We start from the raw sequence: 72,089 nt of genomic DNA, 5'->3' as shown, positions 1-72,089 counted from the left end.
TTTGATTTTTTTTGGTGAAAGTCCCATATTTTTTGGATCAATATTAAAATTAATATGAATTAATGAAAATAAAACAATTAAAATGAAAATAAAAAAATCAAAAAAGCGTGGACCATCTGATCTCCCTCATTAATTGAGGTGGCAGATCAAATGGTCCAAAGCGCGCGTTCCATGTGGTCATCAATCAACTGTGCAGTACGCGTGGTAATCACAACCAACGTTCAAGATTAAAACAAATTGGATGGATCATGTGGTTCAGAGACTTGCCAACACATCGTCGGAGCCAGAGCTCCGGTCCTCTTCTCCGGTGGACCTCACCTGACTGGTCCACCTTCAACCATCACCAAAATGAAAAAGCAAGACATGGATTCAAAGAAAAAATGCTTAGGAGCTCGAATTTGGCCTCAATTTTGTCTAACTCCAAGTATATAGGAAGATACAGGGAGTTGAATTTTGAGGATCATGATCTGAGTTACTTCGATTTGACCTCTAAGCAACTCAATCTTGTTGCCTACATTGGTAGGACTTCAGACAACCAAAAATCATCAAGAATAGTGGAGAAATAAAAGAGAATCGAAGAGTGGAAAAATCTGGAAAATCACCTTCAATGGAGCTTCAGATTGGCACGATCTTGCTCTCAATTATGTTTGGCCTTGCTTCAGATGCTTGATGGAATAGAAATGGATCAAGGAAAGGGATAGACTCTTGGAGTTTCAATCTCAAAACAGTTGGAGATTTGAAACTCAATTTTCAAAGAAAATCTTCAAGCTTATCCTTTAATGGTGAAGGTTTAGGGTTGCTGAATCAAAGCTTGCGCATGAGGTCCCTATTTCTGAGCAAGAGAGCTTCTATTTATAGGCTAATGTGACTGATATTTGCACACTTCCATTTTTGATAAAAGTAGAAAATCTCTCTTGCGTGCTTGCATGGGCGTGTGATAGGCCCGTCAAGTGATGCACTTAGGTCCAAAATTGAGTGTAAGCCATGCTGAAATCATGTTGTCAAGCCATGCATTCGTGTATGAAAAGTGGAACTTGATATTATCCAACTAGTCCTTCAATTTTAACCCTTGTGCAAGTCATTCATCCTTTGTCCAAATGAGATGATTTTGGACTTTTTGGAAAGGTTTGATAAAGAGGAACAACTTTCATGTTGAACACTTTTTCATTTGAAGCTTGGATCATGATGAATTTTGAGGTGGAAGTTTGGAAAATCAAACATATCAAAAAAATTATAAGTATCAAGCCATATGTTCACTTCTTCCACCTTGAATAACGTTTTCTATGGGCTTCAAATGAGAAAATTTCCTTCATCAAATTTGTAGCTCTTCCAAATTCCTTCAATTTTGTAACATATTTGACCTCATTTGGATTTGGGATGAAGGAGTTATGCATTTTAGAAGTTGAGGAAAATCACTTATTCAATGGTATTGGCCCAAAATGGCCTATAATGTTTCCTCTTGGCACATGCATTTGCAAGTTGAATTTTAACTTACTAAAAACATAAAAGTTTAAGTATACATATTGAATTTGATCATGAAATTTTAATGGCCTTTATCTCATACAAAATGAGCAAGTTATTCTCTTGGGAAGTCGACCTCCAGATTAGGGTTTAGACAAAATGACCTATAATCTTTCACCATAAAAAATGACTTTCCAAGCAAAAATAGCTCTTGAACTAAACATGAGAGTTGTTTGGAATATCATTTAGATTAACTTTTCTCTTAGAATCATTTTCATATGACAAAAATTGTAGGAGATAGGGTCTAGGGAACCCCAGTTTTGACTAGTTTAATTCCTCTTGTCAACCACCATGAACCAACTTGCTAGCTTGACATTCTCTTGACCTTTGAGACTCATGGAGGATCATATATGCATAATATGATGAAATGTGAAGTATCCCTTGAAATTTTTGACCAATTGGTGAAGCAACTTGTTGAAGAAGTCACACAAGATACCCAGATGGATTAGGGCTTCCAAGGCAAACAAGCTTCAAACTCTTAATGATTTCTTGATCAAAATAACATGTGAAGATCATGGGGATCCATATATGATACTTAGAGCCAATGTAGTCCAATTTTTGATTGAGCTCCTTGCATTGAGGGTCTTAAACCCTAAATATGAGTTTGATAGAACATAGGTGAGCATACCCACTACCTACAAAAGAGTTAAACTATACAATGACATATTTTTGGTATTTTGGTTAGTAAAATGATAAAAACAATGTATGATACAATCAAATTGTGCTTGGTGTTCTCTCCCAATGCAAACCCAATGAATGATGGGTAAGGAGGATGCCAAGGTGTGATCCCAATGTTAATGCATATGATGAGAATAGCATGAGGGATCTTAGGGTCAAAATTGGGGTCTTACAGCTGCCCCTATTTAAGGACGTTCTAGCTGAGGAGATGAAGGTTAAAATCTTTGCATCGACTCAGTAGAATGGACTTAAATAACAACATATAAACAAATTTTGGTCCCTAAGAGACCTCATGATGCATAGGATATGAATGTTAAAATAATATTTGTGGGGAAAATGTTGCCACAAAGGAAAAGAATCCGGAGAGACTGAAAGTCCGCAAGAGTATAATGTATTCCGTAAGGAAAAATCACTGGGGAGACAGAGACTCTGGGGGATAAAAAGGTCGTGCGTAGGCCAGGCTACGACTTTAAAACCGCTGAGGGACTCGAGGGATTCCACAAAAATAAATCAGTGGAAAGACTCAGCCAGGGAAGAAAAGGAACATCTACAGGGGAAACAAGTAGATCAAATCAAAGTTAAAATAATCGAACCAAACAGGAAATGGCGATCTCGTTAAGGAAATACGCACTCAGACTCAACTGGGGAAGAAATAATCTTCAACACAGGAGTAACAGAAGTATATTATCCACTACCGATTACTGGGTAAGAAGATAACATAATCTGTCAGAGAGAACATCCGTTACCGGTTAGGGTAAACATATCAAGGATGACTCGCTGAGGAAAGAACCAAATCAAATTGGATTTACAACTACCGGTTACTGGGAAGAAGACCACAAAGAAAGAGAATATCTGTCACTAGTTAAAGTGAACATATCAAGGATAGACTCAAAGGGAAGAATATTCGTCATCGGTTAAAATGAACATATCAAGGATAGACTCACCTTGGGACATTAGGAAGAATATCCGTTACCGGTTAGGGTAAACATATCAAGGATAAACTGCCTGAAAAAGTAGGAATTATATCTATCGGCTATTGGATAGAATATCAGAAAGAGAATATCCGCCATCGGTTAAGATGAACATATCAAGGATAGACTCCGAGGGGAGAAATAGGAATTACATCTATCAGTTACTGGATAGAATACATAATATCTGTCATCGATTAAGATGAACATATCAAGGATAGACTCCACGAAAGGGGAAGCAGGATTTACAACTACCGGTTACTGGGCAGATGACCGCAAAAAAGAGGAAATCTGTCACCGGTTAGGATGAACATATCAAGGATTAACCTTCTGGGGAACAAAACAGGGATTACAACTACCTTTACTGGGTAGAATACCAAAACGAGAATATCCGTCATCGTTTAAGATGAACATATCAAGGATAAACTCATAAGGGAAAGAGTATCCGTTATCGGTTAAGATGAACATATCAAGGATAAACTTCCTGGGAGAAGTGAAAACGAATCCGCTGGGGAGAAAAAGGTTCCTTTTGCAGGGTATTGGGGCAGAAGTGAAATACTTGCAAATTCAGAAGAATATTACCAGTTACTGGGTAATAGACTCTCAGGGGACCAAAGCATCTATTTAGGTAAGATCTAGAAAGAAACGGTCAATCAAAGACTCAACCCAATGAGGATATAACTCAGGGGGAGTGATTCCATCTAAATGATCAACTGGGGAGGAAACTGAAATAATGATCATCCACGAGGAAGTAACTCAGTGGGGAATGAGAAAGGTTAAATTCTTTCTGCTTAAGGGGCTGACACTCTATAATTGAAAGAGGACAGACACACCAAATATGTATGGGGGAAAGGATACCACCGTAGCAGAGGATCAGAGAAACAATGAAACACAAAGTGCATTATTAATGCAATGATGAAATCTATGAATGTATATGTATATGTATATGTACATATAATGATTATGCTGACAAAACGATCACAAAGGATACAGATGTCACTGGTCTGCATCACTAATACAATACTCATCCAATCCTCATAGGAGGGAAGCATCTGCTGGAGAGAAAGGGTTGCGAAGGACGAATGGGAATCATCATCTCAAAGGCTCAACCTTGGCTGGGGAAAAGGAAAAGGTTTGCCGAAAATCTGCACCATCAACTCTGCGCGTAATTTTAGGTCAATACCCTATCAAATGAGAGACAACCTTGTAGAGGATCAAAAATACTACTCAAGAATTAGGAATAACCGGAGTCAGGGACAACTCCGTTGGCGACTTGAGGGGAAACAAAATTTGCTGAATTTATGCAACCTGCTGCAATAATGTGAAGAAGAACCCATTGCCCGAGCATGGGAAAACAGCTGTTAATATGGTTCAGGGATGCCCTGGCAAGTATAAAGTCCTTTATGTGAATGACATAAGGCAATCCTTAGTGGAGATGCATAAGCTGTTGTGTGAACACAACCATTATGAGCATGATCATGATAGGTGCCAGGTGTGCACTATCAATGAGAGAGGATGCCATCAAGTGAGAAAGGACATCCAAGAGATGATAGATCAAGGGATGATTGAGATACTTCAGAATCGTAATGAGGATGAAGTTGATGTTATCACTCATTTGTTTAAAATTCCTGATCCTGTTGTTATCAAGTACGATGGCACCAAGAAGAAAGTATCGCCAACTCTTGTGATCAAGCCAGCGGGTCCGGTCCCGTATGTATCAGACAAAGCGGTCCCATACCGATATAATGCAGTCATGTTGGAAGATGGAAAGTAGGTGTCGTTGCCCTCAACCTCTGTCGTGAGCATTTCTGACGTAAGTGGAGTGACCCATAGTGGTCGTGTTTTCTCGGCTCAGCCGAAATCCCACGAAGACGTTATGAAGAGAGCTGATGTTAATCCTGCCAGTCCCGTGGGGACTTCTTCTTCAAATAACTCTATTCCTGTTGTGAAGGGTGTTGACCCTGTTGTTGTGAAAACCAATAATGCTCCTATCCTGGTTGGCCAGTCTGGCATTTTAAAAGAGGATGGTGATGAGATGTTAAGGCTCATCAAGAGGAGTGAATATAATGTTGTGGATCAGTTGCTACAAACTCCATCAAAGATATTTGTCTTATCTTTGTTGATGAATTCAGAGCCACATCATGAAGCATTGCAAATGGTATTGGACGTGGCATACGTGGATCACGATGTCACAATTGAGCAGTTTGATAACATTGTTGCAAATATAACTGCTTGCAACAATTTGAGCTTCTGTGATGCTGATCTTCCCGAGGAGGGAAAAGACCATAATTTGGCTTTACATATATCCATGAACTGTAAAGACGATGCCTTGTCCAATGTGTTGGTGGACACAGGGTCATCACTCAATGTATTGCCAAAATCCACTCTTGCCAAACTTTCATATCAGGGGCCTCCCATGAGACAGAGTGGAGTGTTAGTGAAAGCTTTTGATGGATCGCGTAAAACTGTGATTGGAGAATTAGAACTCCCAATCAAGATTGGACCTAGTGATTTCCAGATCACTTTCCAAGTCATGGATATTCATCTGTCTTATAGCTGTTTGCTTGGTAGACCATGGATTCACGAGGCAGGCGCCGTGACATCCACCCTGCACCAAAAGTTGAAGTTCGTAAAGAACAAAAAGTTGGTGGTGATAGGGGGAGAGAAGGCTCTCTTGGTCATCCATTTATCTTCTTTCTCCTATATTGATGCTGAGGATGACGTTGGAACGCCGTTCCAAGCCTTGTCTATTGTTGAGCCTTCTAGGAAAGGACTTTCTTCATTTGTCTTCTATAATGATGTGAAGTTGGCCATTGAGCATGGTGCAATTACTGGTTTGGGGAAAATGATCAAGTTGGAAGATAACAAGTCCCGGGCTGGCATAGGGTACTCTTCTGGTGTTTCCAATGATCTTGGGTTGTTTCAGAGTGGAGGTTTCATCCACACCGTTGAAGACCAGGAAGCTTCTGCCATCGTTGAAGAAGATGAAGAGGAAGACCTTGGCAACTTTGTCATACCCGGAGGAATCTGCAATAATTGGGTCGCTGTTGATGTTCCAACAGTTATCCATAAGTCAACGTAATGTGTTGATTTTGATTAAAAACCCTTCTTCCATGCCAAAAGGAGAAGTGAAGACATTGTTGGCATAATTGATTAATACAATGATATTCATTCAATAATCGCATGTTAAATGTTTGTTTTCTCAAATTATTTTTTCTTTTTTCTTTTTGCATGAAATTGGTGATCACCATAAAACCCTAAAAAGAGAATAAATCAATCTTTTCATCTGCATAATGATTTGCCTTGTTTGAATTCTGAAATCTCTTTTATACTCAAAATTATTATGCAGGTTAATCAAACCCATTGAACATAATGATCCAACACCATCTCCCAACTTTGAGTTCCCTATATTTGAGGCAGAAGAAGATGATGTTGAAGAGATTCCTGATGAGATTACCCGTCTGCTTGAACACGATGAGAAGATCATTCAACCACATCTTGAGAATCTGGAAACAGTCAACTTGGGGTCTGAAGACTGCATTCATGAAGTGAAGATTGGGGCACTCCTGGAAGAATCTGTTAAGAAGGGGTTGATTGAGTTGCTACAAGAATATGTTGACGTCTTTGCCGGGTCGTATGAAGACATGCCTGGTCTAGATACTGATATTGTGCAATATTTCTTGCCGTTGAAACTAAGTGTGTGCCTGTGAAGCAAAAGCTCAGAAGGACTCATCCTGATATGGCAGTGAAGATTAAAGAAGAAGTTCAGAAGCAAATTGATGCGGGGTTTTTGGTGACTTCTACATATCCTCAGTGGGTGGCCAATATTGTGCCTGTACCTAAGAAAGATGGAAAAGTCTGAATGTGTGTGGATTACCGTGACTTGAATAAATCTAGTCCGAAAGATGATTTTCCTATACCACACATTGATATGTTGGTAGATAATACGACTAAATTCAATGTCTTTTCCTTTATGGACGGATTTTCCGGTTATAACCAGATTAAAATGGCACCCGAGGATATGGAGAAGACAACATTCATCACACCTAGGGGAACATTCTGTTATCGAGTGATGCCCTTCGGTTTAAAGAACGCCGGAGCCACGTATCAACGCGCTATGACTACCTTGTTTCATGATATGATGCACAAGGAGATTGAGGTGTATGTTGATGATATGATTACAAAGTCGAAAACAGAAGATGAACATGTAGAACACTTGTTGAAGCTTTTCTAGCGTTTGAGGAAGTACAAACTCTGCCTGAATCCGAACAAGTGTACATTTGAAGTCCGTTCCGGCAAGTTATTGGGCTTTATTGTCAATGAGAGAGGTATTGAAGTTGATCCTGCCAAGGTCAAAGCAATACAAGAGATGCCTGCGCCCAAAACTGAGAAGCAAGTCCGAGGTTTTCTTGGCCGCTTGAATTACATTTCGAGATTTATATCCCACATGACTGCCACATGTGCGCCTATATTCAAGCTCCTCCGGAAAGATCAACGTCATGATTGGACCAAGGATTGCCAAAAGGCCTTTGATAGTATCAAAGAGTATTTGTCTGAGCCTCCGATTCTGTCTCTGCCTGTTCAAGGGAGACCATTGATTATGTACTTGACTGTGATTGATGATTCCATGGGTTGTGTCCTTGGTCAGCAAGATGAATCAGGAAAGAAATAATATGCGATATACTACTTGAGTAAGAAGTTCACTAACTTCGAGTCTCGGTACTCAATGCTTGAGAAGACATGCTGTGCTTTGGCTTGGGCTGCTAAGCTTTTGCGTCAGTATATGTTGAATCATACAACTTGGCTGATATCCAAAATGGATCCGATCAAGTATATCTCTGAGAAGCCTGCTTTAACTGGGAGGATTGCCCTTTGGCAGATGTTGTTGTCTGAGTATGATATTGAGTATCGAGTTCAAAAAGCTATTAAAGTTAGTATCTTGGCTGACCATTTGGCGCATCAACCAATTGAAGATTATCAGTCTATGCAATACGAATTCCCTGATGAAGAGATTCTGTATTTGAAGATGAAAGATTGCGATGAGCCTACGCTCAATGAAGGAGCAGAGCCTGGTTCCCGTTGGGGTATGGTGTTCGATGGTGCTTTTAATCAGTATGGAAATGGTATTGGGGCAGTAATTATTACTCCTCAAGGCACACATTTTCCTTTTACAGCAAGACTAAATTTCAAATGCATGAATAATATGACGGAGTATGAGGCTTGTATTATGGGTTTGGAAGAATGTATTGATCTTAGGATCAAACATCTCGATGTTTATCGTGATTCGGCCCTTGTCGTTAATCAGATTAAGGGTGAATGGGAGACGAATCAGCCTGGCCTCATTCCATATAGAGATTATGCGAGGAGGATTTCAACTTTCTTTACTAAGGTTGACTTCCATCATATTCCTAGAGACGAGAATCGGATGGCGGATGCTCTCGCTACGCTTGCTTCAATGATTATAGTAAGGTATTGGAATGAAGTCCCGAATATTACTGTGATGCGCTTGGATAGACCAACTCATGTGTTTGCAGTTGAAGAAGTGAAAGATGATAAGCCGTGGTATTATGATATCAAATGTTTTCTCCAAAGTCAGACTTACCCGCATGGGGGATCTGTTAAAGATAAGAAGACTTTGAGGAGATTATCTGGCAGATTCTACCTTAATGGTGATGTGCTTTACAAGAGGAATTTTGACATGGTTTTTCTCAGATGCATGGATAGACACGAGGCAAACCTGTTGATGACTGAAGTCCATGAAGGTTCATTTGGTACTCATTCCAATGGACATGCTATGGCAAAAAAGATGTTGAGAGTAGGCTACTATTGGCTGACAATGGAGTTTGACTGCTGCAAGTATGTGAAGAAATGCCACAAGTGTCAGATTTATGCGGATAAGATTCATATTCCCCCGACACTTCTGAATGTTATTTCCTCACCATGGCCTTTCTCCATGTGGGGAATTGACATGATTGGCATGATTGAACCTAAGGCGTCGAATGGTCACCGTTTTATTCTCGTAGCCATTGGTTACTTCACCAAGTGGGTTGAAGCGGCATCGTATGCGAATGTGACCAGGCAGGTGGTTGTGAAGTTTATCAAGAACCAACTCATATTCCGATATGGTGTGCTAGACAAGATCATTACTGATAATGGATCTAACTTGAACAACAAGATGATGAAAGAGCTTTGTAGTGAGTTCAAGATTGCACACCATAGTTCTTCTCCCTATAGACCCAAGATGAATGGGGCTGTTGAAGCCGCTAACAAGAACATCAAGAAGATTATTCAGAAGATGGTTGTTATGTACAAAGATTGGCATGAGATGCTGGCATTTGCTTTGCATGGCTATCGTACATCTGCCCGCACTTCAACAGGGGCAACCCCTTTCTCTCTTGTATATGGCATGGAGGTTGTGCTCCCCGTGGAGGTTGAGATCCCATCAATGAGACTCTTGATGGAAGCCAAGTTGACTGAGGCTGAATGGGTTCAGAGTCGTTATGGCCAGCTGAATTTGATTGAAGAGAAGAGATTAACTGCCATGTGCCATGGTCAATTGTATCAGTAGAGGATGAAGAAAGTCTTTGATAAGAAGGTAAAGCCTCGTGTGTTCCGAGAAGGTGACCTCATGCTCAGGAAAGTCTTGTCTTTCGCACCCGATTCCAGAGGCAAGTGGACTCCAAACTATGAAGGTCCATACGTTGTTAAGAGAGCCTTTTCAGGCGGTGCTTTGTTGCTTACAACTATGGATGGGGAGGATTTCACTCATCTTGTGAATTCAGATGCAGTAAAGAAATACTTCGCCTCAAAATAAAAACAGAATAGCTCGCTAAGTTGACAACCCGAAAGGGCGGCTTAGGCAAAAATGAGCGTCTTGGTGGATTGAAAACCCGAAAGGGCGATCTAGACAAAAGTTAGAGACATAAAAAAATAATAAATAAATATATCCCGCTAGATTGAGTACCTCACCTTGGGGCAATCTAGGCAAAAATTAGGGATTTGGCAAGTAACTACATCCTGATAAGACTTTGTCCTACAACTGTCATCTGTCAAAGATTCTCGCTCAGTCATCATCAACTGAAGCTTCAAATACAGTGGATTCAGAGTTGGTGGAGAAATGGTCATTATATTCAATGTAGCCCTTTTTCCATGTACATCACCAATTTCAAATTTGTAAAGATCCATAGAGTCTCGCCATTTGCGGACTACCATTCTATTAAATAAATTTCTGCCTTTATCCAATTCTTTGCACTCTTATTTGTTTATGTTTGCATGTTTTTAATTGATGAATATCATTGTTTTAAACAAATAAAGTTTGTATAAACTATTTTAAACAAAATGAACATTCATGATTACTGAAAGGATAAGTGGAACGTCCTCATCGCTTTCCCAAGGATAGTATGATTACCAAAAGGAAAGACATTTATTCATATTCTGGCATTCTTATGTCCTCTTCATCATTATTCTGGTTGTCTCCCCAGCGAGCGTAGAAAGAATGATACGTCATCAGCTTCCTAGAGTGTCTGGTCTGAGAAGTTCTCTTTGATGGCGATGAATTGATCTATCTTATTGGATTGCTTTCTCCTAGCAGAGTTTGTGGATGTTCATCTAACGCATTTCCGAATGGTTTATTTGAGCATACATGCTAGTTTCCGCCCGCGGAGTCTTAGCAATCCCTGATTTAGTTGTTTGGATGATCTGTGGATGATCCCTTTGGTTCCAATTCTTGCCCTGATCTTTTAAGAGATGCGTATCCCTCTATCAGACATTAGCATTTGTGTTTTATCAAATATATGGTTGTCAGCCCTTGTGTGGATTGACCTAAAATCCCTTATAGATTGATAAAAGTTGATATGCTATTCTACTCACAAGGAAGTTTGTCTTTCCCTAGTGTCGCAACCTGAAAAATACAGTGCGCGAAAAAACAATCGGCGAAAGAAAAAGACAGAAGAGTCGCCACCGTGCGTTATTCATCCCAAAGGAGGGAAAGGAAACGCTCGAAGTAAACCTGAAAAAGGAAAGGACAAGACGGGGTCTCGCAACCAAATCTTGGGTTCGGGAGTCGGTTATGCGAATTGAAGGTATTAGCACCCCTACGCATCCATAGTATTCTACGGGATCCACTTTTGTGGTTTTTGTCTAAAGGGTGTGGGTTTACCTAATGTGTTTATTTACTAAAAAGGTTAAGTGAAATGACTCGTGCGGATGTCGCATCCACTGCATACGTATCTCATCTGAATATGAGAATCAGAGTCTTCGTAGCTCGACTGACCTATGGGTTGGGGAATGTGTGCTCGCTAAGAAATCGCGTCTTATGCCTACGTATCTCATCTGGAATGAGAATCAGAGCAAGCCGTAGTTCGACTAACTACGGGGTTATGGATTGGGTTTTGGACGAACGACGTCACTGCGCAATCTACCGGATGCTCGACCTTTGGAGACTTACTCGCCTGTAGTAGAAGGAGTAAACGTGTTGCTTTGGGTTTTAGGGTTTGGGATGCTCGAGGGCAAACAGGCAGTCCTTGACGAAGGAACCGCGCTACATGTGGGGATATGAATACAAAACACAAAACATGTATCTCAAAGTAAAATGCCACCAAGGGGCTCAAACATTGCCTCCTATCGAGGTCTTCCAGCTAAGAAAGCGATAAAGTACGAGAAAAGGAAAAAATTACCACACGGATAAAGATCCGAAGTAACAGTAGTTAGAGGAATGGGAAACCCGGGGATCCTTCCAAGCTAAACACCATCAAAGAAAGTGAGTCAGTACAGGTAATCGGAATGAAACCTCCAGGGGGTATCCCACAAATAAAGTGGAAAACCACGCAAGTTATCCCTGCAAAAGTCATGTGAGCCATCACAAAAACTCAACAAAAGGGTTAGTGAAACACGATAAGCATTTTTTTCATGGATAACAGTATGGTTTCAGGAACCTCAAACCCTGTGGCATACACTTCAGAAATTAAACGATTAAGCATTCAAGGCATTATTCACATATTCATACACAAATATAAACCCGTGGGCAAAACCTGATGTTACCTCATACATTCATAGCATTCAAATTCAAGGCATAAAGTAATAGGAACAAAGGCATACCTGATGAGAGAGATTGATTAAGATTGAATGGTACGGCCGGATCTGCAAAGTAATACTAGGGTTTGTGTGAGGCGGAGTGAACTTCTCAGTTGAGTTCCCTTCAGGGTTTGGAGGCTGCTCTGAGTTCTCTGTCAGGTTTCTCTCCAGGGTTTTGTTTCAAGGAAACCCCAGAGTATTTTGCTTCTCTTCCTTTTTCTCTCTAGTGAATCTCCCAGTGTAACTCCAAGTGTCTTTTCCTCTACTGAAACTTCAGTATTTATAGACTGATTTTCGTGGGTAGTGGACTCAAATGAGGGAGACCCAAGTCCAAAAAAAAAAAAAATTTGTTATATTTTATTTATTTATTTAATTAATTTTATTTATTTATTTATTTTTAACTCTTTTTTTTTTCGTTTTTTTTTTTTTTTTTTTAAGTTTCTTGGATCTAATTCTGATTGACATGATGAAATGCAATGTATCTAATGTTAAATGACCTAAAAATGAATGCATGCATGAGGTGTAAAACGTATGCTTCCAGGAAAAATGAAGGGTAAATTTTGGGGTATTACAGTTGCCCCTATTCAATCAACTGGAGACCCGGAAAGAAGATGGCAGCTGCTTTCGTACTTTCGAGGTATCAAGGGATTGAATACAATAAAAGCCCAAAAATTTGCACTGAAGTGAAGTGGAGTGACAATGCCTATCAGAATCGGCAAAGAGGTGGCCTTGAAAGAAGAATCCGTCTGGTACGGTGAGAGTCAGTCTGAATATCGAAAAAGAATGTTAAACTGGATACCAAAATAAATGGTAACACAGAAATAACCATGGCCTGAATGCCGCTCATCAGTCTGAATACTGGAAAGGACTTCGATCTGAACATCGGAAAATTGGCCTGAATGCCACAAGTCGCATCGACCTGAACGTCGGAAACTTCTTCGATCTGAACATCGGAAAGACTTGGCCTGAATGCCACTTCGATCTGAATATCGGGAAAACTGGCCTGAAGGCCACTTCGATCTGAATATCGGGACACTGGCCTGAATGCCACTTCGATCTGAATATCGGAACACTGGCCTGAATGCCACAAGTCGCATCGACCTGACCGTCGGAAACTTCTTCGATCTGAACATCGGAACACTGGCCTGAATGCCACTTCGGTCTGGATACCGGAAAACTGGCCTGAATGCCACTTCGATCTGGATACCGGAAAACTGGCCTGAATGCCACTTCGGTCTGGATACCGGAAAACTGGCCTGAACGCCACTTCGGTCTGAATACCGGAAATTGGCCTGAATGCCACTTCGGTCTGAATACCGGAAAATTGGCCTGAATGCCACTTCGGTCTGAATACCGGAAAAACTTCATGCCTGTCAGCATCGACAGAAATAGGGAAAGATAATAGAGGCGACGCATGGGCCAATGACACTTGCTGGGGATAACCAAGGTGGGTCATGAACAATCTTCAGTCTGAGTACTGGAAACAACTTCTAGCTTATCACTTGTGATACCGAGAATGTTTTATGCTTACATGCGTATGTTTGAATCTTTCAATGGCGTAATGCTCCATGAAAATGGAAATGCTACGCGATTTGGAAGGATGCAATGCAATATGATTCTACATGCAGGGATGCGAAATGCTGGGTAGAATGCCAAGCTGAGGCAAGGGGATCTACTGGGGAAATGATCACCATCTTCTGGACCCTGGCAAGGCTGTTGGAGATGCACAGCGCAAAGAATCATGTGGGGAAATGACCCGCCACACGGTGTTCTAGCAATGACGAAATACCGAGATTCTGACTGGGGAGAGAACGACACTGAAAACCTCTTGTTGGGGAAAGCGATAGTGGTTCTGGCAACCACGATCTGCGAGAGATGACTCAACAGGGAAAGCAAACACTGATACGGTACCGAGGTTCTGCTTCAAGGAAAGAAACCATGGATCTGGCATTGGGATTATCGCTCTGGCCTCGAACTCTAAGGAGCAGCCACTTCTGCTGGGAAGATACAGTCTGGCACTGTCAACTCCGCTGGGGATATATAGTCTGGCACTGTCAACTCTACTGGGGAGTGTATGTCTTGAAACAAACACTTGGGGAAGTACAGTGGTGAGAACCTGCTGGGGATTGAAGAATCCAACGCTCTGATCAGCTCTGCAGGGATAAGACACCGAATTCGTCTGTTGGTGACTTCACTGGGGAAGATATTCACGATCATCTGCAGGGGATTTTAAGGAAATGCCCCGAGGGTACCTGTTCTGAATAGACGATCCAAAGCACTTAAAATTTATAGCAATTTTAAAGGTTTATTAAGCATGTACCTGTAAAGCCCTTATGTGTCATGATGCAATGTTTATCAAAAATTCGGACGTCATTTTTGCAAACAAAACAGTAAAATGAAAATGAAAATAGAGATATACTGAATAACATGATTTTATTGATTGAATGGCCTCTGAATAGGCATTTACATCAGGAAGCAATCCCTGGAAAGAGGCAATCGCACAAAAGATAAAAACAGAAATTAATCTAATGGAAATGTGAAATGGATTTCTATTGGATTCCAATTCTGCTATGACTTGCCCGTCTTCAAGATCCTCCAGATGATCAGCCTTCTGAAAAGGTGATTGGATTGTTTCCTACCTTTCGAAAATTTCCAGTCATCGACATGAGATGAGATTCAGAACTAACTCAGAACGCAGTCATTCGCTTAATCCCTAACTTTTTCCTGGATCGCCCTTTTCGGGTTTTCAATCCACCGGGATACCCATTTTTGCCTAAGTTGCCTTTTCAGGTTTTCAACTTACCGGGTGTACGATCTTTTCATTTTTAATCCCTAATTTTTGCCCGAACCTTTTCATTTTCTTGGTTCGTCGGGATGCCCATTTTTTGCCTGGACTATTCTTTTTACTGTCCAGCGGGTCTATTTTATGCGAAGTATTTTTTAACTGCGTCTGAGTTCACAGGGGAAGTGAAGTTTTCACCATCCATAGTTGCAAGCATTAAGGCCCCACCATCAAAAACCTTGGTGACAATATATGGTCCATCATAGTTAGGAGTCCACTTGCCCCTGTGATCCGTCTGAGGAGGAAGGATCCTTTTCAACACTAAATCTCCGACTTGGAAACAACGAGGACGCACTTTCTGATCAAAGGCTCTCTTCATCCGACTCTGATACAACTGCCCATGCCAAATGGCTTCCATTCGCTTCTCTTCGATAAGACTCAACTCATTGAACCTTGTCCGAATCCATTCGGCTTCGTCTAACTTGACATCCAACAAGACTCTTAGAGAAGGAATCTCCACTTCAACAGGTAGGACTGCTTCCATACCATATACCAGGGAGTAAGGGGTTTCCCCGGTCGATGTACGTACTGAAGTGCGGTACCCATGCAAGGCGAAAGGTAGCATCTCATGCCAATCTCTGTACGTGACGACCATCTTCTGCACAATCTTCTTTATGTTCTTATTTGCCACCTCAACAGCGTCGTTCATCTTAGGGCGGTAAGGGGAAGAATTGTGATGCTGAATGTTGAAGTTCTGACACAACTCCTTCATCATTTTGTTGTTGAGATTAGAACCATTATCAGTAATGATTCTTTCGGGAATCCCATAGCGACAAATGATTTCTTTCTTGATGAAACGGGCAACCACATGTCTGGTGACATTCGCGAACGACGCTGCTTCGACCCACTTGGTGAAATAGTCGATGGCAACAAGGATGAAGCGATGCCCATTGGAAGCAGTCGGTTCAATCTTTCCAATCATGTCAATACCCCACATAGAAAACGGCCACGGCGAAGACATCACATTCAGAGGATTCGGCGGTACATGCACCTTATCAGCATAAATCTGACATTTATGACACTTCCGAGCATATTTGAAGCAATCTGATTCCATGGTCATCCAGTAATAACCCGCTCTCAACAATTTCTTAGCCATTGCATGTCCGCCGGCATGAGTACCGAAGGAACCTTCATGAACTTCCTGCATTAACATGTCCGCCTCGTGCCTGTCCACGCATCTGAGCAAAATCATGTCGAAGTTCCTCTTATACAGCACATCGTCTTTGTTCAAGAAGAAACTGCCTGCCAATCTTCTCAAAGTCTTTCTGTCATTGTTGGATGCCCCTGCAGGGTACTCTTGATTCTTCAGAAAGCGCTTGATATCGTGATACCAAGGCTTGTCATCGACTACCAGTTCAGCAGCAAACACATATGCGGCCCTGTCAAGGCGCATCACATCGATCTTGGGAGCATGGTTCCAACGAATTACCTTGATCATGGAGGATAGAGTAGCAAGTGCGTCTGCCATCTGGTTCTCATCACGAGGTATATGATACAATTTTACTATTGTGAAGAAAGTCAACAGTCTTCTCGTGTAATCTCTATAGGGGACCAGAGTGGGCTGGAGAGTATTCCAATCACCATTCACTTGATTGATCACCAGAGCTGAATCTCCGAAGATGTCCAAAGTCTTGATTCTCAAATCAATGGCTTGCTCAATACCCAAGATACAGGCCTCGTACTCAGCTTCATTATTTGTGCACTCAAAAGTCAAACGAGCGGTGAAAGGTATGTGGGCACCTTTCGGAGTAGTAATGACAGCGCCAATTCCACTTCCTTTGGCGTTGACGGCCCCATCAAACGTTAAAATCCACTTTTCATCTAGATCAGGTCCCTCCCTAACAACTGGCTCTTCACAGTCTTTCATCTTGAGGAACATGATGTCTTCATCTGGAAAATCAAACTTCATCGGCTCATAATCATCAATCGGCTGCTGAGCAAGATAGTCTGACAGAATACTCCCTTTGATGGCTTTCTGGGATGTATACTGGATATCATACTCTGTTAAAATCATCTGCCAACGGGCAACACGTTCGGTGAGAGCCGGCTTCTCAAAGATGTACTTCACTGGATCCATCTTAGAAATCAACAAGGTAGTATGGTTCAACATATACTGTCTCAGTCGGCGAGCAGCCCAGGCCAAAGCACAACAAGTTTTCTCAAGCTGCGAATATTTGATTTCACAGTCGGTAAACTTTTTGCTAAGGTAGTATATGGCATGCTCTTTTCGACCAGACTCGTCATGCTGTCCCAATACACACCCCATCGAGTTCTCGGTCACTGACAGGTACATTATCAGAGGTCTCCCAAGAACTGGAGGTATAAGGATCGGAGGTTTCTGTAGATACTCTTTTATCTTCTCGAAAGCCCTTTGACAATCTTCATTCCACCTGATAGCCTGATCTTTCTTCAGCAATTTGAAAATTGGCTCACACGTGGTTGTTAGGTGAGAGATGAACCTTGCAATGTAGTTCAACCTCCCTAAGAAACTACGGACTTGCTTCTCTGTTCTTGGCTCTGGCATTTCTTGTATCGCTTTTACTTTGTCGGGATCCACCTCAATCCCTTTTCTGCTAACAATAAAACCCAGCAATTTTCCCGATCTCACCCCGAAAGTGCACTTGTTCGGATTAAGTCTCAGTTTGAATTTCCTCAAACGCTCAAACAGTTTCTGCAAATTCACCAAATGTTCTTCTTCTGTCTGAGATTTGGCAATCATATCATCCATATAAACCTCGATTTCATGATGAATCATATCATGGAACAGAGTTACATAGCTCGTTGATATGTTGCTCCAGCATTTTTCAGACCAAACGACATCACTTTGTAGCAGAAGGTGCCCCATGGGGTTATGAAAGTTGTCTTTTCCATGTCCTCTGGTGCCATCTTGATTTGGTTATAGCCAGAAAAACCATCCATGAAGGAGAATACCGAGAACTGAGCTGTATTATCCACCAAAACGTCGATGTGAGGTAATGGGAAATCATCTTTAGGGCTAGCTCTGTTCAGATCCCGGTAGTCGACACGCATCCGTACCTTTCCATCCTTCCTAGGTACTGGGAGGATGTTTGCAACCCATGACGGATAATTGGTGACTGCTAGAAACCCTGCATCCAACTGCTTTTGCACTTCTTCCTTTATCTTGACAGCCATCTCTGGTCTTGTTCTTCTGAGCTTCTGCTTGACCAGAGGACAACCTTCTTTGAGAGGCAAGCGGTGTACCACGATGTCTGTGTCCAGCCCGGGCATGTCCTGATAAGACCAGGCGAAGATATCAACGTATTCTTGCAGCAATTCAATCAACCCCTTCTTCACATTGTCTTCTAAAGCAGCCCCTATCTTGATTTCTCTCTTGGCGTCCTCGGTGCCGAGATTAATCACTTCAACATACTCTTGATGCGGTTGAATAACCCTTTCCTCTTGTTTTAATAACCTGGTAAGCTCTTCAGGGAGTTCACAGTCTTCATCACCCTCTTCTTCAGCTTGAAAGATTGGATTTTCAAAGTCGAAACGAGCCGTAGCAGAAACGTTATCAATAGGATCTGGTGATGTGCATCTGCATGAGTGATGGTATGTGCTTATGAGTGTGAACAAGAAGTGAATACTAAACAAAACATTGCCATTTTTTATTTTGAAAAACTGCAAAAATAGAAAGACAGGGAACGAAATATTTGAATGCAAAAATACGTCCTTTATTTATGATAAAAATGCAAGTGTCACATAGACGGGCCCTACAATGAGTCATTACGCCCTGGGCGGAACGTAAGACTTGGATATGCATGAATAAACAAAGAAAATTACTCTTCAAGAAAAGTGACTTGGATAATCTCTTCAGAAGACCAATTGTTGATGACTTCACCCGGGATCCTCGGACGCACCCAGTTGTCAATGTCACAATCACTATCCCCATCTTCTTCGTTGACTGCAGAGACTTGACCATACAGAATGATGCCAGCACTGGAGAAAGTGATCGGCCCCTGACGAGTCTGAGGCGTTGAAGTACACACGTCCGAAACATCGGAATCAAGTTCAATTACATCATGGATTACAGAATATGTAGGAACAACATCTACGAATTCATCAGTAGCATCTTCAAACCCTTCTTCCTCAACCCCTTCCACAAACTCTTGGACAGACAAATCTTCAACCTGGAGGATACCTTTGTCGAGCAAGGCCTGGATACCCTGCTGTAGCTTCAAACAACCTCCACTCTGAGTGGCACAATCCAAACAACCCTTCCCACAACCGGGGAAAACATCGGCCTTCAGCAAGCATCCTTTGATATCCAACAATGGAGTCTTCAACTTCAACACATCCTTAACGGACTTGGCTTTTCCCTCTATCATGTTAACGTTCGCACCACCATGCTGGGGCATGGGATTGTTAACGACATTCGGAGCCGGTGCAAGGTCGATGGCCTTTGAATCTATGAGGTCTTGAACTACGTGCTTAAAAGCTTTGCAGTTCTCAATATTGTGGCCAGGTGCCCCAGAGTGGAATTTCGGTGGCACTCTCACACCTGGGACCAGCCCCAGGTCAGCAACATCTACTCCCAGAGGATTCTGTCCTTCCACTGCTTTCAACCTCTCTTCCAATCTTCTAAACATGGGGGCCATGCCAAAGTCTTCCTGAAGCAAGGGGAACTGATCATCCTGACCATCCTGAATGGGTTGTTGATCTAGGTTGACATGCGGGATCGGGATAGGCTCCGGTCCATTGGGACCATTAGCCTCTCCAGCTGGAGGATCAGCCAACGTCTCCGGTTGAGTAATAGGGGGATCCCTCTGCACCAACAATCTAAGCTCCTGCTGTCCTTGAGCCACCCCTTGAACCAAATCCATGAATTGATTCATGCGAATCTTCATCCCGACGAGCTCTGCTTGTAGGCTCTCCATTGCTCTCTGTTGATTCCTTCGGGTACCGTATTGGTGAATGCCTGAGTCAGCTATCCTGCTAGTGGGACACCAAACAATATGAGAACACTGCAGCGGTACCTGTTATGCAAGACATGCTAATGAATATGTAAATGCAATGACATGTTTATCAATTCCAAAGGTATTCTACCCCCTTGATTCCAGTCTCACATCAGGCGAATAGTGCAAGAAGACTGAGTCATGGATAAACTTCTGAGATCAAGATGCAACAAAGGGAAACCAACATACAAATGAGTTCCAGGAAAGGGGCCTTAGCCAAAAGTACATCAAAAGAGGATCCCCACAACAAGCCTGTGGATTATCACTACACAGCAACAAAACAAAAAGTAAAGGGAGGAACATAATCCAGGGATCAGCCTCCTGTATACAACCCATAAGGACTGCTCCTCACTTCATCCAGTAATGCCACCGTGTCGGGATGATCTGGAGATTCTGTCAATGCCGGATAAGCAGATTCCTCTTGTGAATGATCCCATCCAGTTCGTTGATGTGCTCTCTGTAGTAATTCCCATCATCTTCTCCGAATACCTCTTCAAGTCTGGATTTCTTCAAACTTGCCAACACCTTGAGTTCTTCAATCTGCCCTCGAGCCTCACTGAGTTGATCTGTGATGTAGCCATTAGTAGAACGGGCACACAGAAGCTCATTGTTTTTCCCCTTCAGCAAAGTCGTCAATTTCTCTATCTGACCAGTCAGTTCGGCTACTGTCTCCTCCTCCTTTGCCTTCCGAGAAGTTGAAAATGCATCCCATTGCTCCTGCCACCCAGCTAATTTACCATGAGCATCTACTAACTGCTGCTTGACTCGCCTCAACTCAGAACTGGATGATCTCAAGGCTTCGTCTGTCTTCCTGAAGAAGTCCGTCTCCACAGCAAATTTCCTCTCTGCTTCCTTTTGCACTCTGACGGCTTCCCCCTTCTGATATTCTGCCTCCTGGAATTGACGCATACAGTCTTGCAACTTCTCACTTAACTCTGAGTTCTTGGTTTGAAGTCCCTCCATGGCACTCTTCAACTTGTCGTACTCCTCTCGGCTCACCATTGTTGACTGCTCAGGAGTAGGTGGATACAAAGGTTCTTCAATAGGGAACGGCAGACCAAACTCTTCGACTCTTCCTTGAAGCCACTCTTCATACCGAGGGTAAGTTCTACAATCTCCTTTTCCAAGGACGATTCTTCCTCTCTTGATCACCTTGAGCCAGGCCTCAGCTGCCTTACGGGATACCGTCAAATCAGACGAAGAATGGAAAAACAAAGATTCTTCCACATCCTTTTCCAAAGGCGGAGTTCTTAAAGCATATCCAAACTGTCTAACTGCTAGAGAAGGATTATAGTTGATTCCTCCTCTTCTTCCTACCAACGGAACATTTGGGAAGTTCCCACAACTATGAATAATATCTGCCCGAAGCAAGCTCCAGTCGGACCACCAAGAAATATCTTCAGCTCTCAACCCCATCAATCTCTTCGACCAACTCAATGAGTCCTTGACATTAACGAACACTCCTGATTTGGGTAGGTGAGAACTGAACCACCTATAAAACAAAGGCACACAACAATTCAACAATCCCCCTTTTCTATTCTTATTTTTGTGGTGCACTGAATGAAAGAAATCTCCTAGCAAGGTCGGTACTGGATTTCTCAACACGAAGAGGCGTATTGCGTCCATGTCAACAAATTTGGCGACATTAGGGAACAAGACAATCCCATACACACAAAGAGCCAACACAGCATTGAAACCCCTCTGGTTACCGTCTTCCAGCTTCTTCTTTGCTTCTCCCAGTAAGAAACTCAGATGAAAACCACTAACTTCTCCCTTCTGACACATATTAGCCTTCCAGACTGATTCCTCCAAATATGTGGCTGAAGCAACCATGCTGAGATCGGGCAGAAACTCAGAACTGTAGAACAATAATTGTGACCTGATAGGAACTCTGAGAAAACTGGCAATCTCCTCCAGAGTAGGGACCAAGATATAATCCGGGAATGTGAAACACCTCAATGGAGGGTCATAGAACTGTAGCAGTGTGAATAGGGCGTCATGTTGATCTTTGGAAATAACCGTGACAAAACTTAGAATCAGACCGTAATCCTCTCGGAATCCTTCTAGAGAACCAGGATCCGTTAACTGCATCAACTGTTGGATGGGCTCCAGACAGACCACCGGAAACTTGTAGGCGACAAGTCTCTTTCTGCCAATATCCATCTTAAGAGAACCAGAAAAACTCCGACTGGAATCAAGAAGAAGATGTAAACCCCCTTGAAATGGATAAACATGTGTCAAATGATATGAATGCAAATGATGTGATGATGTGAATGCAATGCAATGGCATGTCAATCAGGATTGCTGTATCTGCTTGAACATCTGTTGGGTTACGCTGTCTGAAGAGAAAACCACTGAGGAATATAATACAAGATCAAAGCTTTGCTCCAGAAAACCGGGTTGGTTGGAGGTTAAGGTTTCATGAATTTAGCCCGCCCCTCACTGGTAGGTTCTAAGAACAGAAGTTCGTCAACTTCAGCCCTTCAGTCGCGAATAATACGTTTACCACTGGAGGTTTGGCATTATTACGGGATAAAAGACCTCCACTGACTCCCCTCAACAGGACATCCTAAAGCAAGTTCCCAGTCTCGGGGTCCTCGGATTGATCAGCGAGAATGCGCCCACCAGAGCTAACATAATCACGTCTCGGAGGAGAGGCCTCGACTGAGTTCTCGGGAAATGGTCACCAGAGTCGACGATTTCTAAAGGAACATCATGTCGTTACGGAACATCCGTAGGACATAATATATCCAAGAGAAACCTCATCTGGGTGTGGTTCTTCACGAACGACTTAACGTAGCAACATGCCACGTAAGCCTCATGATCATCCACTCTAAAACCTGTGTGTACACTCAAGCCTGGGTAATGGGCTTATCTCTCGTAGAACATCCCATCCCAACAAACAAACAACAGCTCCAACAGATACAGCAGATGAATGCGAGCAAGTAAGTAAATAAATGTACAAAAGCATGAACACCCAATAAACAAGAAATCACACAAGCTAGGAGGGACTCGCTTAGGGAAGATGGACCAGCAAGAGGTCAACTTCTTAGTGTCCCCAGCAGAGTCGCCAGCTGTCGCAACCTGAAAAATACAGTGCGCGAAAAAACAACCGGCGAAAGAAAAAGACAGAAGAGTCGCCACCGTGCGTTATTCATCCCAAAGGAGGGAAAGGAAACGCTCGAAGTAAACCTGAAAAAGGAAAGGACAAGACGGGGTCTCGCAACCAAATCTTGGGTTCGGGAGTCGGTTATGCGAAGGGAAGGTATTAGCACCCCTACGCATCCATAGTATTCTACGGGATCCACTTTTGTGGTTTTTGTCTAAAGGGTGTGGGTTTACCTAATGTGTTTATTTACTAAAAAGGTTAAGTGAAATGACTCGCGCGGATGTCGCATCCACTGCATACGTATCTCATCTGAATTTGAGAATCAGAGTCTTCGTAGCTCGGCTGACCTATGGGTTGGGGAATGTGTGCTCGCTAAGACATCACGTCTTATGCCTACGTATCTCATCTGGAATGAGAATCAGAGCAAGCCGTAGTTCGGCTAACTACGGGGTTATGGATTGGGTTTTGGACGAATGACGTCACTACGCAATCTACCGGATGCTCGACCTTTGGAGACTTACTCGCCTGTAGTAGAAGGAGTAAACGTGTTGCTTTGGGTTTTAGGGTTTGGGATGCTCGAGGGCAAACAGGCAGTCCTTGACGAAGGAACCGCGCTACATGTGGGGATATGAATACAAAACACAAAACATGTATCTCAAAGTAAAATGCCACCAAGGGGCTCAAACATTGCCTCCTATCGAGGTCTTCCAGCTAAGAAAGCGATAAAGTACAAGAAAAGGAAAAAATTACCACACGGATAAAGATCCGAAGTAACAGCAGTTAGAGGAATGGGAAACCCGGGGATCCTTCCAAGCTAAACACCATCAAAGAAAGTGAGTCAGTACAGGTAATCAGAATGAAACCTCCAGGGGGTATCCCACAAATAAAGTGGAAAACCACGCAAGTTATCCCTGCAAAAGTCATGTGAGCCCTCACAAAAACTCAACAAAAGGGTTAGTGAAACACGATAAGCATTTTTTTCATGGATAACAATATGGTTTCAGGAACCTCAAACCCTGTGGCATACACTTCAGAAATTAAACGATTAAGCATTTAAGGCATTATTCACATATTCATACACAAATATAAACCCGTGGGCAAAACCTGATGTTACCTCATACATTCATAGCATTCAAATTCAAGGCATAAAGTAATAGGAACAAAGACATACCTGATGAGAGAGATTGATTAAGATTGAATAGTACGGCCGGATCTGCAAAGTAATACTAGGGTTTGTGTGAGGCGGAGTGAACTTCTCAGTTGAGTTCCCTTCAGGGTTTGGAGGCTGCTCTGAGTTCTCTGTCAGGTTTCTCTCCAGGTTTTGTCCAGGGTTTTGTTTCAAGGAAACCCCAGAGTATTTTGCTTCTCTTCCTTTTTCTCTCTAGTGAATCTCCCAGTGTAACTCCAAGTGTCTTTTCCTCTACTGAAACTTCAGTATTTGTAGACTGATTTTCGTGGGTAGTGGGCTCAAATGAGGGAGACCCAAGTCCAAAAAAAAAAAAAATTTGTTATATTTTATTTATTTATTTAATTAATTTTATTTATTTATTTAATTGTAACTTTTTTTTTTTAAGTTTCTTGGATCTAATTCTGATTGACATGATGAAATGCAATGTATCTAATGTTAAATGACCTAAAAATGAATGCATGCATGAGGTGTAAAGCGTATGCTTCCAGGAAAAATGAAGGGTAAATTTTGGGGTATTACACCTAGCATGAGTAGAAGTCCCCAACGAAGTAAGCATGTGTTCTCTACAGAGCTATCTTTCTAGATAATTGTTTCCTCAGCAGGAAGTTGCCTAGAGAAATTGATGAAGGGCTTGTTTCCTTTTTCATCCCCGGTATGTCGCTTGTTGATAAAGGATTCATTTCCGATTTCCTCAACCAGGGTAGTTCCTTCGAGGATATTTGCAGCTTGACCCCAGCAGGGTAACCAGATCAGAGTTGGATGTTTGTATCCCCTCTGAGTCTGAAGATTTCTTTTAGCATTAAGGCTGGTGTTGAAGATGTTTATTTCCCTCCCCAATAGAGCAAAATGCTATTTCTCCCCTTTGCAGAGTTTCCTCTCCAGCAGTTAGAAGGGAGTATTTTGATTGATGTATATCCGATTGGTGGTTGTTCCCCACGGAGTTTCACATTATTCCTTGATAAGTTCCCCAGTAGAGTTTCCTCTATGTCGGATCTTATTACCTGTCCCTAGCTGTGGTCGACGTCTTCCCGTGGTTATTCTTCTTCCAGGGATAATCCCCACCAGAGCTTGAGTTCTCTGTTTGATCATCTTCTTTCGCTACTCTTGAATACATTTCCTTTATATCCTCAGTGAGTGTTGTCGCATTACGCGAAAAACCGGCGGGAAAACAAGAACAACAGAGCCGCCACCGTGCGTTATTTATCCCAAAAAGAGGGAAAGGAAACGCTCAGAGTAAACCTGGGAAAGACGTGGTCTCGCGACCAAAGAGAATGGGATCGGGAGTCGGTTATGCGAAGGGAAGGTATTAGCACCCCTACGCATCCGTCGTACTCGACGGGATCCACGCACAATAGGAAGGGAAAATGGTTGCTAAAAACACTGCTCACACACACACACTGGCTGAAGGAGACACAAGAAAACAGACTGAAACTGACTCGGCAGGATATTGTATCCCGGGCCTACTTAGTCTATCAGGCATAGACATCAGAGTCGAAGTAGTTCGGACTAGGGAAACGACACATGCTCGCTAGGATGTCGCATCCTATGCATACGTATCTTCTCGGACGAGAGAAGAATCAGAGCATTCGTAGCTCGGCTGACACGCACACAAACAAACACAGGCAAAGGCAAACGTGGAGCCTGAATGCCAATCGCTGGACTTACATCAGCATCCGAACCAAAACGCACACAAGAAGGCAAACGTGGAGCCTGAATGCCAATCACTGGGCTTACATCAGCATCCGAACCAAAACACACGCAAGGGTGGTTAAGACACAAAGGGTTGAAAAAGAAAAAGGGCGGAAAAAGAAAAAAAAGGCGCCCGGAGAGATCAGCTCAATCTCCTGCCTACATACTTCATCTGGTGTGAAGATCAGGGCGATGTAGTTCCCCTACGCAGGGATAAAGGATCTAGCCTAACCAGATAACAGAGGGAGACATAACTCTAGGGAGACTACGACTCGAGCCTAGATGTTGTCATGCAAAATCAACCCTAAGTTATGGTTTCTAGCTAAATGGCACAAGGGCCAACCTATCCTAAGCATGGCTTGCACAGGAAGCAAGCCACACACACACTTGACTTGCACAGGAAGCAAGTCAGGCACAGCCTATCTTGCACAGGAAGCAAGGGTCTCGATTGCAACTAGGGCAAGAGAAAGGGGAGGTCTCAATCGCAACGAGGGCGAGAGAAAAGAATTAGTGTTAGTGATTAGTCAAACTCGACAAGACATCGCATCTCGTGCCTACGTATCTCATCTGGACATGAGAATCAGAGTTGCCGTAGTTCGGCTAAACTATTACTGTTGGTTTGTGTTTTTTAAGTGGACAACGTCACTGCACAATCTACCTGATGCTCGACCTTTGGAGACTTACTCATCTGTAGTAGAAGGAGTTAACGTATCCTTAAGAGGGGATGATGTTTGTTTGTGTTTTATGAAAGCTCAAGCAAGAAAGGAAGTCCTATACGAAGGAACCGTGCTACCTTAATTGACATGCAAACGAGACTACGCGGAGTCTAACAAACCTAGGGGATATGATCACACCACACAAACACATACAGCATAAAGTAAACACACCAATAAGGGGGCTCAAACATGGGTTAGGTTTTAGTCGAGGGGTCACATCAACCTCAACAAACAAACCTCTGGAATGGGGTAAGTGTTGCTCTTAACCTTGCCATTGAAGGGCTAAGGTGAAGCAGATGAAAGGAGATGAGGGGCGTGCCTCATTGCTCTTATCCCTGGCCAGGGAGAGCATTTGACAAGAATGTGTGGGTTCAGAAAGTGGGAACCCTTCTACACATTTGATACTGACTCAACTGTGCAATTGCACAAGATCTTGGGTTTTTATCTGTAATGCATCAACACAGTGGTGTGAGCAAAACAGAAGACACACTGAATAGCAGGGGATAGGTTGCTTATCCCTTGGTTCTGCCAATTGCCTCTTCACTTAGGAGGTCTTTGACTCTGTACAAGGACAAATTAAACATACACAAACATTGCCTCTTAAGGAGGACTTCAGACAGTTGCCTGGCCAAGTAACAGGCCAGGTCTTCCAGACTACATGAAGAAAAAGGGATTACCTCAAAGCAAATTGCTAAATAGCAAAGCAAAGCAAGTTCTAAGCAACTAATGGTACCTGAAATAGTCAAACAGATCAGTACACAGTTCAAAAGTTTAAGCAAAAGGAAGTAGGAATGAACAGTTAAATCAACAGACAAATGTGCAAAAGCACAAGACCCAAATCATATGAGTCAAGCCACCTACAAAACAAAGTTTAGCTCATGATAAGCAGATAAACCCAATCAACTTGCAAAAGTTTCTTTGAAGCACTTGTAGCTTGACCTGAAACATGAACTCAATTATAAGCCACAGGACCACTAGGACAAGCCTAGGGTCAAAAATAAATGAGAAAGTCAAAACAGCAAGCCATATCCAATCAAAATCAAATTCAATCATTTAAGAAGCAAACCCAATTGGTTTCAAGTTCATATCATGCATCATCATCAATTCATAAGCAAAAGAAGTCAAAACATGGCAAATGAAAGCTCATAGAAGTCAACAGAATGACTTGCATCAAGAGTCAACTCAAACATTTCCAAAAATTACCAAATAAGTCATGATCACTCCTAACACATAGCATGGCATGCATATAAAATTTCAGCTCAATTGGATCATGGGAAGATGGTCAATTAAAATCAGGAAGTCAAAACAATTTCAAGCATGCACAAAGAAGTCAAACAAACATGTATCAACTTCAAAAATTCATAAGTCAGTGATAACAAATGAGAAATGAATGGGATCAACACCATGGCAAAGCTTAAGAAGTCTAGTATGCACATGTAAAATTTCATGATCATCCAATAAAGTATGAGAATTTCACAAATGGAATGGCAAGATGTGTCACACAAAGTCAACATTTGACTAGACAGGGGAGAAAAATCTCAAACAATTGGAAAATGGCACAAATAATTCCAAGAAAATTCACACATAAACTAGACATACAAGAGAAGGTTCATGCAAAATTTGAGGTCAATTGGAGGTCAATAGGCATGGATACAAAAATCAGGAAGTTGCATATCAATGGTGTGACACAAGTTGTCACACCCTACTTCAGAAATTCACAACTCTCAAACCACATAAGATAAAATCATGACCTTTACATCAAACTAAACATGGATGAGTGTAGATTAAGCACAAAAATTTTCAGATCAAATGGATAGGGCATCACAATTTCACAAAAGATTTGGCAAGATGTATAATATTTGGTCACATTCTACAAACCCTAATGCCATTTAAAATTCACTGATCCAAAAAAATTTGGAAAAATAATGATAAAAAACTAGGGATCATGATGAAGATGATGCAAAAATTCCCATGAAATTTGGAATTGAAATGAATGATTTATGAATTTTGCAAGATTGATGATCAAATGAAATGAAAATAAGAAAAATAAATGAATTAATTTGAATTATTAATGAACCGGATGGCATTTCAGTAATATTGGAACTCACTTATCAAAACGGCGCCGTTTAGGCGCGGCCAAGGAAATGTTTTGATTGGCTCATGGGCCAACAGTAACCATACAACGTGAAACAAACAAGAATCTGGGCAAGGCTTATGCAATTAGGGTTTTTCTGGGCAAACAGCAAGAACATCATCACCTTCAAATCGAGCTTGGTTCGAAATTTTCCAGAAACTAAAATTGAATACACACAAATGTTCATCTAAGCATGGCAAGCACGAATCCAGCAATGATTTCCATTAAAACACAACAATAAACATGAATCGAGCAAGAATCACAAACAACATCAAACTACATTTCAGCATAACTCGAGCAATAGTCAACCATTTTCAAAAACAAACACATCATGAAACTCATCATGGAGAGATCTACACTAAGCATAGCATGGATTTGAGAAATAGTGAGATCGAAAACTAACCAATTCTGAAGAGCAGATGAGATTCAGTAGCTTTCTGGCTTCAAATGGTTAAAACAGATGAAGATTATGCTTCTACAAGATGGATGCTTGAAAGCTTTGAGCTCAGTGAGGCTTGTTCTTGCTCGAATCCAGATCTGCCATGGCTGAGCTTCCAATGGAACAGTGGTTTTGTTTCTGCTTACAGTGGTGGGAATGAAGTTGCAATGAGTCCAAAATGTTGCTTGGATGATGCAGCAACACTAGCCAGGTCGGGTTCTTTTGAGGGTTTTGAAGAATTTTGAAAGATGATGAAAAATGAATTTGAGAGAGAGTGTGAAATTTCTGTTAGGAGGCAAGCTGCTAGGGTTCAATTTGGACAGAAAAAATGTTATATATGGTCTGTTTAACATCTAATCCAAGTATGCTAAGCAAGCTTAACTCAAATCAAACCAATTTGCTAATTTGCCAAAATTGACCAAATGGTGGTATGTGATAGCATGTGCACGAAAATGGGCCTTGGGCAAGTAAAAAATGCTGTCCTAAATCAATTCCAATTGGCCACTATGACAGAAATTACTTAATTCAAAATTCCAAATTTCCACTTCACTTGAAATTCAAACATGCTAGGTTCAAAAATGCCATTTTGATTGGCAATGTTTTGGCACATGAAGTTTACATTTTTGGAAAGAGGAGGTAAAATGTGGTTTGTTGGAAAAAACCTCACCAATTTTGGCCAAATGGTTTGAGAGATATGGCCTTTTGAAGTTCAAGAATTTGTGAAAATGATTTGATCATATCTTGACAACCATACATGGGAATTGAGAGTTCTTGGACTTTTTGGAAATGGGAGAACAAGATCTTCAACTTTCATGTTGGGCAAAAATTCATTTGAAGCTTGTATCATGATGTAAGTTTGGGATCAAGAAGTTTCCATTTTTGGCAGTTAAAATTACAGGTCCAGTTTCTATTTTTGGAAATTTTCTGTTTGGCTTCAAATTCTTCAATGATATTGTTTGCCATGATATATGAGGCCTATTGGGACATGAATAAACTCTATCAAACCAAATCCATCCATCAAAATCATAAAATCAGTCACAGTTGACCAAGTTTGACTTTCTAGGGTTTCTGACTGATTGTGCACTGACTGATGACTTCTGAACATCCAATCTTTGACCTAATCACTTCAAATGGATCCCCAAGTCATGTAAACATGTTGGACCAACCCTAGGGCCTTGGCTCCTTGAGAATTGTGCTTGCTTGATTGATTGACTGATCTCCTGATCAGTTTGACCTAATTTCTTGATTGGCTTGCACTTGAGGCAAAAGGGACAATGCAATGCTATGCAGTGGACCATGTTATGTTATGACTTAATATGAGAATGTATGTACAATGATAGGTGCAAATTTGAGGTGCTACAGCTGCCCCTATTCAATCAGCTGGGAACCCGAATGGATGATAGCAGCGGCTGTCAGACTTTCAGGGTAAACAGGGATTGAATACCAAGAACCGTAGAATTTGCACAATGCAGGGATCCAATAATGGAAACGTCCACTGGGATCTGATACTTATTACTGGGTATTTTTGTTTTTTTGTTTTGTTTTCAAAGGACACGGCCACATCCAGACATCGCAACGACGATGAATGGGAAAAGAAATCACAACTAGATGCCAACGGACAACTAGGAAAAACTCAGCGTTCACCGGAACCAACGGAGAGGTAACCAGTCATTAATGAATGACTGGAAGGGATACAACCATACGTCAACAGACGAAATGGGAAAAACTCAACGTTTACCAAGACCAACGGAGAGGTAACCAGACATTAATGAATGACTGGAAGAGATACAACCATACGTCAACGGACGAAATGGGAAAAACTCAACGTTTACCAAGACCAACGGAGAGGTAACCAATCATCATCGGATGAATGGAAAGAGATATACAACCATACGTCAGCGGACGTAATGGGAAAAACTCAACGTTTACCAAGACCAACGGAGAGGTAAATCCACATGGGGACAGGTACAACTAGACGTCATAGGACGAATAGGAAAAACTCGACGTTTACCAAGACCAACGGAGAGGTAAATCCACATGGGGACAGGTACAACTAGACATCATCGGATGACTAGGAAAAACTCGACGTTTATCGACACCAACGGAGAGGAGGAAACTCAGCCAGACGTCATAGGACGAAAGGGAGACTCAACGTTTATCGACACCAACGGAGAAGGAGAATACTTCGCTAGGGAAGAAGGACACAACCAAATCATCAACGGATGATCGGGAAAAACTCGACGTTTATCGAAACCAACGGAGAGGTAACTCTGCATGGAGAGGGGTACAACTAGACATCATCGGATGACTAGGAAAAACTCGACGTTTATCGACACCAACGGAGAGGAGGAAACTCTACTGGGGAGAGCGAACACAACCAAATCATCAACGGATGATTGGGAAAAACTCGACGTTTATCGACACCAACGGAGAGGAGGAAAACTTCTGCGATTTGAAAATCGGAAATTGGCCTGAGTGCCATGAGTACATCGACCTGATCGTCGGAAACTCCTTCGGTCTGAATACCGGAAAATTGGCCTGAGTGCCATGAGTGCATCGACCTGATCGTCGGAAACTCCTTCGGTCTGAATACCGGAAAATTGGCCTGAGTGCCATGAGTGCATCGACCTGATCGTCGGAAACTCCTTCGGTCTGGATACCGGGAAAAACATAAGTACATCGACCTGATCGTCGGAAACTTCTTCGGTCTGAATACCGGAAAAACATAAGTACATCGACCTGATCGTCGGAAACTTCTTCGGTCTGAATACCGGAAAATTGGCCTGAGTGCCATGAGTGCATCGACCTGATCGTCGGAAACTCCTTCGGTCTGAATACCGGAAAATTGGCCTGAGTGCCATGAGTGCATCGACCTGATCGTCGGAAACTCCTTCGGTCTGGATACCGGGAAAAACATAAGTACATCGACCTGATCGTCGGAAACTTCTTCGGTCTGAATACCGGAAAAAACATAAGTACATCGACCTGATCGTCGGAAACTTCTTCGGTCTGAATACCGGAAAAATCATAAGTACATATTATCTATAGCCGTCAAAACGTAGATAATACACTCGCATGGAAGATTATCCATAATCGGGTTGTAGGTTGTTAAATGGATAAACGACCGAAAAGAAAGGCATCGGTACCAGGACTAGGTATGCAAAGATGACCAATCAAAAGAGGATGAAGTTGCCAACTCGGAGCAAATATCCAAAAGGAAAGGGAAGGCCCAATGGGGACAATACTGCTTGATCAAGGCAAGTATCCAAAGGGGAAAGAATATCAATACCGCAAAGAGGGGATTACATCTACCGGTTTGTAGGCAGAAAACCACGGAAAAGTAACCAGTCATCGATAGGATGAGCACAAAGGGTTAACTCTAACGAGGGGATGAAAGTGGGATTTTACAACTACCAGCTAGTAGGTAGAAAACCACAAAGATAGGACTTACAACTACCGGTTTGTAGGTAGAGGCCAGAAATTCCGCTGAGGATAAGATGAATGAGTGCCGGTTAGTGAGCAACTATTCATTTATGCCCCAGGGAAGCACAAGAAACAGTCGACGGGGAGCCAGTTTAGGATCGATCCAAAAAGGCAGACTGAAACAAGACTCATCCTAATGAGGAAAGAACTCAATAGGGAAAACCCGTCCCAATGTGTGTTGGGAGGGAACGGAAACAACCGTCATCCACGGGGATGTATCTCAGTGGGGAAATGGCAGGAAAGGATATACACTTTCTGCTTAAGGGGTTGGCTCTACATGGAGAGATCAGACACACCCACATCTGCTAGGGGAAAATCTACTGGAGAAATCTGTATCAACAAATAGCAGGAGGTAACAATCAACAGATACCCGGCGACAGCTGCAACATGAGTATCCAAATGCTATGATTATGCATGTATGCATTATGCCTAAAAATGTATGATGAATGCTGACAAACAGACATGCTCAACACGCGGGTCCGGGAATCAACCGTCCGGAGAGAAAACCAAAGTCATCATCCTGCATGGGAGGAAGAGCCACAAGAGGCTTCCGGAGGGATCGTCAGTCATAATCGGAGAAAAGAGTTCAACATACAGGCGGACACGCCACAACAACTCGTGATGAAAATCAGAGATACCGAGAAGCAACCAGATTTCTGATGAGAAATACAAAAGCATTGATAAAGCTCCTTACGCGAACAACTCCACTGGGGGATCTATCTGAGGGAATGCCGGATTACGGGGATGTCGATCCTCCAAATACTGAATCTTCCAAGAAAAGCACCCATGCTGGGGGAGAGAGGAAGACTACTCTGCTGGAGAGAGGAAAGTTAAAGTCTTCAGTAAACACTCTGCTTGGGGAACTGCCCCACAAAAGTATTTCAACAACAACCTTGCTGGGAATGCCCCACGGTAGGGCTCAAACAACCCTATACTGGAGATGCCCCACAATAGGGCTAACCGGGATTTGGAGGAAGAATGTTGTACTGCCGGGAACATGAAGGTAAACAACTTCAACCAACACTGCACTGAGCAACCTTGCTGAGGAGAAACCAAAAGAGGTTCGACGAGAGAAAGATAAAGTTATGCTCGAGATACGAACAAATGTCTTTCCTGTTGGTAATCATACCACCCTCGGGAGAACACTTGCGGATCTCCTAAGTATCCTTCCATCATCGTGAATGTTCACTTTGTTTAAGAACATTTTTTTGAAAAATTTGTTTATTTTGAAAAAACAATGATACTTCATCAATTAAAGCATGCAAAACATTTGTTGAGTTGAAACAAAAAGGAGTGCAAATAATTGGATAAAAGCTCAAATTAATGTGATGGGATGGTAGTCTGCAAAGGGCGAGACTCCATAGATCTGTACAAGTTTGAAATCGGTGATATATATTGGAGAGGGCTACATTGAACATAATGACCTTTCCTCTACCATTCTGAATTTTCGATGTATTCAAAGCTTCAGTCGACGACGAATCGAGAATCCCTGACGGATGACGGATATAGAGCACAGTCTTGTCAAGATGCAGTTACTTGCCAAATCCCTAATTTTTGCCTAGATTGCCCCAGTGTGAGGTGCTCAATCTAGCGGGATGCAAATTCTTTTTTCAATGTCTCTAACTTTTGCCTGGATCGCCCTTTCGGGTTTTCAATCCACCGAGACGCTCCTTTTTGCCTAAGTCGCCCTTTGGGGTGTTCAACTTAGCGAGCTGTTTGCTTTTTTTTTCTTTGTTTTAGGCGAAGTATTTCTTGACTGCATCGGGAATTCACAGGACGAGTGAACTTCTCCATCCATTGTTGTAAGTGTCAAAACATTGCCTGAAAAGGCTCTCCTGACAACATATGGACATTCATAGCTTGGGGGTTCACTTGCCCCTGGAATCGGGCGCGAAAGACAAGACTTTCTCGAGCACAAGGTCCCTCGGAACACATGAGGCTTGACCTTCTTATCGCGTGCTTTCTTCACTCTCTACTGATACAACTGACCATGACACATGGCAGTTGATCTCTTCCTTTCGATCGAATTCAGCATCAGTCAACGTGGGACTTTGAGGGTGCTATTTTTCCTTTGTTTTTTCTTTCTTTTTCTTTCTTTTGATTTCTTTTGATTTTGCACCCTCCTCTTTCTTTCTTTTTTTTTTCATTCATTTTTTTTTGATGCCCCAGTTGGCCGTTCTGCTGATTCTCGAGATGCAGCTGAGTGATCTTCTTTTCTTGCTCAAGAAGTCGGGAAATCTCGTCAGGAATCCCTTCAAGCATCATCTTCTTCCGCTTCGAATACAGGGAATTCAAAATTGGGAGATGACGTCCGATCATTATGTTCAATGGGTTTGAGAAACAACCTGCATAAAGATTTTGAGTATAAAAGCTCTTTGAAAATCAAACAAGACAATCGTTATGCAGATGAAAAGATTGCTTTTATTCTTGTTTTTAGGGTTTTTTGTGATCACCAATTTCATGCAAAAAGCGAAAAGGGAAAACAAATGGAAAAACAAATGTTTAACATGAATTTATTTGAATGAAAATATCATTGCACAAAAGGTTGCCAACAATGTCATCACTTCTCCTTTTGGCATGGGAGAAGGGTTTTTAAACAAAGTGATTATTACTCTGACTTATGAACAACTGTAGGAAAGCCCACAGTGACCCAATTGTGATAGATCCCACCGGGGATGACAACTGTCCGTATCTCTTGCATCAGCAGCTTCTGCTTTCTGAACAACCCTTCTGAAGAAAAGTCGGCGCCAGCCCAGGACTTGTTATCTTCAGACTTGATTAACACGGGGACCTAAATCCTCCAAGATCAGAATACCTGACCTCACAAGGTCTTGAACCTTCATTTTCAGCTGGAAACAACTATCCACGTCATGACCAGGAGCTCCCGAGTGATACACACAATGCTGTTCAGGCCTATACCACCACCGAGGGTTGACGGGTATGGGCGGCGGGTCTCTGGGAGTAATCAAGTTCCGCTCTAACAGAGAGGGATACAGTTCGGCGTAGGACATGGGGATTGGATCAAAAGTGATCTTCTTCCTCTCATTACTCGTACTGGCTTGCTGGGAAGCCTGCTGCTGAGGACGATGTTGTTGATGCTGATATTGCTGAGTGGGTCTTCTCTGTTGTTGGGGTTGAGTTGCTGGAATAGTCACAGCAGCAGCCTGACGGTTCTGTCCTCTGTTTGCACTCCTTCGACGGTGCACAACATTTGTTTCACTTTCTCCCCTTTTGGGTGCCCCAGAGGATGGCTTCTTAGAACCGGAAGAACTTGAAGAGCCAGGATGGCGAACCGGAGCGCAGGTTGCTCTGACATTAACAGTCTCTGCAGCAAGAGGTTGTTCACTGATTCTGATCCCCTTCAATTCGTCACTCACGGCACAATCATCAACGAGAATAGTGACCGCAGCATTCTCATGAACGGGTACACCCACTGGTGGAGCACGGTGGACTGGTGGAATCATGGCTTCCAGTCTCTGGGCTAAGGCACGCAGCTCCTCTTGCCCCTGAACGACCCCTTGCATCATCGTCATAAACTGGGCCATGTTTGCCCTCATCTCGGCCAATTCTGCTTGTACTTGGTCCATGTTGCGTTGATGGTTGAGCCTTGTTGAGTAGCGGTGTGGTCTTTGATCAGCTATCCTGCCTCAACACAGGAACCCACAGTAAGAAGACGGCACAAGAACACCTGTTATGCAAATGATATGAGTATGATGTTTAATGATGCGTATGATGCACATGATATGCTCATTTCTCAGGCATTCAAAGAGCCTGACCCAATCTGAAAAGGTGGCAACCTGCAGCAACAAGAGAACAGCAGATACAGGGAAAAAAAAGAGAACAACAGGGAAATGCTGACAACCTTATCTATACATAAGGGTAAAAAGGTCAATACAACCGAGTCAACAAAGTATTCGAATACTCAGAGTACAAAGAAAAGAATCCCATCCAACAAGCCTGGAGGTGATTCTCAATAAAAAGATCCAAAGACGGAGTACAAACAAATGAATCCCATCCAACAAGCCTGGAGGTGATTCTCAACAAATACAAACAGAGGTACAGTCTAAGACAGACAGTCTTCCGGAATGAGAGTCTTCAGGTAATGGCACTGGTCTATCAACAGTGAGCATTCTGAACATTCTGGTAGAGGGGTGATCTTCTCTTTCAACTGTCTTCTGAGCTCCAAGACTTCTCCTCCAAGATAGTCCTCTGACTTCTGTCTCAACTCCATCTCTTTCTTCAACTGGACGTCTTTGTCTTTGAGCTGTTTCTCCAAGTCTCTGATCTTCTTCTGATGGTTGACTTCTGCTCTCTGTAGTCTCAAACATTCCCTATGCTCTGCATCCAACATGGATTCCATCTCCTCATATGATCTCTTCTTGCTTCTTGCTCTGCTAGCATCTTCTCCTTGTACTTCCCTGAGTTGATGGGCCAAGTGCAGCTTATCAGCTTTAGCTTTGTACAACTCCATCTGAGCGTCTTGCTCTTTCTCTCTCAGACGACGACTCTCCATCAAGGCTTGCTTATAGTGCTCAGCAGGCACACTATCAGCAAGAACCAAAGGTGGTTACTTCTGCAACGGCTCCATCCTATCATAGGGTAGCAGCAAAGTTTCCACTCTCTTCTTTACCCAATCGGTGTAATCGGGCATTGCAATGGCAAACTTCTTCCCTAAGACGGATCCATCCTTCGCTTCAACAAATTTCCAGGCTCTCCCAATCTGCTCCAATCTAACAGGGTCAGTACGCTTCTCAAAATACACACTCTCAACTATCTCAGCTTCAAGTGGCCTTCTACTCATGACAAACCCTAGCTGGCGAAGAGAAAGAACTGGGTTGTAATTGATGCAACCCTTGGTCCCCACGAGTGGCACATTCCGGAATTCACCACAACTCATGATAACATCCTTCACGTCCATCCGGTACGACTGCCATCTGATGTTGTAGGAGGTGAGCGACATGACCCTCTGAGTCCACTTAAGAGTGCTCTGGGTATCCACAAATGGTCCACTGACAGGCAGCAGCGACATAAACCATCTGAACAGGAGAGGTAAGCAGCACCTGATGGCTCCACCCTTACCATGCCTACTGTGGATGGCATAGTAAGTATCAGCTAGAAGGTTTGGGACTGGATTCCCTCTGATAAAAATGCTGATGGCAGCATGATCAACAAAATTTGGCATACTGGGAAATATAATGATTCCATATATCGAGGCGGCAAGCTGTGCGTGAAAAACTTCCCAATTTCCCTTTTCTGCTTCATCTCTGGCTACTCTCAACAGAAACTTCAATGGCAGACTCACTACTTCCCCACAGGGCTTCCAATTCTCACCAACTTCCTTGACACTCATTCGTAGAGCTCTGGCAATCAATCTGAAGTCAACCTCCTTTGGGACGTCCAAGAAGGGAGTCTGATGCTGAACCGGGACGTTCATCAGAATAGAGTACTCCTCGAGAGTAGGTGCTAGCTGATAATCTTGAAATGTGAAGCATCTGAGCTCTGGATCATAGAACTGTAGTAGTGTCTGCAGAGGCACCGGATCCACTACTGTCTTCAGCACTGTCAAGATATCTCCATATTGTCCAACGAAACTCTTCAGACGATCATCTGTCACAAAGCTACCCAACTCAATCAGTGAAGTCAACGGCTCACGATGGAAACTGTAGGAACAGGTCTTCCGCTTCGGCTCTGAGACTGTTGTCATCTCTATCAGTAGACAAGCTCTGGAATGTACCTGAGAAATGATATGCATGCAGAGATTAGTTTTTTTCTCTTTTTTTTTTTTGATTGATTTTTTTTGATTTTTTTTTTACTGCGTTTCTTTTGAAAAAAATATGCTATGATGCAAATGATGCAGACTGGACTGGCTGGTTGTGCAAATCTCTGATCACTAGGTCGAAGCTTCAGTCAAAACTCGGAACCCAAATCCAACTTAAAAGATCCAAGGTCAACTGAACACACTGTCTGAACACAAAGTCACCAACAGTACCTGTAATGATCAACCCTTCCCCACTCACGGGTGTAGTCTAGGCCAGGGTAAAGCTGAGAGAAACGCAGCATAAATAACCTTTCGCAGAATACCATCATATACACACCCGAAGTATGTAACGACGATACCCCACCAGGGTCTGAACTGCTCGTGATATCAATGTTCCGCTAAGTGGCGCAATACCACCCGCTTCCCATGAATCACTCTATTCCTAATCATCCTAGATTTCACTCATGGTCTGGGTATTGGACCTTTTACCTCAACTGACTCCCACCCCACAAAGAAAAACAGACAACCAGCCAGGCAGATGAATAATGAATGAATGCAAACATTAATGCACACAATCAATGCAATCAATAAATGCAAATATATACAAATGAATGCAATAAATAAAGCAGCACAAAGCAACCAAAACCCTAACCTAGAGAGCGCTAGGAGAGACTCGCTTAGGGAAGATGGACCAGCACAGGTCAACTTCTTTATAATCCCCAGCAGAGTCGCCAGCTGTCGCATTACGCGAAAAACCGGCGGGAAAACAAGAACAACAGAGCCGCCACCGTGCGTTATTTATCCCAAAAAGAGGGAAAGGAAACGCTCAGAGTAAACCTGGGAAAGACGTGGTCTCGCGACCAAAGAGAATGGGATCGGGAGTCGGTTATGCGAAGGGAAGGTATTAGCACCCCTACGCATCCGTCGTACTCGACGGGATCCACGCACAATAGGAAGGGAAAATGGTTGCTAAAAACACTGCTCACACACACACACTGGCTGAAGGAGACACAAGAAAACAGACTGAAACTGACTCGGCAGGATATTGTATCCTGGGCCTACTTAGTCTATCAGGCATAGACATCAGAGTCGAAGTAGTTCGGACTAGGGAAACGACACATGCTCGCTAGGATGTCGCATCCTATGCATACGTATCTTCTCGGACGAGAGAAGAATCAGAGCATTCGTAGCTCGGCTGACACGCACACAAACAAACACAGGCAAAGGCAAACGTGGAGCCTGAATGCCAATCGCTGGACTTACATCAGCATCCGAACCAAAACGCACACAAGAAGGCAAACGTGGAGCCTGAATGCCAATCACTGGGCTTACATCAGCATCCGAACCAAAACACACGCAAGGGTGGTTAAGACACAAAGGGTTGAAAAAGAAAAAGGGCGGAAAAAGAAAAAAAAGGCGCCCGGAGAGATCAGCTCAATCTCCTGCCTACATACTTCATCTGGTGTGAAGATCAGGGCGATGTAGTTCCCCTACGCAGGGATAAAGGATCTAGCCTAACCAGATAACAGAGGGAGACACAACTCTAGGGAGACTACGACTCGAGCCTAGATGTTGTCATGCAAAATCAACCCTAAGTTATGGTTTCTAGCTAAATGGCACAAGGGCCAACCTATCCTAAGCATGGCTTGCACAGGAAGCAAGCCACACACACACTTGACTTGCACAGGAAGCAAGTCAGGCACAGCCTATCTTGCACAGGAAGCAAGGGTCTCGATTGCAACTAGGGCAAGAGAAAGGGGAGGTCTCAATCGCAACGAGGGCGAGAGAAAAGAATTAGTGTTAGTGATTAGTCAAACTCGACAAGACATCGCATCTCGTGCCTACGTATCTCATCTGGACATGAGAATCATAGTTGCCGTAGTTCGGCTAAACTATTACTGTTGGTTTGTGTTTTTTAAATGGACAACGTCACTGCACAATCTACCTGATGCTCGACCTTTGGAGACTTACTCATCTGTAGTAGAAGGAGTTAATGTATCCTTAAGAGGGGATGATGTTTGTTTGTGTTTTATGAAAGCTCAAGCAAGAAAGGAAGTCCTATACGAAGGAACCGTGCTACCTTAATTGACATGCAAACGAGACTACGCGGAGTCTAACAAACCTAGGGGATATGATCACACCACACAAACACATACAACATAAAGTAAACACACCAATAAGGGGGCTCAAACATGGGTTAGGTTTTAGTCGAGGGGTCACATCAACCTCAACAAACAAACCTCTGGAATGGGGTAAGTGTTGCTCTTAACCTTGCCATTGAAGGGCTAAGGTGAAGCAGATGAAAGGAGATGAGGGGCGTGCCTCATTGCTCTTATCCCTGGCCAGGGAGAGCATTTGACAAGAATGTGTGGGTTCAGAAAGTGGGAACCCTTCTACACATTTGATACTGACTCAACTGTGCAATTGCACAAGATCTTGGGTTTTTATCTGTAATGCATCAACACAGTGGTGTGAGCAAAACAGAAGACACACTGAATAGCAGGGGATAGGTTGCTTATCCCTTGGTTCTGCCAATTGCCTCTTCACTTAGGAGGTCTTTGACTCTGTACAAGGACAAATTAAACATACACAAACATTGCCTCTTAAGGAGGACTTCAGACAGTTGCCTGGCCAAGTAACAGGCCAGGTCTTCCAGACTACATGAAGAAAAAGGGATTACCTCAAAGCAAATTGCTAAATAGCAAAGCAAAGCAAGTTCTAAGCAACTAATGGTACCTGAAATAGTCAAACAGATCAATACACAGTTCAAAAGTTTAAGCAAAAGGAAGTAGGAATGAACAGTTAAATCAACAGACAAATGTGCAAAAGCACAAGACCCAAATCATATGAGTCAAGCCACCTACAAAACAAAGGTTAGCTCATGATAAGCAGATAAACCCAATCAACTTGCAAAAGTTTCTTTGAAGCACTTTTAGCTTGACCTGAAACATGAACTCAATTATAAGCCACAGGACCACTAGGACAAGCCTAGGGTCAAAAATAAATGAGAAAGTCAAAACAGCAAGCCATATCCAATCAAAATCAAATTCAATCATTTAAGAAGCAAACCCAATTGGTTTCAAGTTCATATCATGCATCATCATCAATTCATAAGCAAAAGAAGTCAAAACATGGCAAATGAAAGCTCATAGAAGTCAACAGAATGACTTGCATCAAGAGTCAACTCAAACATTTCCAAAAATTACCAAATAAGTCATGATCACTCCTAACACATAGCATGGCATGCATATAAAATTTCAGCTCAATTGGATCATGGGAAGATGGTCAATTAAAATCAGGAAGTCAAAACAATTTCAAGCATGCACAAAGAAGTCAAACAAACATGTATCAACTTCAAAAATTCATAAGTCATTGATAACAAATGAGAAATGAATGGGATCAACACCATGGCAAAGCTTAAGATGTCTAGTATGCACATGTAAAATTTCATGATCATCCAATAAAGTATGAGAATTTCACAAATGGAATGGCAAGATGTGTCACACAAAGTCAACATTTGACTAGATAGGGGAGAAAAATCTCAAACAATTGGAAAATGGCACAAATAATTCCAAGAAAATTCACACATAAACTAGACATACAAGAGAAGGTTCATGCAAAATTTGAGGTCAATTGGAGGTCAATAGGCATGGATACAAAAATCAGGAAGTTGCATATCAATGGTGTGACACAAGTTGTCACACCCTACTTCAGAAATTCACAACTCTCAAACCACATAAGATAAAATCATGATCTTTACATCAAAATAAACATGGATGAGTGTAGATTAAGCACAAAAATTTTCAGATCAAATGGATAGGGCATCACAATTTCACAAAAGATTTGGCAAGATGTATAATATTTGGTCACATTCTACAAACCCTAATGCCATTTAAAATTCACTGATCAAAAAAATCTGGAAAAATAATGATAAAAAACTAGGGATCATGATGAAGATGATGCAAAAATTCCCATGAAATTTGGAATTGAAATGAATGATTTATGATTTTTGCAAGATTGATGATCAAATGAAATGAAAATAAGAAAAATAAATGAATTAATTTGAATTATTAATGAACCGGATGGCATTTCAGTAATATTGGAACTCACTTATCAAAACGGCGCCGTTTAGGCGCGGCCAAGGAAATGTTTTGATTGGCTCATGGGCCAACAGTAACCATACAACGTGAAACAAACAAGAATCTGGGCAAGGCTTATGCAATTAGGGTTTTTCTGGGCAAACAGCAAGAACATCATCACCTTCAAATCGAGCTTGGTTCGAAATTTTCCAGAAACTAAAATTGAATACACACAAATGTTCATCTAAGCATGGCAAGCACGAATCCAGCAATGATTTCCATTAAAACACAGCAATAAACATGAATCGAGCAAGAATCACAAACAACATCAAACTACATTTCAGCATAACTCGAGCAATAGTCAACCATTTTCAAAAACAAACACATCATGAAACTCAGCATGGAGAGATCTACACTAAGCATAGCATGGATTTGAGAAATAGTGAGATCGAAAACTAACTAATTCTAAAGAGCAGATGAGATTCAGTAGCTTTCTGGCTTCAAATGGTTAAAACAGATGAAGATTATGCTTCTACAAGATGGATGCTTGAAAGCTTTGAGCTCAGTGAGGCTTGTTCTTGCTCGAATCCAGATCTGCCATGGCTGAGCTTCCAATGGAACAGTGGTTTTGTTTCTGCTTACAGTGGTGGGAATGAAGTTGCAATGAGTCCAAAATGTTGCTTGGATGATGCAGCAACACTAGCCAGGTCGGGTTCTTTTGAGGGTTTTGAAGAATTTTGAAAGATGATGAAAAATGAATTTGAGAGAGAGTGTGAATTTGAGAAAAAATGTTATATATGGTCTGTTTAACATCTAATCCAAGTATGCTAAGCAAGCTTAACTCAAATAAAACCAATTTGCTAATTTGCCAAAATTGACCAAATGGTGGTATGTGATAGCATGTGCACGAAAATGGGCCTTGGGCAAGTCAAAAATGCTGTCCTAAATCAATTCCAATTGGCCACTATGACAGAAATTACTTAATTCAAAATTCCAAATTTCCACTTCACTTGAAATTCAAACATGCTAGGTTCAAAAATGCCATTTTGATTGGCAATGTTTTGGCACATGAAGTTTACATTTTTGGAAAGAGGAGGTAAAATGTGGTTTGTTGGAAAAAACCTCACCAATTTTGGCCAAATGGTTTGAGAGATATGGCCTTTTGAAGTTCAAGAATTTGTGAAAATGATTTGATCATATCTTGACAACCATACATGGGAATTGAGAGTTCTTGGACTTTTTGGAAATGGGAGAACAAGATCTTCAACTTTCATGTTGGGCAAAAATTCATTTGAAGCTTGTATCATGATGTAAGTTTGGGATCAAGAAGTTTCCATTTTTGGCAGTTAAAATTACAGGTCCAGTTTCTATTTTTGGAAATTTTCTGTTTGGCTTCAAATTCTTCAATGATATTGTTTGCCATGATATATGAGGCCTATTGGGACATGAATAAACTCTCTCAAACCAAATCCATCCATCAAAATCATAAAATCAGTCACAGTTGACCAAGTTTGACTTTCTAGGGTTTCTGACTGATTGTGCACTGACTGATGACTTCTGAACATCCAATCTTTGACCTAATCACTTCAAATGGATCCCCAAGTCATGTGAACATGTTGGACCAACCCTAGGGCCTTGGCTCCTTGAGAATTGTGCTTGCTTGATTGATTGACTGATCTCCTGATCAGTTTGACCTAATTTCTTGATTGGCTTGCACTTGAGGCAAAAGGGACAATGCAATGCTATGCAGTGGACCATGTTATGTTATGACTTAATATGAGAATGTATGTACAATGATAGGTGCAAATTTGAGGTGCTACAAGTGTATCTTTGGGATAAGGTTTGATATCCCTGGTGATTTATTTTCATCCTGCTCGGGTTGTTCCCAAGTTGAGTTCTCCATTAGGCTTCACCCTTCTTATCGAGATTTGTGCCGGGTGTCTGCTCTTGATTCTCGGACTTGTTTGTGTTAGATATGTCTGTTTGTCAGCATTAATCATACACAAATCATGCATATACATGCATAATCATAGCATTCAGATATTCATGTTGCATTCTTTGCCATATATCCTTGCTTGTTATCTCCTGCTATTGGTGAAATACTCTTCCCCAAGCAGATGTTTGCGTCTGATCTCTCCATATAAAGTCAGCCCCATAGGCAGAAAGTGTTTATCTTTTCTTCTTTATTCCCCACTGAGTTATGTCCTCGTGGATGATTATTGTTTCAGTTTCCTCCCCAGTTGTGTATTGGGATAGGAATTACTCCCCTGAGTTATATCCTCATCGGGTTGAGTTTTGTCCGATTGTGTCTTTCTAGTTTGTTCCTGGATTGACTTTCTTTTCTTGTTATTCCCATGCAGTTCCCTGTGGTCTGGTTGTTCAATTACTCAGTAACCAGTAATTGTTCATCCTTTCCCCAGCGGATCTTGTGGCCTTCTATCCAGTAACCGGTAGTTGTAAGTCCTATTTCTGTGGTTTTCTACCCAGTAACCGGTAGATATAATCCCCTCTTTGTTGGTTATATTTACCCAGTAACCGGTATTGATATTCCTTCATTTTTGAGTATACCACCCAGTAACCGGTGATATATCTCCTGGATAATTTCTTTTGGAAAGCAATTCATCCCGAGCGAGTCATCTCTCATTTACCCTTGTTTGGTAATGGTTGTTTCTCCTTCTGATTGGTCATCATTTTATACCCAGTAACCGGTATCGCGATGTCCTTTCTTTTCGGTCGATTTATCTTACATTAACCCAGTAACCGGTTGTGGATAATCTTCCATGCGAGTATGTTATCTACGTTATGACGGTAATAGATAATATATCTCATGCGCTCTTCAGTCGAAGTCTTTTTCTTCCCCAGTTGAGTAAGATTCATATTTCCTTATGGAATCGAATGCCCATCCTTGAGCGTGTTGTTCTCTCACCCAGTAACCGGTGTTTTGATAACATGTCTCACTTTGAGGTTATTACCCAGTAACCGGTAATATCTCGTTGTTTCTTCCTCAACTGAGTCCTTTGTGGACATCCTCGTCTGAGCCCGGATTTTTATCCGATGTGTCCTTTGTGGATAGTTTTGTTGTATTGGCGTATTCCCCAATACATGAATCTTTGCTTCAGCTCGAGTCTTTTGATCAATTTATTTTCGTGGAATCCCTTCGTGTCTCCCAGCAAGTTTTCAAGTCGTGACTTGCTCACGTATTTTTACCTTATTTCCCCCCAGAGTCTCTGTCTTCCTAGTGAGTGTGTTACTCCTATGGATTTTTTTAGTTTCTCCCGATTTCTTTTCCTTTGTGGCAATTATTCACCATGAAGATTTTTTTTTGCATGCATACATTTGCATCATGAGGTCTCTTAGGGACCAAAATTCGTCTCTTTGTTATTATTTAAGCCCATTCTACCTCGTCGAGACGAAGATTTTAACCTTCATTATCTCCAGCTAGAATGACCTTAAATAGGGGCATCTGTAAGACCCTAATTTTGACCCTAAGATCCCTCATGGCATCATGTTGTTGCACAAGTGCATTGCTTCAAGGATCATAGCATGTTTGGCTCCTTAACCCTAGGGTTGGGACTTATGTGAGTGGTTTGAGACCACCAAGCATGCTTGTATTGTATATTATTGCTTTTCTTATTTTTATTACTAACCAAAAGCACAAAAGTATGTCACTAACTCTTTTTGTTTGAAGCTCAAGTGATCATGTGCTCCAATGCTCCTAGGAGGCTCCTAAGCCCAATGAAATGGCCAGATGAAGATGAGGAAAAGCATGAAAATGGTCCATAAAGCTCCTAATCATCATATATGTCTCCCAAATGTCTCAATTTGCCAATTTGATCAAGATAACCCAAAAGGCTTGAGGATTGTTTCCCAAGGAAACCCTAATTCAACTGTGCTTTGACTGTGCCTTGCCCACGAAGCAACCTCAACCTATGATCAAATTTAATCAAGGGAAGTTCTTTTATTCATCATTTTATGCATATATGAGCCTATTTGAGGATCGTCAATCATTTATTCATCAGGATTGGAAGTTTGGCCTTGAAAAGTTGACCAGTCAAGTCATCTGACTAAGCTGAGCACCATTGAGATATAACTTTTGATATGTTTGTCAAATGAAGATGACCCCACGAGAAACAATGTTCTTAAGAACCATATGAACAACTTTCATGTTCATCAAAAATTCATTTGAAACTTGGAAGGTCATCATTCATTTCAAAACATTATAGGTAATTTTGACTGAAACCCTAATTTTAGGTCAACTTACCAAGGGCATAACTTCCTTAGTTTTAATGATTTTTAGGTTATACCAAATGCATTGGAAAACTTGAGATGTCTTCTTCAAATTTTATTTCGGAAAAAGTTTCAAAATCCTAAAAGAAACACATGTGATAATACAAAACATTATAGGTCATCTTGGACCTAATTCATTGAATTTGAAAAAGTACCCAACTTCAAATGCCCATAACTTTGTCATAAAAGATCCAAATGATGCAAACTATGAGTCTAAATTGATTCCCTTGAAATGATATACAAATTTTATGTTGGAGGGTTTTCCATTTGAAGCTTGCGTCATGAAAACAGAGGGGTTTGATTAGGCTTACTTTTGGTGAAACTTTTCAAAGGTGACTTAAACATGTTTTCTACTTGGATTTTCACAGCCAGTTTTCATTAATTTCCAAATGCCAAATGAATTTTTGCCCAACATGACTCTTGTTCCTTATTTCAAGGGCTTTCCAACCATTATCACAATGCTATTTTGGATTTACCATTTGGGAGTTTTGAAGAACTATTCATTTATGTACAATTTGGCATTTTTATGATGAAACTTAATGTGCAAGCTAGTCCCCTCCAAAATGCACGTCCAATTACTCTTCAAATGAACTCAGTATGATTTTGTAACCATCATTGGGCCTCACATGCACCTGTACAGGCCCATGCATATCCATTTTCAAATGCCATGCACACGAGGGAAGCATGAGGCACAACCAATTTCAGCTATAAATAAACACTCCTTCTCATTCATTCATCAACCTTTTGGAGATCTGAAACGCTGCAGCATTGAAACCATAGCCATACCAAAGGAATTTTTTCAGAATTTTTTCTCACTTTCGAGCTTGAAATTCAACATCATTAGTTGATCTTCAAAGCTTAATTCCTTAACCTTTCATCTCCACTGCATCCCTAGAACAAAGAGGAGTCAAGATCTTGAAGGTTTCGTGGCTTGAAGAGCTTCAATTCAGAGGTATACCTTCAAACTTTTTAGATTTAGAACTTGCAATTCAATGTAGTATTCTCTTATTTGTATGGTTTTCTGAAGTCCTCACACTTGAGGCAAGCCAATGGTGGTTTCAATTTTCCATTTCGTGCACTTACAATTGGTACGCCCTGATCTTCCACTTCACATTTCTATTAATATATGAAGAGTGAGGAAGATCCATGGATATAGTGTTGATCTCCATCACACGAGCTTCAATTTCATGTCCTTACTTTCCATTTTTGTTAAGTTTTTTCTCTGCAACTAGTGGCCGGAGGTTGTTGGTGTCGCACCTAAGGAAAAAATGAGAGACACGACCTAGCGAAGCGCGATCGCACGCCCGCAATGATGGACTGAACAGAGTCGCCACCGAACTTTATTTATTCCTAAAAAGGAATGGGGAAATATCGATAAAACCCAAGACAAAACGACAATGATTATGGTCGTCGCAACCAAATCAGGGTTCGGGAGTCGATTACGCAAGGGGAAGGTATTAGCACCCCTTACGTCCGTTGTACTCAACGGGAACCATTAGGTCAGTTGTGCGCGTTAATGTTAGTTTGAAATGTTAGGCTTTTCAAGTTATTAGGTGGGAAAGAAAGAATAGAAGAGAGAAGAAATGTTTTTGGATTTTTGACGAAGGACTAAACCTAAGTTTTTTATTAGTGGGCCTGACAAGATTTACAAATCCTGCTCCTACGTATCTCAACAGAGAAATCAAGGCTTACGTAGTTCTGGGTAGAAAAATGTTTTGTTTGTTGGTCGATTTTAGCGAAAGCTACTTTGTGTCAAATCGACGAAAACATTGTTGGACTACCCAAAACAGGTGGAGAAACATTGCCTTGCATTGTTTTGAAACAAAGTACCTTTCGTTTGAGAAAAGGTTTGAAAGGTCCATCGCGCGGCGGCGAGAAAAGAAATTGATTGGTTTGATGTGTTTTGAATAATGGCGAGAACTTGGATGAGCGAGATATCCATCTCGAATCCTAGTCTCAGGAGTGCGTGGTATACACCATGTTCCATTTCCATCTTATTTGCAAAAATGTTTAATAAGCATTAAATGTTTTTTGAGGTTTGATTGAGAAAGGGTTTAAAGAAACCGCATTGACAATTTTAAATGATGGCGAGAGCTAAGATAGGCGAGGCATCCACCTCGAATCTTAACCTCAGGAGTGCACGATATCCACCGTGTTCCATTTCCATCTTTATTGAAAAGTGTTTGATAAGAATTAAGTATTTTGAGTTTTGTTGTGAAAATGACTTGACACTAGATCAAGCATTTGATGAGCGATTGAGAAAGATTTGAATGAGTGTTTGAGAGAAAACAAAGTGGATAAATTTGGATGATGGCGAGAACTAGGATGAGCGAGACACCCGTCTCGAATCCTAGTCTCAGGAGTGCGCGGTATCCACCACGTTCCATTTCCATCTTTATTGAAAAGGTCTTAAATATGAATTAATATTTTTTTGAGTTTTTATTATAAAAATGGCTTGACGTTGGATCAAGCGTTTGATGAAAGTTTGAGAGAAATGGAATAGAATAGGAGGGAGAAATGGATTGATTTGTTTATTGAGAAAATACTCGACGTTGGATCGAGTTATTATTTTTGATCTTTTGAAAATGGTTGATTTTATTCTTGTGTTAGTAGCTAACAAACAGTCAAACAAATAAAGAAATGAAAAGCAGTAAAACTATTACACATCGGAGGAGTGGGGTACATTTTGTCAAATGGGGATTCAAAGTACTGAAATAATTAAATCGGGCCCAAACAACAAATAATGCAATGTATGAGTGTAAGTGCAAGGGAACTGTCTCATTGTAAGAAAGCCCAAGAGTAAGCTATGTGAGGTTGATGGCGATGCTTAAAAGCAATCGACTTACAAGGGTATGGAAATGGGCTCGACATTGAATCGAGAATTAGGTGATTTATATTTTTAAAGCGGTTTTGAATGGATGATGAAATTAAAGGAAACCAAATTTGTGTTATTAAGTGATAATGAAACTATGAGTGTAGGAGAAATCATAATAAAACATAAACATGAAAAAAATTGAATGCTAAAAGAAACAAAATGCTATATATGGGTATCAAACCCACTACCTCGAGGAAGGCAAGATAAACCTTCCTCCACTTGGCCATGGACAACCAGTTGTTATTGTAGTAGCCACTCAAATACATAAACAAAAAAATAAATAAATGAAAAGATTAAAAAAATGTTAAATGGGCCCTGAATGTCCCTAAGGTCCATCAGGGCGCAGTTAGCTAAAAGGAAGGGGACGTGTGGTCGCCCCACAAAGCCCAAAAGGGGGCCGGATCCAAACCGGGTTATCCGGATCCACAGGCACGATCCAGTTAACCCTCCACCTCAAACTTTCTCTCCTCAATCTGATACCTTCACACAAAACCTCTCCATCAAAGAAGAAAAACACTTCTCCTCACCCTAACCGAAACTCAACCTCAAAAAGAACAATGATTCACAGTTATGAAAGAAAAAGGAAGATATACGCACATTTACGAGGCCGAAAACGAGATAAAGAAAGAGCGAGAAATCTACCGTCGGTATGCCTTAGAAGTGAATAGACAAGTATGTGGTTCTCTCTCTTCTTCCTCTTTCGGAATCGACGCCTCAACTACTTTGCTTGAGCTCCCAAGAATCGCCCGAATCAATTTCGTTGCCTCTCCTAAGGTTCGTCACCTCTTGGATTTTTATGGATTCTCCATTTTCGCTGTTCCCCAAAGTTATTAGGGTTTCGTGAATAGTAACCCCTTTTTATACCAGACCTCTCTGCTGTGTTTGTTTTTCAGAGTAGTGGAGGCTTCATACGGAGGATGCTGGGAGTTTTTTTTTGTCCTTATTCAAGCTCGGTGGTCCCTCCCTCAATCCTTTCCATCTCCAAACATCACCGTTGGTAACAGGTGAATTTTTGTCTGTAGTCCTTGAAACATTATTTTTTTGAACTTGCCAATGAGTTTGTTACCGCTGTAAATGCTCACATGCCGTGATGGGAAATCCGTTTTTACCTTTAGGCAAAACTCACTTTTACTGATGTATTTGGAAATGCTCAATTTAAACACTTCTTGACTCCTTGTTTTCAAAGACTTGAGTTGAGTTTCTCTTTTGATTTTTTTGTTTTAGGTACTGACTTTTGTGACATTTGCTATTGCTTTCACCAAACAAATTGCATCAAAACCACTGGAATGGGAGCAACAACAATCACAGTTCAAATCTCAGTAATTCAACAAGTCCCACATGGAAGACCTCCGCCTTGATTTCCTTCGCCAACAATCTTGCATTATTGATTTCAATTTCAACGGAAAGAGGTAAACAACAAAGCCAACTTTTGATTCCTTTTGAAAGCATGGAAGCTAAAGAAGTAAAGATCGCTTTTGCACTTGGAAAAATGGTGGTGATTCAAGTGAAAAGGTAGGAAATGTAACTGGTACAGGATTGCAATAATTTCCTGCTACAACCTGATTTTGGTGCCATGTTCAACTGACAATTGCATTGTGAATTGGTAGGTTTGGCAACGGGATGTTGCAGGCTTGGTTTCTTGGTGTGCCGGCTAGTGAATGGACCATTTCACAAAGTTAGCATGGTTTGCTCATGTGACGTCATCCTAATATGATGTCATGACGTTGCAGGATCATGTGAGGAAACCTTTATTGATGAAGTTTTTTGACAAATATCACTCTATTTATTTTGGAAATCCCAATATCTTATCATTCAAGCTTGTATTTTCTTCATTTATGCAGGATAGCTCTGGCTTCGAACTCTTACGCTCAAAGTCGGTCTCATCGTGCGCTAGGTTTGGGGTCTGTTCTAGTGCACCTTTGCTCACTCTATGTATTTTAACCTCTTGATCAGTATAAGTCACTGATGTCCGCTTATTGGTAGGATTTAATGGAAGGAAATGCACTTCTTGTACACCAGCACGTGCCTCCTTTGGATCAGCTAGCGTCACAACTATAGCGGTGTCTATTGCATCTTGATTTTCCAGTATTGAAGCTCGAGCGATCATCAAAACAACGGTTTCAGCATCCACTCCTTTTGCAAAAACCTCAACAAGACTTTTGTCACAGTTAGAGTTCCAGTTTTATCACTGCAAAGATATCCATGCCGGCCATCCCTTCCATGGCTGTCATACTCATATGCTGCCGAATTGGCATTGTCACAATGTTCGATCGCAGACTGGTCCAGGACTCCCAAGGCAGCAAATTGTAAGATTTTGATCCTTGTTCATGCCCTTCATGTACATCGTAAACTTGGTGAATTTACGCAGAACTTGTTGTGTTTGATGTTGTCTGCTGATAAGGATTGTTGGTGTTTTTTTGTATAGATCAGTTGTAACCTGTAAAATAAGTAGCTGCATAGCAATATGATTCTTTGTTCTTGAGACAACATATGTGGCCATTTGCAGATTGTCATCATCATACTCATCATTTGTCAAATCATGGTGATGAGCCATTAGTACTGCTCTTCTTATTGCATACAAGTCCTCCATCAGCAAGTCTGACTGCACAGAAACGAAGAAATGCAATTGCATTAAGGCTAACATCATTATTGAACCGGCTATTTGTAAATGTCAAAAGGCATCCAGCACAATCAGTGAAGGTCGTTGTTTCTGTGGTTGTTGTCCATCCTGAGAGAACCATTCCATCAGGTTCTTTCTCTTCATCAAATTCCTCTTTGTGTTTTATATTGATATCACATTTCAATTTCTGTTGAAAATCCTCTACTATAAGCATTGTACCACCAGTTACAGGAGAAGGAAACTCAGCTAGGACCTTTTCAAGATTGGCATCATAAATTGCAACCATGTCGTCCTCAATATCACCAGCCTCATAGAGAAGGTTTGAAGCATTCATAATAAGTGGAAGGTTCATCCCAAGCTTAGCCTTGATGATCTTTTCAACAACGTCCTCCAACTTTGAGCGGTTTGTATTTATTTCAAGCAATACCGGACTCTCAGAGCAAACATAACATGATTTGTTTGGTTCAAACGGCTCCACTGGCATAAGCAGCAGGTTTCTTGATGGGCGTTCCAGATAATATGTCATTCTACACTATTAACATCATTTTTCAGCACCTTAATTGCTTCAATGACAATCAAACCAACAATTTTCTTGAAGATCATTTTTATCTGATGCTTTTGCAGCATATACTTCTGCTTCGGTACCCACTGTGGCTGCAGCATCAGAGCCTAAGGCATGTGCTTCTGACTGCAAATGCTTGCAAACAATTCCCCAATAAAGAGCAGCCTTTGTTTCCATCAATACAATGCTTGGAGGACAATAAACTGCTTCCCCCTCTGTTGTGTCACTATTTGATGATATATACTACTGGATACTTTTTTTTGCAGGAATTTATTCAATTTATGAATGGTACACTCTACACCCAAGTGAGTTTGCATTGTAGGAGGTCGAAGTAATGGAAGTGGTAATTTCTTGGTCTCTAACCACCCTTCATGTGCATTGCTGAGTCGGTGAGTTTATGTAGAAATGTTGCATTTGACGTTGTGCAAAATTCTTAGAACATGGCATATTCTATTGAGCTGTCATATGCAAGATAGATTTACATCTTCGGTTGGTCTTTTGCAGGTCACGCACACATGGACAGAATTAGCATGAAGGCTCCCCCTTGCAACTGCTGAATTGTCTTGGAATGAATGAAGAGAAAGACTAAGATCCTGTGTCGAACTGTTTGTTCTTGAGATTATGCAAGAAGAGTAGCTTTGAAAATTCATCGAATTGCCAACAGAACTCGTCGGAAAAACGCGACAGCATCATTATCAATACTTGATTGAATGAAACCTGAATGATTATGGTTCTGCTGCAAAAATGTAACCAGAAGATTCTGAACTTTCCGCCTGGATAACCATTTTAATTGTTTTGTAAACCATTATTGTTATCCTCCTTGAAGTTGTGCTTATGATTATTGTAAACCTGAATGATTATGGTTCTGCTGCAAAAATGCTTATATTGTGCTTATGATGTTTTTTTTTTAACTTCAACTATCATATTAATAATCATTGATGAATTTGGTTCAAAGTCAGACTGGAGTATGCGATATAGCAGCCTATTCAGACTGGACTATTTGATACAGCCTAGCCATCTACTCTCTCAATAAATTATCTTTACAATAAATGAGATTGCACAATTGTGTTGAATGGCACAGAGGATGAGTCTTTCCTCCCAAAAAAATTCAACATCAAGGTTGAGCCCTTTCCTGAACATTAATTGCTTGTTGTTGACTTACAGAGGACACTGAATAATGGAGACGTCAAGCAACTATAAAAAGGCGTCAACCTTTGTTAAAAAGAAAATGTGAGGTTTCAAACTTTGTTAAAACAAAGATGTGAGCAAAGTCTATTATCACACGTCAATCATCAATTTCTTGAACCCATGCTAAACCTTGAAAAACAACTTCGACAGCTGCATTAGGAACCAGAAGTCCAACAATCTATTTGTTATCCACAGTAGTTTCTATGCGAACAACTCGTAGCCTCCTATGGCTTAGGTGGGCCTACTTAGAAAGGGCCTTTTCTATTGTTCCCCAAACAGGAAGAATGAGGCCACCCAAGACATTTACTTCCTGTAGTCTTCAAACTCTGCTGTCACAACCGAGCTCGGCAGTGCCGTATGCCGCAAGCCAACAACGGCAGCGAAACCTGCGGAACTTGTATGCAGTAAACCTTTCGTCACCTACGGTAGTGCAACAATAAATTCATTCAAGTTAAATCCATACAGTGACATGTAACCAATGCGACTAACTATCGAAAGACTTTAACTTCCAACTGACCCTCCCCATTTCAAAACCAATACCAACAACTACTGGTACTAGCGCCGAGATTCTTCGGGAATTAGTGATAAGGGGAGAATGCATTTGAGAGAAGAGGGTGATCAGATAGCTCCAATGGTTGTCGTGTTAATATCCAAGATTGCTCACAGTGATTATCACAAAGAGGGGCCAGACATCTCTTTGGTTTTATCACAATAACTCCAATCAGCAGATGTATAATAGCCAAGATCTCGCTGGAACTCCGGTCACCACCACGTCGTCGTCATCATAAAGAACAACTTCTCTATCATCCTCTTCATCCTCTGCCTCCGGAGGTAGCCACAACAGCCCATTATTCTCAAAATCCACAGGCTCTATATTATTAGCCTCCTCTTGATAGGGAGATGTTTCGCATCCATCAGTATGATCATGCTCATCAGCTTCTTTTCCCAGTGCTTGAATTCCATCTGCACCTTCTAGCTCAAGATTCTGTGGTGCCTCTACACAATTCGAACTTCTTTCCTGAATGTTAACTAGGTCGTCATAGTCATTGATGCGAGAATAAGGCCTTGATTCTGTATTAGAATGGTAAACACCATAATCATCATCCTCGTCATCACTCCTGTTGAAGCAATAGCCATATTGGGTAGAATTCAAATTCTCTACAGCCAGAGAATCACTGGTACTCCTCTCCGAATTCAAATTTTCTTGCTCATCCATTATTAGATGAAATTGGGAAGATTGATATGGATTACAAGGCACACACTGATAAGGCCCGGTTGAATAAGGAACTGAACTGACAGTGCTGCTGCTACTGTGACAGGTGCAACTAGACTTAGAGATGACCAAACTTGTCAAAGATGGTGAAGGGCTGAGACAAGGGACGACTGAGGGAGTGCCATATTAGAGGAATAAATAATGAATAAAAAAATGATATGAATATCAGGGTCAAAATCGGGGTATGACAGTTGCCCCTATTTAAGTATCTTCTACCAGATAATATGAAGCAGGACACTCTTCATATGATCATGGTGGGATATAGTTAAATACTAAGAATACCCGGATTTTGATCCTGAAATGAAAATGCTATGATGCGATATGCATGGGTGAAATACTTTTTATTTTGGAATTTATCTGTTAGGGACACTGAGATGCTACTAGACAGACCAATCTGTGGGGAATGCTGATGGTCCACAGGGAGACAGACAAATAGGGTAAAACCAACTCGCTGGGGATAACAATCCTGCTGGAGAGTCAGACACATGACAGGGGAGTACTCAAGGAGAAAATTGACAAATGACACTTGGAGTACAAGAGATTTCAATAGTAAGTTCACACATGACTTACTAATGACTTGAATATTTTGAGGAAATTTCCACAACAAGTTCATACATGACTTGACAACATTGGAATAATCAAAGAGAAAGATTCTTCAAAACAGGTTCAGACATGACCTGGTAATACTAGAATAAAGGCTCAACAACAGGTTCATACATGACCTGACAATGCTGGGTAATATCAAGAAGTTCTGACAGCAGGTTCAGACATGACCTAACAAACTCAGAAAAATTCAAAAAGAGTATATCAACAGGTTCATACATGACCTGATGACAAACTTGAACATTTTGAGAAAATTTCCACAACAAGTTCATACATGACTTGACGACACTGGAATAATCAAAGGGAAAGATTCTTCAAAACAAGTTCAGACATGACCTGGGAATATTGGAATAAAAGCTCAACAACAGGTTCATACATGACCTGACAATGCTGGGGAATATCAAGAAGTTCTGACAGCAGCTTCAGACATGACCTAACAAACTCAGAAAAATTCAAAAAGAGTATATCAACAGGTTCATACATGACCCGATGACAAACTTGAACATTTTGAGAAAATTTCCACAACAAGTTCATACATGACTTGACGACACTGGAATAATCAAAGGGAAAGATTCTTCAAAACAAGTTCAGACATGACCTGGGAATATTGGAATAAAAGCTCAATAGCAGGTTCATACATGACCTGACAATGTTGGGGAATATCAAGAAGTTCTGACAGCAGGTTCAGACATGACCTAACAAACTCAGAAAAATTCAAAAAGAGTATATCAACAAGTTCATACATGACCCGATGACAAACTTGAACATTTTGAGAAAATTTCCACAACAAGTTCATACATGACTTGACGACACTGGAATAATCAAAGGGAAAGATTCTTCAAAACAAGTTCAGACATGACCTGGGAATATTGGAATAAAAGCTCAATAGCAGGTTCATACATGACCTGACAATGTTGGGGGATATCAAGAAGTTCTGACAGCAGGTTCAAACATGACCTAACAAACTCAGAAAATTCAAAAAGAGTATATCAACAGGTTCATACATGACCCGATGGCAAACTTGAACATTTTGAGAAAATTTCCACAACAAGTTCATACATGACTTGATGACACTGGAACAAAAGGTTCAGCAACAGGTTCATACATGACCTGACAACACTGGAATAATCAAAGAAAAAGATTCTTCAAAATAGGTTCAGACATGACCTGAGAATATTTGACTATTCAAAGAATTTTCAATAGCAGGTTCATACATGACCTGACAAAACAGGAACATTCAAAGAATTTTCAACAACGGGTTCATACATGACCTGACAACACTTGACTATTCAAAGAGTGCTCAATTAACAGGTTCATACATGACCTGACATCACTTGGGAAAAATCAAAGGGAGTTTTATCAATAGGTTCATACATGACCTGAGAATATTGAAAAACATACAAAGCAAGTTTCATCAATAGGTTCATACATGACCTGAAACTTTAGAATACATCTGATAGTTCTAGAGATTTTTCACAAGAAATTCATCCAAGCACCGATTTTGGAGATTCCTAACAGGGAATTTATGCAAAACAAAGATAAACGGGAGTCTTCTTATAAGTAGATCATCCACGCAAAAGGCTATCATAATTCTTTACAAAGAAATCAAACAAAATCAACATCATTGGAGTTTTCTAACACAAAAACCTCCAAGCTTCTGGGAATTCCTCAAGATGATGAGTCATACATGACTTTCACGGAACCATCAGGAAAGACAAGGTATTCAAACTCTCTGTACGTGCCAACAACAATTGGACTTTGACCGTAAGTAATGGATTACAACCAGATTCTAACGGATAGATGCCAACAACAATTGGACTTGACGAAAGTCATTAGTAAACAATTACCGGCTACAACGGAGTTTTTCCAGCAACAACTGGACTTGACGAAAGTCATTAGTAAACAATTACCGGCTACAACGGAGTTTTACCAGCAACAACTGGACTTGAAATGATGTTGGCGACAAACAACCAAACTTCAAATATCAATCACAAATGTATTTACAAACAGACTGCTAGTGATGCCAACGACAATTGGGTTTAAAATGAGTTCTAGTAACAATTGAGCTTGGAATAATGCTAGTGACAGCTGAATTTTATGAGACACCAATGAGCCTTAAAATAGTGCTAGGGAATGGCATAAGGGTTCTGGAAGTGTGTCAGAACAAAATGACATGTTCAGGAATTCATCGGAGAGTAAAAGAAACGAATTCTGGAAATGCATCAGAATTACAAGTGATATTCTGGAGATACAACAGAATATAGACATATCCGATAATACACCAAGGAAATTATGGAAATACATCAGAATACAAGCCAAACATATTTGAGCATACATCAGATAGGTGAGGAAACATCTGGAACCATATCAGACAAGTTATGGAAATACATCAATAAACCAAGGAGTAATCCGGAAATTCATCGGATAATCCAAGAAGGAATTGAACCACATGGACAAATTTTTGATAGGTGCCAAATGAGTTGGATTTGAAAATGACTACGGAACCAAATGATGGTTTAAGGGCACCAAAGAAAAACTAGAATTAGAGGTCAAAGAACATAGGATCAACAACAAGACCTGGGTCAATGCAAAATGAGCACGAAGTACATTTCGGCTATGCATGATTTGAATTTTTTTTTATGCATGATATATGAATGATCATGATTATGAGAATGCTGACACTTGAGTGAACTGGGAGTTGTAGAGGCTTTTTATGGATATCATGATTCCTTAACACCGAGAACTCAACCAAATATTTTGTGATAGATGTTGTCAAAGGAGAATTCTATCAAGTTTGATAGCCACAACTTAGCCAATGGGATTTTTTTGGAGGATTAATGAATCATGCTAGCATAATTTCCGGGCACTCATCTAAGAATCAATAGTTGTTGACGTATGGCAGAATTTGTTTGAGTAATTAGAAAGCATGAAGAAAGAGGTTCTTCCCCTCTGTGGCTCATCTTGCCCCAGTCTGTTGGGTCTTTGAAAATATTCACCTTGAAAGTGAGTTTGAAACAGCTCGACATGAGACGATCTCGAGATGGCTTGCCCCAATGTTTGCATACCACGGTGACCTGACCCTAATTCACCAAAACCTGGAATGGTAGACTTCTGATTGACTGTCTTTGGATAGTTGGACTCAATGAGCTTCTGAGGTGGCTTGCCCCAATGTTTGCATACCGCAGTGGCCTGACCCTAATTCACCAAAACCTGGAATGGTAGACTTCTGATTGACTGTCTCTGGATAGTGGGACTCAATGAGATTCTGAGGTGGCTTGCCCCAGTCTGAGTCTTGAAGCAAATCACTTTTTGTTAAGTGAACCTTGGGGTGATGGGATCGGATTGAATGATACTCAAAGTGATTTTCCCATGTCTGGACTTCTTTCACTTTATCAAGTTCCTCAACTATATATTGTTGGAATTTCTTTGATGCTAAGTGTTGACTTGCAAATAAGATTGTTCATTCAAAAAATGGTAATTTTAATGCAGTGCTTATGCCAAAATTTGAAATCAAAATTTATTGATATGAATGGGTGAGATATAGGGAGAGGGTCATTGATAAGAACACAATGATGATTAAGTCATTCACAACATGTAAATCTATGCCATCAAATGGTTAACAAAAATCATTTGGAGTCAGGTTAACACAACCTTGTTGTAGTATGCTTTCAAAATAAACTCTGCCTCAATTAGGTCTTTTAAGGATTGTAACGTGGTCTGGCTCACGGTTTTTTGAAACAAAAGGATATAAGGCTCAAAATTTATTTTTACCCACCCCTTCTTCTTGATGATCTCCAGTTCCTATGTTCAGTTAATTCAATACACGCATTCGACTTCGAAGGTGCGAAAGTGAAAATGAGGATTCAAGGTGAGATTTTCTTGAAATGGCAGTCACCTTATTTTGGTTTTGTTGAGGATTTAATGACCTCTTTTGATTGATTTTATTTATCCCTAATTTTACCTGGACCGCTTCTTTGAAGTTTTCGGTCCATCGGGATGCCCTGACTTTTGCCTAAGTCATTTTGTGGTGTTTGACTTAGCGGACTTTTTTCTATTTTTTTTCCTTTTTTACGTGTTGACTGCCAGGTTATTGGTGGATGAGGATCAACCAACACTAATTTTAGCTTTTCTCAACTTCTTCGACACTTAAACATGTGCGCGAAGGATAACATGTGGTTGAACCTAATTGGAGGGTGTACATATGGACGAATTTTTTGAAAGATCGAATGCACGGTCAAACTATCTGAACACAACTACCCTGCCCCAGGTTAAGATTAAAGGTTTTAGATCCGAAAGAAACACCAACTTCTAGGCTCAAAGTGGTTGTCTACGGATTAACTCCTTATCACTTCAGTGTTTGAGGATTTGAAACAATGCCTTACATCATCGACAAGGTTTTTCTCAAAAGCATACCACAACAATTTCAGGTGTTTCGTTTTCATCATCCTCCTTCCAATCTTTGTTAACACAACGGTTTGATAAACAAAAGTGAATGAGAGGAGTATTTTTGTTTTTAACATGAATGAAAAACGAGTGAATACGAATGGATCAATCCAAAAGATGCATAAACATTTCATTAATCTTACCAATTCAAAGAAAACAACAATGCTTAAAAGCAATTAACAATCAACATGCGAGGAAACTACAAACGAAATGCTGAAACAACCAAATGATTTCCAGCTTTAAGGAATGACTTCTTCAAACTTGATCCATTAACCTATGGGGACACCCCTTGAGACCTTCACACTTATCCGGTCGATGGGTTAACATTTACCACCAAGCTTCCTTCTTGAAAGGCTATGTACCTGTTGTCAATCAACTGTTGTACTTTTGCTTTGAAAGCGTTGCAGTCTTCAATTAAGTGCCCTTACGATCCGGCATGATATCCACATTTCTCATTTGGGTCATACCCGGGTGGGTAAGGTTGTGGAACCGGCTTAAGAGACTTGGGAACCACCAACGAGTTTTGAATCAGAGGTTGTAGGAGTTGGCTATATGTCATGAGGACTGGATGACGAGGATCATTTCTTCTTTCCAAGTTATTTTGAGGCCTATGCTGATTTTGATATCTCGGGCCTTGGGCTTGTTGATTTGGATGAGGAGCAAACCAGGATTGTTTGTAATGAAGACCAAAAGGTAGCGTTTGCTGGTACGGCACTTCGGGCATTGCTAACTGCTCATTTTCATCCACTTGAAGGTTAGGATCAACAAACTTTTTGATACTGGCACGACGATCTTCAAATTCTTTTCCTTCGATCTGATCGTTGGATGCAACCCTCTTGGATCCACTACTCACTTCTCCTTTGCTTCCGTTGCCATGGGTCGTGACATTAGAAATCCAAGGTGATATCTCAATTCTCTTATCGGGAAATGATGATATCTCATTAGCCACCTCCCTGACTTCTTCTTCCTTGTGGTACAAAACCTTGAGGGGTTTCTGAGGTCCTTTACCTTTCTCGCTACTTGGCCCAGAAATCGAGATGTATGTACCTGAGCTTACCTCCTTGAGTGTTGGTGACCTAATGTCAATCAATCTTTGCAGCTTGAACTTAAAACTCTTGAATTCCTCGATGGAGTGCCCCATTGTTCCAATATGGTATTCACACTTGATCTTCGGGTGATCTTCTTCAAAGACTAAGCTCTTTTTGTTAATCAGCTCTCGTACCCAGGCTTTCAGCGCTAAGCAAGAATCTAGGTCATGTCCAACTGCCCCTTTATGGAATTCACATGTTGCATTTGGATTGTACCATGGCAGGTATGGTGACGCAGGTGTGAGAGCTCGAGGGGTCACCAAAGCATTCTGGATCAGTTGCAGGTAGAGCTTGCTATATGGCACCGGAATCGGGTTGTTGTGATTTTTGTTCCCCTTGTTCTGATTCTGATTTTTTCTTTGAACATGACTTTGGTGATTTTGAGGAGGGATAGTCAGAGGATGTTGATGATGACAACCTAAGGGAGGTCCATATGCTAGTAGGTGAGGAGTTGCCATATAGAATTTCCCTTGACTTGGGGTAACACCAGATGGATGTGGAGTAGTAGCTCCCTCTGTTGTAGCAATGGGTATGGGATAGCCCTCTTTCCTCAATAAGGCTTGCAGGGTTTCCACGACCTATCCCACTTGGCTCTTCAAAAGATTAAGTTCCTCCTTCAATGCTTCTTGACCTTTCCTTAGCTCGTCCATCATCTCTTGAGACATGGTTCCTTGTTCTAAACGCGTGTCAGGAATCATTTTGCGGTATCATGGACAAAGGATGGATGAGTTTTTTTTATTTGGTTTAGAAAATGACATGCATTATGATGAGATGCAGATGCAATGGAGTCTGAATGAATGCAATGCAAGCCATGCACATTTTTTTTTCACTACACGGGTTCAAAAGTCTGAGGTACTGATGAATCTGATTGCTTTCCAAGAGTAGGTTCTCACCGGGTATGATCTAGGGCTTTGTTACAAAGGATCCACAGAGTCATTGATTCACAAGAATGTTTGAGGCTTACGGAAAATACTTTCCGGTCGTCAACTCCATCAAGGGAAAATATTCTGGGTGAGGTTCTCGTACCGACTCTTACGAAGTATTCACCTCGGGAGTCCGCACTATGCAACCATCGACTTGGTTCTAGACAGGGTACTTAGAGTCATGGATTCAAAATAATGTTTGACGCTTACGGAAAATACTTTCCGATCATCAACTCCATCTAGAGAATCTATTCTGAGCGAGGTTCTCGTATCGATTCTTACAAAGTATTCACCTCGGGAATCCATACTACGCAACCATCATTTCTAGTTGGCCAAAGGTTCAATGTTCTAAAAGGTTCTTAGAGTCATGGACCCCTTTGAAACATTGAAGCTTACGAGGTATACACCTCGAGCGACAATATTTGCAAAAGGATCTACTCTAAGCGAGGTTATCGTACCGACTCTTACGAAGTATTCACCTCGGGAGTCTGTACTACTCAACCATCGTCCTATCTTATGTTTTTTAACTCTAGACTCGGGTGTAGAGTCTTTCCCACATGGTTTGCAATCAAGTATCCAAGTACCCAACACAGCAGAACCAACAATAATAATAAAGATAATAAAAAGCAACAAAATAAGGAAAAGCCACACAATTAAACAAACAAAGGCACAACAAACGTCCTAACTAGGCTTAACTCACTTAGGGATCGGTTAGTCCCCAGCAGAGTCACCATCTGTCGCACCTCAGGAAAAATGAGAGACACGACCTTGCGAAGCGCGATCGCACGCCCGCAATGATGGACTGAACAGAGTCGCCACCGAACTTTATTTATTCCTAAAACGGAATGGGGAAATATCGATAAAACCCAAGACAAAACGACAATGATTATGGTCATCGCAACCAAATCAGGGTTCAGGAGTCGATTATGCAAGGGGAAGGTATTAGCACCCCTTACGTCCGTTGTACTCAACGTGAACCATTAGGTCAGTTGTGCGCGTTAATGTTAGTTTGAAATGTTAGGCTTTTCAAGTTATTAGGTGGGAAAGAAAGAATAGAAGAGAGAAGAAATGTTTTTGGATTTTTGACGAAGGACTAAACCTAAGTTTTTACTAGTGGGCCTGACAAGATTTATAAATCCTGCTCCTACGTATCTCAATAGAGAAATCAAGGCTTACGTAGTTCTGGGTAGAAAAATGTTTTGTTTGTTGGTCGATTTTAGCGAAAGCTACTTTGTGTCAAATCGACGAAAACATTGTTGGACTACCCAAAACAGGTGGAGAAACATTGCCTTGCATTGTTTTGAAACAAAGTACCTTTCGTTTGAGAAAAGGTTTGAAAGAAATTGATTGGTTTGATGTGTTTTGAATAATGGTGAGAACTTGGATGAGCGAGATATCCATCTCGAATCCTAGTCTCAGGAGTGCATGGTATACACCACGTTCCATTTCCATCTTATTTGCCAAAATGTTTAATAAGCATTAAGTGGTTTTTGAGGTTTGATTGAGAAAGGGTTTAAAGAAACCGCATTAACAATTTTAAATGATGGCGAGAGCTAAGATAGGCGAGGCATCCACCTCGAATCTTAACCTCAGGAGTGCACGGTATCCACCGTGTTCCATTTCCATCTTTATTGAAAAGTGTTTAGATAAGAATTCAGTATTTTGAGTTTTGTTGTGAAAATGACTTGACACTAGATCAAGCATTTGATGAGCGATTGAGAAAGATTTGAATGAGTGTTTGAGAGAAAACAAAGTGAATAAATTTGGATGATGGCGAGAACTAGGATGAGCGAGACATCCGTCTCGAATCCTAGTCTCAGGAGTGCGCGGTATCCACCACGTTCCATTTCCATCTTTATTGAAAAGGTCTTAAATATGAATTAATATTTACTTGAGTTTTTATTATGAAAATGGCTTGACGTTGGATCAAGCGTTTGATGAAAGTTTGAGAGAAATGGAATAGAATAGGAGGGAGAACTGGATTGATTTATTTATTGAGAAAATACTCGATGTTGGATCGAGTCATTATTTTTGATCTTTTGAAAATGGTTGATTTTATTCTTGTGTTAGTAGCTAACTAAACAGTCAAACAAATAAAGAAATGAAAAGCAGTAAAATTATGACACATCGGGGGAGTGGGGTACATTTTGTCAAATGGGGATTCAAAGTACTGGAATAATTAAATCGGGCCCAAACAACAAATAGTGCAATGTATGAGTGTAAGTGCAAGGGAACTGTCTCATTGTAAGAAAGCCCAAGAGTAAGCTATGTGAGGTTGATGGCGATGCTTAAAAGCAATCGACTTACAAGGATATGGAAATGGGCTCGACATTGAATCGAGAATTAGGTGATTTATATTTTTAAAGCGGTTTTGAATGGATGATGAAATTAAAGGAAACCAAATTTGTGTTATTAAGTGATAATGAAACTATGAGTGTAGGAGAAATCATAATAAAACATAAACATGAAAAAAATTGAATGCTAAAAGAAACAAAATGCTATATATGGGTATCGAACCCACTACCTCGAGGAAGGCAAGATAAACCTTCCTCCACTTGGCAATGGACAACCAGTTGTTATTGTAGCAGCCACTCAAATACAAAAACAAAAAAAATAAATAAATGACCAAATTAAAAAAATGTTAAATGGGCCCTGAATGTCCCTAAGGTCCATCAGGGCGCAACAAGCTAAAAGGAAGGGGACGTGTGGTCGCCCCACAAAGCCCAAAAGGGGGCCGGATCCAAACCGGGTTATCCGGATCCACAGGCACGATCCAGTTAACCCTTGTAACACCCCAAAATTTGCCCTCCTCATTCATGCATTCATTTTTAGGTCATTTAACATTTCATATTGCATTTCATCATGTCAATCAGAATCAGATCCAAGAAACTTTATCTAAAAAAAAAAAGAAACGAAAAAAAAAAGAAAAAAAATTAATTAAATAAATAAATAAATAAAATAAAATATTACAGAAAAAAATTTCGACTTGGGTCTCTCTCATTTGAGCCCACAAAGCCATGAAATTCAGTCTATAAATACCAAGGCTTCACTTGAGAAAAAGAAAGAGAAGCAAAATACTCTGAGGTTTCCTTGGAACAAAACCCTGGACAAAACCTGGAGAGAAACCTGACAGAGAACTCAGAGCAGTCTCCAAACCCTGAAGGGAACTCAACTGCACAGAATCACCTCTGCCTCACATAAACCTTAAAGATTGTTTTGTAAACCTCACGGGTGCAACTCAATTTCAATCAAGCTCTCCAATCAGGTTTGCCCTTATTCCCATTACCTTTATGCTCTTAATTTGGATCATCTGAATGTATGAGGTATGATGGATGAATTTCATTAGGTTTTTGCCCACGGGTTTTAAATGTATATGAATGTATAAATAATGCCTTGAATGCTTAATCCTTATCGTGTTTCACTAACCCTTTTGTTGAGTTTTTGTGAAGGCTCACATGACTTTTGCAGGGATAGCTCGCTGGATATTCCACTTTGCTCGTGGGATACCATTTGGGAGATTTATTTTGATTGCCTTGTTGGCTCATTTACTTTATGCATGTTTGTTTTGTATGTGTTCGTATCCCCATAGGTAGCGCGGTTCCTTCGTCGATGACTGCCCTTTTGCCCTTGAGCATCCCCCAAACCTTAAAACCCAAAGCAACACGTTAACTCCTTCTACTACAGGCGAGTAAGTCTCCAAAGGTCGAGCATCCGGTAGATTGCGTAGTGACGTCGTTCGTCCAAAACCCAATCCATAACCCCGTAGTTAGCCGAACTACGACTTGCTCTGATTCTCATTCTAGATGAGATACGTAGGCATAAGACGCGATGTCTTAGCGAGCACAATTACCCTTAAACCCTAGGTAGCCGAGCTACGAAGACTCTGATTCTCATATTTAGATGAGATACGTATGCAGTGGATGCGACATCCGTGCGAGTCATTTTCTTTTGACCCCTTTTTTTTAGTAAATAACACATTAGATAAACCCACGCCCTTTAGACAAGAACTACAAAAGTGGACCCCGTAGAGTACTACGGATGCGTAGGGGTGCTAATACCTTCCCTTCGCATAATCGACTCCCGAACCCAAGATTTGGTTGCGAGACCCTGTCTTGTCCTTTCCTTTTTCCAGGTTTACTTCGAGCGTTTCCTTTCCCTCCTTTGGGATAAATAACGCACGGTGGCGACTCTCCTGTCTTTCTTCGCCGGTTGTTTTTTTTCGCATTCCATTTTTCAGGTTGTGACAGCTGGCGACTCTGCTAGGGACCCGGTTTCCCTAAGCGAGTTCCTCCTAGCTTTTGTAGGTCTTTTGTTTATTGGGTGTTTATTCTTTTGTACAGTTATTTATCTTTCAGCATTTACCTGCTTTATTGCATTGTGTACATATGACTGCCGTATCTGCTGGTTCTGTTTGTGAGATGAGTTCTATACCCGGACTCGAGTGCACTTAGGATAGGAGAATGGCATAGTCTTGTTGACTTGTGTGGAGTTATTCCTTAGCAAGTTGACTTGCAAGCCCATTCACTTGGTGGAGGTCATGTTGGATCAATAATGTCACACAAGTAAGTTGTGGTTAGACATTACTTTTTCCAATATAGACCTTAGAAGCCAAGGACCTTAGTTTACCAAACCCATCTTGGCCTATTCGTAGGACGTAGTGCGAAAGTCATTCAAGTGTAAGATTTGATATAATTGTTACGCGATACTACACTCATAAGAGTCTCTCTTGAGAATATTTTTGGAATACGAGTAGTCGTTCCTCCGATAATATCCGAAAGATGGGATTATGACTATGGGAACCTTTTGTAGAACATGTTTGGCAGGTTTAAACCTTAGTACACTCCCTTTGGGTGGTTCTTAACCTAAACTCCATGCTCGTGATTTGCAACAAACCCTTGATTCATGGTTGATCCGTTCAGGTATCCTTAATATCAATGAAACTTGGGTGTTGATAAGGTGTAAACCATAATCCACCAAAAATGGATGGTTGATATTAAGGATAACATGATCCATCCCATGACCTTTGTTTGGTGTGCTTTGCTTGATCCTCTTAATTTCTCTCTAGGCAGTGCAACCTGACAGATGTTCAAGCGGATCCAGCAATTCTGATTGACATGCCATTGCATTGCATAACATCATCTGCATATTTGCATCCAACATCTCATGCTTATTCATTTGCAGGGTATTCCCTTTTTAAGGGGGGCCCCTTAAAATCGAATAAGTAGTGCATCACATACCATACATACTAACCCTTGTTTGTTTTGCAGGTGTCACCGCAGTGTCTAATGCTTGTTCTTTGTTGCAGGCAGTTATTGGTCCCAAGCGAGTTCACAGGTACCCTACAAAGGAAAACCGTCCACGACTAGCAATGGACCAGATACAGAAAGAACTGGATGATATGCGTGAAAGGATGGATCAGTTCATGACATTGATGACTGGTATGGCAGAAGGCCAGGCGAAGCTGAAGGAATTGGTTGAGCAACCGAGGCCCGATCTAGAGGTGGAAATACCAAGTGCTGAGGGGAAGCCTGGTAACCCTGGGAACCATGGTAACCCTGGGAACGCTGATAACCCTGTGAACACTGGAAACGCGGGTAACGCAAATGTTGATGGAAACCCGGGTAATGTTGGCAACACGGGAAATGTTGGGAATGGTATTGGCGGAAGGTACAATGTGGATCAAGGGATTCGGATTAACGGACGCCCCGTTACTGAAGATTGTCAGTATGATCAATTTTCTTTGCACGACGAGGCCCTCGAGACCACTCGCCGTATGGATGAGCTTGCTGAGAAGCTCAAATCTTTGGAGTCTCAAAATTCCTTAGGTTTTGATGTCACCAATCTTGGTCTGGTTCAGGGAGTAAGGATCCCTCACAATTTCAAACCCCCTACTTTTGAGAAATACAACGGGGCTTCATGCCCACACACTCATCTCCAATCTTATCTGGGAAGGTTGGGAGCTCACACTAAAGATGAAAAGTTGTGGATGTACTATTTTGAAGACAGTTTAACTGGAGCTTCTCGTGAATGGTATTCTCATTTGTCTCGTACTACCATCAAGAGCTGGAAAGACTTGGCAGAGGCTTTTGTTAAGCAATATCAATACAACTTGGACATGGCTCCAAATCGGACCTTGTTGCAAGGAATGTCTCAGACTGCCAAGGAAACCTTTAGAGAATATGCTCAGCGTTGGAGACAGATTACTGCATCCGTCCAACCCCCTATGTCTGAAAGGGAGATGGCAGTCATGTTCATGAACACTCTACAAGGAAATTATATCGAGAGATTGGCTGATTGCCCGTCAATCAGCTTTGCAGAGATAGTGATTGCTGGAGAAAGGATCGAGAGTCTGTTGAAGATGGGCCGAATTCAAGACAACAGTGCTTCCAACTCATCAGTTCCCAGGAAACTGTTTGTTGGTAACGGTCAGTGAAGAAGAGAAGGTGAGACGAGCGTTGTATATGCTGGCAGAGGACACCCTAATTATTATCAAGATCAAGTGGCCGCAGTCACTATTCCAACACCTGTCCCTCAACCGCAATATCAACCACAACAGCAACCCAGGTACAACAATCAACAACAAGGAGGTAATCCGGGTCAGCAGAGACCCTATCAACAACGTCCAAGGCAGGCGGACCGGGTCATTGAGCCAATCCCAATGCCTTATTCTGTATTACTTCCCAAGCTGATTGACATGAATCTGGTTACGTTGAGAACTCTGGCCCCACCGGTCGATCCCAACAATCTGCCTAGAGGTTATGATGTCAATGCCAAATGTGCTTTTCATTCCAACGCACCTGGCCATACTACAGATAATTGCAAGGCTCTCCAGCTAAAGGTACAAGATTTGAGAGATGCCCAGGCCATCAATTTTTCTCCGGTGCCTAATGTTATCCAAAACCCGATGCCAGCTCACGGCGGGCAGAGGATTAATGCTGTTGATAGTGGGGAAACTTTGAATTTGGTTTCTGATGTGACTAAAGTGAAGACTTCGCTATCGGTGGTCAAAGACCGACTCTTGAAAGGACGGATTTTCCCGGGCTGTGGGGAGGAGTGCGGAAATTGTCAAGCTGCCAAGAACGGATGTGACAGTTTGAGAAAGGGTATTCAGCAACTGATAGATGAAGGTTGTCTTCAGTTCGATCAGACTCGTCCAGTGAAGAATGATGTGTCGACAGTAACGTTTTATTTCACTTCTGAAGAAATATATGTTCCCGAGAGACCCGCTCCGACAACAATATATTTCCCAGAAAGTCCAGCACCAATTTACTCTGACAACCCTCAACCGACTTTGATTGGTCCGGTCACCATCACGGTACCAGGACCTGTTCCGTATGAGAAAGACAGTGCTATCCCGTGGCACTATGGGGCTGATATCTACTGCCAGGGGCAGAAAGTTAACAAAGAAGACATTGACATTGGTAGCTCCGCTGTAGACAATGTCAGAGGAGTTGGTGGCTTCACTCGCAGTGGACGCCTGTTTGCACCATCAACATTACGCACGAATACTGAAGCTGAGGCAGCTGCCAAGGCTAAAGGAAAACAGGTATCCACCGAAGAGGTTACTACCGAGGAAGCTCCTCCTAAGACCGCATTCGAGAAGGAAGTGGATGAGTTTATGAGGATTATCAAGAAAAGTGACTACAAGGTAGTCGACCAGCTAAATCAGACACCCTCAAAGATCTCCATTCTCTCACTATTGATGTGCTCTAAGGCACACAGAGCAGCGTTGTTGAAAGTACTGAATATGGCTTATGTTCCCCCAGAGATAACTATTTACCAGCTGGAGTCGGTAGTTTCGAATGTACACACTAGCCATGCGCTAGGTTTCACCGATTATGACCTAACATCTGAGGGCAGGAATCACAACAAAGCCTTGCATATCACAATGGAATGCAAAGGGACGATGCTTTCCCATGTTTTGGTTGATACAGGTTCTTCTCTGAATGTTCTCCCAAAGAAAGCCTTAACGAAGTTGGATTGCGATGACGCCACCCTGAGGCCGAGTAATTTAGTTGTAAGGGCTTTTGATGGCTCTAAGCGAGCTGTTTGTGGCGAAGTTGAGTTGCCAGTTAAGATTGGACCGCAGGTATTCAAAAGTACCTTTTATGTGATGGATATCCAGCCTGCCTATAGCTGTCTGCTAGGTCGACCCTGGATTCATGCTGCCGGTGCTGTTACTTCTACTCTCCACCAGAAGCTCAAATATGGACTAGAAGGTCAGATCGTCACCGTCTGTGGTGAAGAGGATATTTTTGTTAGCCACCTGTCTATATTTAAGTATGTGGAGATGGATGGCGAGATGCATGAGATGCTGTGTCAGGGCTTCGAAACCATAAACATCAGTGAGGTCGCGCCCGAAACTGTCTTTTCACCTGAGTCTGAGAAGGTCGGGACTTCTATCTCTTCATACAAGCAAGCTGTTGAAGTGGTTAAGGCTGGTAATGCCCAAGGCTGGGGCAAATTTGTGGAGCCAATCATAAAAGAAGACAAGTTTGGGTTGGGGTATACTCCGGGGTCTCAGAAGAATGAAGCTGGTACTTTCTTCAGCGGGGGTTTGGTTTCTTCCCACACCCTCAATGCTACAGATGAAGACAAGGCTAACAACAACTGTGACTTAGATAGCTGAATTCGCCCATGTGTCCCAGGAGAAAAGCTCGACAATTGGTCGTCTGAAAAAGTCATCCGGTTTACTCTACTGAAGGAGAAATTTTTATTGTTTTCCTTTTATCACATGCATAACAAAGTCTTACACTTTGACCAAGGTGTAATGACTCATCTGTAGGGCCATCCATTTAGTTACATTTCGCAATTATTTTCATCATCAACAAAGGACAGCTTTTGCAAACAATTTTGTGTTCTCTTTCTTTCAATTATTTTTACTTTTACAAAAATAGCAATGTTTCTTTTTCATGTTTCTTTTTCGTTTTTCTTTCCAAAAAACACCTCGTAAAACTGATCACCCGGATCTCACTGCTAACGACACTACTATGGCCAAGTATGACTTTGACAATCCTATCTATCAAGCCGAAGAAGGGGTTGAGGAAGATTGTGAATTGCCTGAGGAGTTAGCCAGGTTGTTGAAACAGGAGGACCGAGCTATCACACCTTATCAGGAGGTGGTTGAGACCATCAACATTGGTACCGAAGACGACAAGAAAGAGATCAAGATCGGGGCCAGTCTACAGGCCGAGAGGAAAAGACCGTTGATCATGTACTTGAATGTGTTATAAAGGTCAATGGGTTGTGTGCTCGGTCAGCATGACGAGTCAGGTCGAAAAGAGCATGCAATATACTACCTTAGCAAAAAGTTTACCGACTGTGAACAAAGATACTCACTGCTCGAGAAAACTTGCCGCGCTTTGGCATGGGCTGCTCACCGACTAAGACAGTATATGTTGACTCACATGACTCTATTGATATCAAAGATGGATCAAGTCAAGTATATTTTTGAAAAGCCAGCAGGGTTGCTAGGTGGCAAATGATGCTGACAGAGTATGACATCCAATACACTTCATAAAAAGCCATCAAAGGAAGTGTCTTGTCAGACTATCTTGCCGCGCAACCGATTGATGAT

At 41.5% G+C, this 72,089-nt stretch overlaps 2 protein-coding genes across 3 annotated transcripts; both read right to left on the bottom strand.

Moving 5' to 3' along the window:
* Positions 1-35,396: 35,396 nt before the first annotated feature.
* Positions 35,397-52,138, bottom strand: LOC127119910 (uncharacterized). 2 transcript variants are annotated; one of them, XM_051050274.1, is made up of 3 exons: positions 50,455-52,137; positions 41,252-41,307; positions 35,397-36,455 (listed from the first exon to the last, which is right to left on the bottom strand). In XM_051050274.1, the coding sequence occupies exon 3, from the start codon at positions 36,398-36,400 to the stop codon at positions 35,582-35,584; it is 819 nt and encodes a 272-aa protein (XP_050906231.1). In that variant the 5' UTR covers positions 36,401-36,455; positions 41,252-41,307; positions 50,455-52,137; the 3' UTR covers positions 35,397-35,581. The 2 variants fall into 2 exon arrangements, with proteins under 2 accessions (XP_050906231.1, XP_050906230.1); XM_051050273.1 differs by lacking the exon at positions 35,397-36,455 and adding an exon at positions 36,666-38,547 and having other exon boundaries at positions 50,455-52,138.
* An 87-nt stretch (positions 52,139-52,225) lies between these two features.
* Positions 52,226-53,403, bottom strand: LOC127119911 (SUMO-activating enzyme subunit 2). Its single transcript, XM_051050275.1, has one exon. The coding sequence runs from the start codon at positions 52,956-52,958 to the stop codon at positions 52,350-52,352; it is 609 nt and encodes a 202-aa protein (XP_050906232.1). The 5' UTR covers positions 52,959-53,403; the 3' UTR covers positions 52,226-52,349.
* Between the last annotated feature and the right edge of the window lie 18,686 nt (positions 53,404-72,089).

This window comes from Lathyrus oleraceus, chromosome 2, assembly GCF_024323335.1.
Source record: "Lathyrus oleraceus cultivar Zhongwan6 chromosome 2, CAAS_Psat_ZW6_1.0, whole genome shotgun sequence".
In the NCBI taxonomy this organism is placed as follows: domain Eukaryota; kingdom Viridiplantae; phylum Streptophyta; class Magnoliopsida; order Fabales; family Fabaceae; genus Lathyrus; species Lathyrus oleraceus.
This window is presented reverse-complemented; position numbering and strand designations above follow the sequence as displayed.

Bases quoted from the DNA above. Each gene is read 5' to 3' on its own strand.
- LOC127119910 (XM_051050273.1), bottom strand. From the start codon at position 38,517: ATGACAACAGTCTCAGAGCCGAAGCGGAAGACCTGTTCCTACAGTTTC.
- LOC127119911 (XM_051050275.1), bottom strand. From the start codon at position 52,958: ATGACATATTATCTGGAACGCCCATCAAGAAACCTGCTGCTTATGCCA.